Source organism: Hordeum vulgare, chromosome 7H (assembly GCF_904849725.1).
Source record: "Hordeum vulgare subsp. vulgare chromosome 7H, MorexV3_pseudomolecules_assembly, whole genome shotgun sequence".
NCBI classification, from domain to species: domain Eukaryota; kingdom Viridiplantae; phylum Streptophyta; class Magnoliopsida; order Poales; family Poaceae; genus Hordeum; species Hordeum vulgare.
The window spans coordinates 502,325,796-502,397,884 of record NC_058524.1 but is presented as its reverse complement, the minus strand read 5'-3'; the positions used below and the strand labels follow the sequence as shown (position 1 = coordinate 502,397,884).

The window sequence follows — 72,089 nt, the reverse complement described above, 5'->3', positions numbered from 1 at the left end:
CGTCTGCTTCACGGAGGCATTCTTCTTCCAAGCGGGATCTCAGGCAAGATGATCATTTCCCCAGATACCATTACTATCATTGCCATGCTAGTTTTATCGCTTCTATCGATGATGTCTCGTTGCCTACCACATGTTAAATGTCAGCCTCTCATCAATGCCATGAAACTTTCAACCTGTTCGACCTAGCAAACCACTGATTGGCTATGTTACTGCTTGCTTAACCTTGTGGATAGCGTTGCTAGTTGCAAGTGCAGATACTTCCATGTGAAAACATGGGTTCCTTGTTATATCACCATATTTAAATGCTATTAATTTAATGCACATATATACTTGGTAAAAGGTGGAAGGCTCGGCCTTTCTAGCCTGGTGTTTTGTTCCACCTTTGCCCCCTTAGTTTCGGCTACCGGTGTTATGTTCCATAATTGAGCGCCCCTAACACGATCGGGGTTGTTATGGGGACCCCCTTGATAATTCGTTTTAGATTAAAGCTGGTCTGGCAAGGCCCAACTTTGGTACTACATTTGCCTAATAACCTAATAATAATGCATAGGAACCCGCCGGCACCCGCGGACTATTTTAATCAACCCCCGGGCCAGTGCTCCTCATGAGTGTTGGTCCAAAACAGAGCAGCTTATTAACGCTACCCGGGGCAACTCGGCGTTTGGCGTGGTAACCATAGCTCATCCGTCGTGTCCTGAGAACGAGGTACGCGACTCCTATCGGGATCGTCGACACGTCGGGCGGCCTTGCTGGATTAGTTTTACCTTTGACGAGATATCTTGTGCATCGGGATTCCGGTGATGCTTTGGGTAATCTCAGAGTTGAGGTTTTCCATTAGGGAATCCGACGAGATCGCGAGCTTCGTGATTGAGGATTTCTATGCGGCTTGTGGTAATTTGTGATGGACTAGTTGGAGCACCCCTGCAGGGTTAAATCTTTCGGAAAGCCGTGCCCGCGGTTATGTGGCAACGTGGAAGCTTTGTTTAACATTGGTTCTAGATAACTTGAAGTTAACTTAATTAAAATATGCCAACAGTGTGCGTAACCGTGACTGTCTCCTTCGTGAGTTCCTTCTCCGATCGAGGACATGATGGGGTTATGACTGACGTAGGTAGGTGTTTAGGATCATTCATTTGATCATCAGTAGTTCACGTACGCTATGCGTAGATCTTCCCCCTCTTATTTCTGGTACTCGTAAGTTAGCCACCAAATATATGCTTAGTCACTGCTGCAACCTCACCACTTAACCATGCCTCACCCATAAAGCTTTGCTAGTCTTGATACCTTTGGAAATGAGATTGTTGAGTCCCCTGTGGCTCACAGATTACTTCAACACCAGTTGCAGGTACAGGTAAAGGTTACTTGACGCGAGCGCGTTGATTGTTCATTTGGAGTTGCTTCTTCTTCTTCTTCTACTACTTCATCGATCTAGGATGGGTTCCAGGCCGGCAGCCTGGGATAGCAAGGCTGGACGTCGTTCTTCTTTTGTCGTTTGTTTTCATCCGTAGTCGGACTCTGCTCTTACTCTTGATGATTATGTAATGTACTGATGTGACTCTGATGTAGCTTGTGGCGAGTGTAAGCCAATTCTATATATCTCTTCTTTTCAGTACATGTACTTGTAACGATATCCATTCTTGCGACACGACGAGATGCGCTTCTATCCCTAACGAGGCCCTCGTGCCAAATTGAGGATAGGGTCGCATCTTGGGCGTGACATAATGCTACCGTCGTTCTAAGCAAGATAAGGTGCAAAAAGGATTAACATCACATGCAATTCATAAGTGACATGATATGGCCATCATCATGCGCTTCTTGATCTCCATCACCAAAGCACCGGCACGATCTTCTTGTCACCGGCGTCACACCATGATCTCCATCATCATGATCTCCATCAACGTGTCGCCATCGGGGTTGTCGTGCTACTCATGCTATTACTACTAAAGCTACGTCCTAGCAATATAGTAAACGCATCTGCAAGCACAAACGTTAGTTTAAAGACAACCCTATGGCTCCTGCCGGTTGCCGTAGCATCGACGTGCAAGTCAATATTAACTATTACAACATGATCATCTCATACATCCAATATATCACATCACATCGTTGGCCATATCACATCACAAGCATACCCTGCAAAAACAAGTTAGACGTCCTCTAATTTTGTTGTTGCATGTTTTACGTGGTGACCATGGGTATCTAGTAGGATCGCATCTTCCTTACGCAAACACCACAACGGAGATATATGAGTTGCTATTTAACATCATCCAAGGACCTCCTCGGTCAAATCCGATTCAACTAAAGTTGGAGAAACTGACACCCGCCAGTCATCTTTGAGCAACGGAGTTACTCGTAGCGATGAAACCAGTCTCTCGTAAGCGTACGAGTAATGTCGGTCCGAGCCGTTTCGATCCAACAATACCGCAGAATCAAGAAAAGACTAAGGAGGGCAGCAAAACGCACATCACCGCCCACAAAAACTTTTGTGTTCTACTCGAGAAGACATCTACGCATGAACCTGGCTCATAATGCCACTGTTGGGGAACGTCGCATGGGAAACAAAACTTTTCCTACGCGCACGAAGACCTATCATGGTGATGTCCATCTACGAGAGGGGATGTGTGATCTACGTACCCTTGTAGACCATACAGCAGAAGCGTTAGTGAACGCAGTTGATGTAGTGGAACGTCCTCACGTCCCTCGATCCGCCCCGCGAACCGTCCCTCGATCTAGTGCCGAACGGACGGCACCTCCGCGTTCAGCACACGTACAGCTCGACGATGATCTCGGCCTTCTTGATCCAGCAAGAGAGACGGAGAGGTAGATGAGTTCTCCAGCAGCGTGACAGCGCTCCGGAGGTTGGTGGTGATCTTATCTCAGCAGGGCTCCGCCCGAGCTCCGCAGAAACACGATCTAGAGGAAAAACCGTGGAGGTATGTGGTCGGGCTGCCGTGGAAAAGTCGTCTCAAATCAGCCCTAAAACCTCCGTATATATAGGTGGGAGAGGGGGAGCCTTGCCTTGGGGCTCAAGGAGCCCCAAGGGGGTCGTCCGAGCCAAGGGGGGAAGGTCTCCCCCCAAACCGAGTCCTACTTGGTTTGGTGGGTGGAGTCCTTCTTTCCTTTCCCACCTCCTCCTTTTTTTCTTTTCTCTTTGATTTTCTTACTATGGCGCATAGGGCCTTCTTGGGCTGTCCCACCAGCCCACTAAGGGCTGGTGCGCCACCCCCAAGGCCTATGGGCTTCCCCGGGGTGGGTTGCCCCCCCCCCCCCCCCCCCCGGTGAACTCCCGGAACCCATTCGTCATTCCCGGTACATTCCCGGTAACTCCGAAAACCTTCCGGTAATCAAATGAGCTCATCATATATATCAATCTTCGTTTCCGGACCATTCCGGAAACCCTCGTGACGTCTGTGATCTCATCCGGGACTCCGAACAACATTCGGTAACCAACCATATAACTCAAATACGCATAAAACAACGTCGAACCTTAAGTGTGCAGACCCTGCGGGTTCGAGAACTATGTAGACATGACCCGAGAGACTCCTCGGTCAATATCCAATAGCGGGACCTGGATGCCCATATTGGATCCTACATATTCTACGAAGATCTTATCGTTTGAACCTCAGTGCCAAGGATTCATATAATCCCGTATGTCATTCCCTTTGTCCTTCGATACGTTACTTGCCCGATATTCGATCGTCAGTATCCGCATACCTATTTCAATCTCGTTTACCGGAAAGTCTCTTTACTCGTTCCGTAATACAAGATACCGCAACTTACACTAAGTCACATTGCTTGCAAGGCTTGTGTGTGATGTTGTATTACCGAGTGGGCCCCGAGATACCTCTCCGTCACACGGAGTGACAAATCCCAGTCTCGATCCATACTAACTCAACTAACACCTTCGGAGATACCTGTAGAGCATCTTTATAGTCACCCAGTTACGTTGCGACGTTTGATACACACAAAGAATTCCTCCGGTGTCAGTGAGTTATATGATCTCATGGTCATAGGAACAAATACTTGACACGCAGAAAACAGTAGCAACAAAATGACACGATCAACACTCTACGTCTATTAGTTTGGGCCTAGTCCATCACATGATTATCCTAATGATGTGATCCCGTTATCAAGTAACAACACTTGCCTATGGCCAGGAAACCTTGGCCATCTTTGATCAACGAGCTAATCAACTAGAGGCTTACTAGGGACAGTGTTTTGTCTATGTATCCACACAAGTATTGTGTTTCCAATCAATACAATTATAGCATGGATAATAAACGATTATCACGAACAAAGAAATATAATAATAACTAATTTATTATTGCCTCTAGGGCATATTTCCAACAAGTGTTGGGTGCAAGCTCTTTTGTGTTTGTGCAGGTACTCTGGACTTGACGCGATTCTCCTACTGGATTGATACCATGGTTCTCAAACTGAGGGAAATACTTACTGCTCTTGTGCTGCATCGCCCTTTCCTCTTCAAGAGAAAAACCAACGCAAGCTCAAGAGACGACAGAAGATTTCTGTCGTCGTAGCAGCCAGCGCCTCCCATCTTGTTGGCAGCGTTCTGGCTCACCTCTCCTCGACGATGTGGTCAAGCCGGCTCCTTGCTGTGTTCCATGGGCATTGGAGTCGACGGCTTGGCCGGGGTGAAGTCCCTACGTGAAGTGGATGAAGGCGATGCCTGCGAGCGTCGTCACCTCCTTGGAGGCGTCGTCATGGTGCTACCCGTGCTTCCCCGCCCCGAGCTCCACGGGAAACCCTAGGTCCGGCCTTCGGATCGGGCCATGGCGACGCGTCTGCGTTGTTCCTCTCTTGAGGGCATCGCTTTGGTGGCTCGTGGAGCCCTTGGCACTTGGTGGAGTCTCTGTTGGCTTTCGTTGAGGGTGTGGGCTTCCAAGGCGCCATGTACACCGTCTCGGGCGCTTCTTAGTCGGCGCCTTCTTCGGTCGGTTCAGCCCCGCCGTCCACTCGCCGACTCTTAGGCGCTTATGCGCAGGATGGTGCGTTGGCTTGTGCCTTCTTGGAGTTGGAATAGGGCTGAAGTTCTCATCTTCTCGTCATTCATGGTGGGAAGATGTGCAAGGCGAGTCTTGTTGCTTGGCGGGTGTGGGTTGTGTTGTGCTCCATGTGGCGTCGTGTTTGTATCGCGTAGCCTCTTGGCGTTGTACCGGCCATCTCTGGCCTCTTCTTCTATGATCTTGATACACCTTTTGCGGATGTATCACTACTAGGGAAAAGCCTAGCAGTAGCGCGGCTCTAAGGGCTCTCAATAGCACTGTTCATACCAGCGCTACTGCTAAGTGGCTTAGCAGTAGCGTTTTCCAGTTCAGCGCTAGAGAGCACTACTATTGTATTTCCACATATCTTTTTTTTGCTACGTATTTGCGATGTTTTTGTACAGATTTTATACATTATTCTATGATGAGCATATTTCCAGTTTATGATATGATTATCATACACATAATAGTCTCATCGTATCATCCAACACAAATCATGTCGTCACATCATAATCATGATATAGCTATACAAGTTACATTGGCTATGCATCAACGAAGGCACAACATCATTCGGCAGTTTATGTTGAAGAACATAATAGTAGCCTAGTTAGCAATGTAAGGTGAGGCCGACCCTCTCATCAAGCTTGATGTTGAAGAACCTGCCCTCTCGCAGGTGAGGCCTGACGCACAAACCGTAATTTTCGCCACAGAGTTCACACTCAGGGATCCTATCGTCGTCGGACATTTCATGTGTTCAAAAATTCGAGATGACCATTATTAAAATAAGACATATTGAGCGCCTGAAATTTGCCAGAATGGAAATGAATCAACATTCCGGCAAAACTTAGGCACTAGGAGGTGTTCCCTGCAATAACATACACATGTCCAAATAGACCTAATTAATAATATCGGTTGACTTTTGGTTAGTCGAGGCCTTCCTTAAATAACTCTCATATCTCATGGTGTGTTGGTGTGCACTCTCTCACACTGATATGGTGGTGTATATATGTTGGTGGACACTTTCTCACACTAATAGTTCGACCGTCGGTGACGGGCGCTTCTCCTTTCCTCTCCTTGCGCATTATACCAAGGTATATATCGGAAGAAGAGAAGAGGAAGAAGCATCCCCCACAACAACAGTCGGGATTCCTCGATCAAGAACACACTTGAAAGTCACACAAGGAGCAACAACAAACCGAAAGTACCTTTTTTTACTAAAAACTCTCGAATAATATCATATAATATCACTAATACATCGTCTCTAATAATTCAGTTAATGCATCATCGAATATTATCACTAATACATCTCAAATATTATCATTAATATCACTAATACAAATCCAGTTGACGTCTCACGGCGCGGGCGGTGGCAACCCAAAGATAAGGAACCATCATCGGATCATAGCTCGGGTGATATCCCTGAAGAACCTGCCAGGTATTGGAGAACCTGGCCTCCAACACAGCCATGTAGCGACGGATGTGATCGTCCTCCTCCCTAACACGATGATGTGCCACATCCGTGGGGGTCGGCTCCCTCCGCACCTATAGTGGCCCACGCGACCGCCACCAAAGAAACTTTGGGTCGATGACGAGACCCGGATTCCTCATGAAGGTGCGCGCCCCGGAAGGTAGCACCTCCCAGTGCTAGCCCGGCGGAGCCCAATCCCGTACATGGCGCCTATCAAGCAGGCTCTCGCCGACCACTCGACAACGAGGATGCGGGCCGGGCATCATCGACATCGAGACAAATTCCTATTAGAATTTTTTCTTATTGTTTAATGTTTTACTTTCTAGTTATCATTTGTAAAGCAATCATCTCATTTGAATTTAGCTAGCGCCCACTAACCTATTTTTCTCAACATGCAAGTATGACACCTCATCAAGCAAATATACAATAATAAAACACAATATATATTGCAAATATTCCTGCAACAACATTCGGGGCATCATCTAGTCCTAGCAAGAATCCTAGCAAGAACCCTCGGCATGGGATGTCTCACCAGAGGCCGGGGTCGGTGTCGGGGTCGGGGCAGGTCAAGGTCGTCAGGGTCGAGGTCGGGGTCGGGGCTGGGGTCGAGGTCCTCGGGGTCTAGGTCAGGGTCGGGGCCGGGGGCGAGGTCACCGGGGAGGACCTGCAGTGGCGGCGGCGCAGAGTGGAGAGGGAGAGAGTGAGGAGGGGAGAGGTAGGGGTGAGGGGTAGGGTGACGACGCATAGTGGAGAGGGAGAGAGTGAGGATGGGAGAGGGAGGGAGTGAGGGGCGGGGCGACGGTGCAGAGTGGAGAAGGAGGGAGTAAGGGGCGGCGACGACGACACGGAGTGTGGAGAGGGAGAGAGTGAGAGAGAGGGGCGTGCGGGGTGAAGACGATATAAATGCACGCCCAACTTAGCAGTAGCACGGGCCAGAAACAAGCGCTGCTACTATCCTGTTAGCAGTGGCGCTATTATCTGGGGCACACTACTACTAAATCTAGCCTGGCGGCAACTGTGGGGCAATATTATTAGTAGTGTGTTTCTTAAAGCCGCGCTACTGCTAAGTAGTTAGCAGTAGCGCCTTGACTGAACGCGCGCTAGTGATATGTAGTAGTAGCGCCGCCGTTTATCCAACGCTACTGCTAAGGTTTTGTGTATAAGGTTTTCCTTAATAGTGTATCCTTGAAAAAAAAAGTGTGTGGCACTCAGCTATGGCGTTTTCCTTGGCAATTCTAGTCATGTAAGGATGGAAAATTTCAGTGACACGTGGCAAGTTTCTGTCAAAAATAAACCAAAGAACAAAAGTTATAATGCTTGACAACTAAAATTGCCATCCTCGAGTCACTGAACTTGCCATCAAAAAAGTTCGGAGTTGCCATGTGCTCGTGCCACACGAGGTATTTATCATGGTCCCTAATAAAAGTTGGGACAGGAGAAAACCCCATTGATTCAAAAATGGGTGTGGTTAGGTCTCAATCGACTGAGATTTAACCAGGTCTCAGTCAAGTGATATAGTATATAAGAACAAAAAGGAAAAAAATAAAAATAAAATTTTTATGGATCACGATGCAACATCAAAGGCATATAGTATCTTTTTTTTGCGGAAGTCATAGGTTTTTATTCCATAATGACAGAATTACAATCCTTAGCAACAAGATCACTTGCAAAAGGGGGAGGGTGACCCAGCCAACATGATGTACTATCCCCACAACGAGCATAGTTTGCTAGGCAATCTGCAACTCTATTTTGCTCATGAGAAACTTTAACAGGAATAAAAACCCTATCACTTAGTAGCACCTTAATTTCTCTAATCATAAGACCATAAGATGAAAAATCTAACGATACGCCAGTAATGGCATTGATGGCCGTGACACAATCTGATTGGAGCATGATTGTGGCCTCCGAACGCTCGGCCGCCAGCTTCACTCCTTCATGAATAGCTTGTAATTCCGCCTCCAGAGCATCATTGCAGTGAAAGAGCTTACGATAGGCAGCAAAAATTACATCGCCCGATGGCTTCCTCAAGATCATCCCCGTACCAGCTGAACCATCAGATGTCGCATATGAACCATCCACCGACAGCGCTACCATGCCTTCTGGCGGGCGTGGCCACGGTAAGCTTGGAGCCGCTTTGCATGGGGGGCTAGACTGATTAGGAACCACAGGAGATTTCCCTTTAATAATGTGTTCCACGCTGCTTGATATCTGGGAGAAGGTATTATGGTAACTCTGCAAAAACGCCGAAGATACATCTTGTGGTGGAGGTGTCTTCCCGTGCACAATCTCGTTACGAACATACCAGGAACGCCATAGGACCATGATAATTCTGCTGCGCACCGATACCTGAGCTTCGTCGAGGAGATTAAAGAGCCATTCCTTGCCTGTGTAGTTGATGTGCAATCTGTCGGGTAATGGCCAATAGAGGCGCATTGTGTCCCACGGGTTAGCTGCATGCGGACAAGCAAGGAGAGCATGAAATGATGATTCCTGCTCCCGATCGCAGACCTGGCAAAAACCATTCAGGTCAAAATGTCGTCTCTTCTTCTCAGCATCAGTAGGGAGGGAGCCCTAAGCAACTTGCCAGGCAAAATTCTTGAGCTTTGGAGGGACCTTTGTATCCCATATTAGCTTCCAAAGTGGTCTGTCACCAGAAGGGTCTGCACTAGCTGAGCCTGGATTGAACTGATCATAGTGAATTGCCATTGCCACATGATAAGTGCTTTTTAACAGTCAAAACCCCTGACTTCTCCCATGGCCAAGAGATAAAATCGTCCCACCTTGCTGACGTTCTTATCTTTAGGATGGCCTCCACATCCGGTTGCCAGAAGTACTGACGAAGCAGATCAACCCTCCATCCTCCCTGCTCATTCAGGAATTCGTGCACTCTTTTCAGCCTGCAATTCCGCCTAGGTGTGATGGGTATAAACGGCATCCCCCTCAGTATCCAAGGGTCACGCCAAACCTTGATGTTCATACCATTGCCCACCCTCCATAACATACCTTTCTTCACGAGTTGCAGCCCATGTTCAAGGCCACGCCATACAGCCGATGCATTCCCAGTGAAGACCGTGTCGACCAAGTTCCCATTAGGAAAGTATTTAGCACGAAGGAGAGATGCACATAGCGAGTTCGGTGACATGAGTAAGCGCCACACCTGCTTGGCCAACAGCGCTTGATTGTATGCCCTCATGTCACGGAATCCAAGGCCCCCTTGAGATTTTGGTAGGAGTAGCTTGTTCCAAGACATCCATGCCATTTTCCTCTTCCCCTTGTCCACTCCCCACCAATATTGCCGAATCAGTTTGGTAAGCTCATCACACACCGAAAAGGGGAGTTTGAAGATGCTCATGACATACACCGGGATAGCTTGTGCTACAGCCTTAATCAGAACTTCCTTGCTTGCTTGTGACGCATACTTTTCGCTCCACTCAACTAGCCGCTTGCTCAGTGTCGCCTGTAAGGATTCAAACCTACCCTTATGCATCCGTCCATCCGAAACCGGAATACCCAGGTATTTAGCTTCAAACTCCTGTTGTGTTACTTGCAAAATACCCTTAATCTCATTAATCACCAATGGATCACAACTATCTTTAAACAGGATCGAGCACTTTGAGGGATTGATCAGTTGGCCGGTCGCAAGTGCATAAGTATGTAACACCTCCTTAATGATCTCAGCTTGGTCTGCAGCAGCCCGGAAGAATAAGAGAGAGTCGTCCGCAAATAAGAGGTGTGATATAGCAGGCGCCCCTCGGCATATTTCCAGCGGAACCAGGCCACGCTCCTGAACCGCCTCATGCAGTAGAGCAGATAGAGCATCAGCAACAAATAGGAACAAAAAGGGGGATAGTGGATCACCTTGCCTAAGGCCCCTTGAGGGTGTAAATTGATGTAGAGACTTCCCATTAAGCTTGACCGCAAACTTTACCGAGCGCACCGATGCCATGATCCTGGTGACCCAGGCATTTGCAAAACCCCACTTCAATAGGCTCGTTCCAAGAAGTCCCAATCGACACGATCGTAAGCTTTTGATAGATCCAGCTTGTAAGCGCAGTAATCATTCCTTGTGGATCCTGTTTGGAGGTGGTGCAAACATTCGAAGGCAATGATGGAATTATCCAATATCAACCTGCCAGGGATGAAGGCGCTCTGATTTACCGAGATGAGATCAGCTAAGGTCGGAGCCTATTCACCATACACTTGGATACCACCTTGTAAATAACATTACACAACGAGATAGGACGGAACTCCTTCGGGGAGGAAGGGTGCTGGACCTTGGGTATAAGAACAATGAGCGTTTCATTTACACCCTCCGGCATTACCCCCGATGAAAAGAAATCACGAACTGCCTTCACAACATCCTCTTTCAACACCCCCCAGTTCCGCTGATAAAATCTTGCGGGGAATCCATCCGGCCCTGGGGCTTTCAGTGGTCCAATCTGGAACAGCGCGTCTGATATCTCCTTCTCTGAGTAAGGTGCAAGTAGTTCCTCGTTCATGACGTCTGTAACTTTAGGCACTATCTTGTTTAACATAACCTCCGGAGTTAACGTTGGGTCTTTGGTGTACACCTCCTTAAAATATGAAGAGGCCATCCGTCCCATCTCCGATGGCGACGCACACCATGAGCCATCATCTTTCTGAAGACGGCGGATGTTGTTTCTCCTGGCCCGCCATACCGCCTGTCGATGAAAGTGTTTAGTGTTGCGATCACCTTCCTTCAACCAGGTGACGCGACTACGTTGGAGCCACATCATTTCCTCCCTATATAGCAGTTCATCTAATTCCTCCATTTTCTTCTTTACTAGCATCCGATCGGCGTCATTAAGCTGCAAAACCTCAAGCTCCCGGCGCAGTTTCATGATCTGTTTTTCCACATGACCAAAGTTGTCCTTACTCCACTTACGAAGGTCCGACATGACTGATTTTAAGGATTCTGCCACGTTTCCAAGATCACCAGTAGGTTTTACTTTCGCCCAAGCTGTCGCGATAACCTGGGAAAGATGGCAATCGCGTTCCCACATAATTTCATACTTGGGATTCCCCATACGCCGTACGTCAACCACCTCTTCTAGGTGCAAGAACAGGGGGCAGTGATCCGATCTAGGAGAAGTCAAGTGTTGTACTTTTGCATAGGGAAACATATCCCGCTAATCGTCGGAGGCGCATACCCTATCCAGGCGGACTCGTGTGTTACCAATCCCTAGTCGCCCATTATCGTATGTGTAAGGCACACCCGAGAACCCTAAATCAATCAGCTCACAAAGTTCTAGAGTATCCCGGAAGGCTTCCATCTGAATTTCACGCCGGACCGTCCTGGAGAAGTGCTCGTGCTGCCACAGGGCTTCGTTAAAGTCGCCCCCCACCATCCATGGCAACGTGGACAAGCCCCTAAGTCTGAGCAGATGATTCCACATGCATTGCCGATTCTCAACTCGCAGTTCCCCGTAAACAAAAGTTGATCTCCACTGCTTCCCTAACCCTGGATCAGAGATAAGGCATATAGTATCGATTGAGAAATAACGAAGTGTCACTCGACTGACACTTGCAAAATTGTTCAAAAATATCCTACATGACAATTTTTGAAAGAATGATCATTGTGCTATGAAACTTGAAAGACTTGTTTTACATCACTTTCCTTAAGATCATCATTTATAGATTTATTATACCTCGATTGTTCTTCCATATTTTTAGTTAAAATAGCTGTAGAGGACTTTCAGTGTATGATAAATCATATCCTCTAACTAAATTTTCATTTAACTTAAATGACTGGGCTTTATTTCAGGATATGTTTCCTTTCAAAAGCGAGCAATATCCGCCACTTTTTGAAAGAAAAAAAAGATATTGATGTTGGAGGAGTCAGATTTGTAATTATCACAGTCGGATGCCGGCGCCCTCATGGTTGGAAGTTGAGAGTTGAGACCCACTATTTACTAGTTTAACCGACTAGAGTTTAGGGAAACATCATGCATCCTCACCTACATGGCGATATTGGATAGCAAGTCGACAATATTGTTTCAACGGCAATATATGACACATAAGAGTAACTTGGTGACCCATTTCATCCGCGGCCGTTTGTTTGGGCTCGTGCAGACAAAAGTGATGGCCCAACACGCGGATCCATTGTTAAAACGCGTCAGCTTCGTGTCCGCGCCAACCCATTTTCGGCTCAAATTTGGGACTGAAATGGGTCGACGCGGACGCGCGCGTCTTCTTGGTGTCCGCATATGGCCGGCCTGACCCACTTGTCACATAGCCATCCAGCCACCTTTACCTGCTTATTTAGTTCGTTGGCCCACCCTCACCCACCTTTCTTCCATTATTATATTGCCACAGTGTTGTTGCTCACTTGCTTTCCGTTTGATGCATGTGCTGACTCATTTAAAAAAGCGGACACGGACAGGCCGATGGACGATCCAAACAGACGAAAAGCGGACAAAATCGTCGTCCGTTTGGGTCAAAGTCTGTTGGAGTTGCCCTAAAGGCATCTCCAAAGCTGATCTGCAAACGGCTCCGGACTTTTATGTCCAAACATGGCACATAAATATGATGCGGGAGAAAATCATTCAACCTATTTTCGTAAATTAATCCTTATTTATCCCGTTGCAAGAAGAAAAAGAGAAGAAAAGACTTGCATGTGTGGACCGAGAAAAGGAAGGAAAACCACGTGATGACTTTTTGTTGCTCAAGTGTATGTACCAACACCGGTATAGTTTTTCCATGTTTGCCTTCGATTTGCTGGAAAACAAACTTCCAGACTACTTCACGGATAGATAAGGTTTTCAATTAGATGATAAAAGTAAGCATAAACAGTCCGGACACTACAATTCAAACATATACAGGAGCTTTGAGAGTCTTCTTTGAAGATGCCCTAACCACGTGCAGATACTGACAAAAACAACTACATAGACACTGTCAGGATCCGTCATGTCTTCCAGATCTTCCGGATAGAAGCAAATGGAGCGGATCTGCACATGCTCTCAAAGTCTCCAGTGTTCACACGCCGCGCCCACACGGAACACTGGACAGCAGTCAAACCAGAACTCCAAGAGAAGACGCTCTCCAGTCTTGACAGGTCAGCCGAGGCCTATGTCCACAGTCAACGCCTCGTCCACGCTGGGATATCAAGAGCTTACCAAACAAATCATGGCGGGGCTGCCTTTATTATATTGATATTTACATCACGGAAACACTGCTGCCATGTGACACAACACCACAACTTGCTCCAACTCTCACCGACAACATTTTTATGCAGAAAACAAGTGACAGACAGGTTCAGCCGCGATAACGAAACCGGATCAAGCAACACCCATTTATTAAATGCAAAACTCGTAACTACTCCGCTTTGTTGTTAATAGCCGGTTAATATTTTTGGTCCAGATTGTTTACAAAGCGTTCATCATCAGCCGTTGTTCACACTTCACAGCGATTTTATAATCACTTGTAATCCGAACTCGGCTATCTTTACAATAGTCACAACTGCAGTTAATGCCCAGTAAAACATTCTTGGAGCTATTTTTAAGACAGCGAGTAGAAATGTACAATGCCCTGATGAGCTCGGCAAAAATGAGGTGAAAGAAACTGAACGGACTGCTGTCTTCTTCTCGTGCTCAACTCCAACGTTCCTACAACTATGCCCTGGCAGATAGTTATACATCTATTGATGTCTTCAGCCTTTCAACCTCGGCTAAGAGGGAAGAGTTCATCTCACATGCATCCTTCAAGATTTCAATTCTCCGGCCAACTTCACCACCGTACTGCGAATCCCGTGGTACGCCTTGCAGGACGAGACTCTGGAGCATAGTCTGTCAGACGGAAAAAAAATTCCAAAACATCAAAGGGCAAGGAATGATTAGATAATTCTATGTGTCGCAGCAGCATAAGGAGTTCAACATTGTCGAAAACTCAAGGAGAAAAGTTACCTCGTGGTGCTGCTTCTGGGAGTAGCACCGGATGAGCGACTTGACCATCTTGTTGCGCACTTTGACGGAAGCACTGCACCGGAAAACGAAACCGGACAGGTGATGCTTCGCTAGTGTGAACGACATGGAATCCCTCCGAGCAGCCTTGTCCAGGATACCAGATGTCCATGATTTGGCATAAGCCTCCAAGATTCTTTCGTCGTCCTACAGATGAAATTCATAAATATGAAAGGTGAAGCCATCACTTTTTATCAGACATCTAATAATTAGCACCAAAACAGCAATGAATCATGTGCTCTTTGCATAGTCTGTGTTGTGCAATGTGCAAGCACCAAGCACTAGACGAGTTAAAAGTAAGTGATGAAAACGAATTCATAGTCCACCCTGTCACTACCAAAGATGCTATCGGGAAGAGAATCATAAAAGGAACCAATGAAACAATACCTCAAGAGGCTCCAAGTATCCTTTAACGTCACCAATGCATTTGTTTAGGGGAGGCAACAGTTCAAGCACATAAGCAGTAGATAATGCATTCCAGGCTGCCAGCCGAACCGTAGTCTCAACACTTCTATGCAAATAAATGGCCACTTGCCGACCAAAAATAACATCTCCATATGAGACAGCTGCGAATTGATCTACAACACTCTCGACAAAAGTAGTGTAGCTCTCATGAATTTTCTCCTTGAATCTTAGAATTTCGTGAGTGCTAATTACTTTTACTTCTTCAACAGTGGCCATAGATCCTAAAACCTCATCATTATTAGCAGAGTGAGATCTATAATATTTCTGGCATAACATGTCCAGATGCTGGCCATACAATTCTTGCAAAGCCTCAAAAACATCCTTGCTTCTATCTTCTTGAAGCAAGTCCATACTAGTGCGGACAGAGGCAGAAAGTGCATGCATTTTCCAAACCAAAGGAACATCAAGAGATGGAGCAGCTGAAACAGCTTCCAGACCCAATAAAAAGATAAGACCAGCTCTTGAAACGTCAGCATCATCAGTGCAGCAGATTGAACTTAGAATCCAATGCACAGGAAGAGGCAGTCTCTGGTGTGCCCACTCTAGAACTAACGTGCTGCAAGGTGGATTTACAACTTCTGTTAACTCCATTTCCTCTTGAATCGTCTCCAACATTTCTGGTACTTTTGGCTTATTTATGGCACTGTTATTTCTTGCATGTTTGTCCGGATTCTTCTTCTTGATGGCCAACCATCTGGATCTGAAATGTGAATTTAGCACACTGCTAAAATGTTGATACTCATCCTCAGTTATGTCCCACTCAAGAGTTTTTGGTAAATTCATTTGAGAAGTCAGACAATGTATGGAAGATTTGAGACATTTCAGAACTGAAGGTTGGAAGAGGATATCAAAGGCTCTCTCCAACGTAGAGATCTGGCCAGGTCCTGCAATCAAAGATACACCAAGGACAGGACTGATTCTCTCTGAAGCATTGGTGAATGGATTACTCACATTATCCGAGTTTGCACCTTTACTGAGAGTAACAAGGCCTTCTGGCGCAGCAGAGACGATTTTTATCAACTCTAGGACCAACTGTGAATCCAGTTGTGCAAGTAGGCATTTCAGAGACCAAAACCCACCCCCGCACGTCCCCCAGCCGAACCCAACACCAGGAGCTAGTCCTCCTCTACCAAACATCCCTATGTTCTTTAATACAGGCCACTGTGAGGAAATCATTGGCAACAGCGAAGTTAGAAAGTTCAACAAGTCATTATGCCATAAACTGGAAATGCCTTCTTGTAATATCTTGCCAGCTAGCCCTGCTTTAGATTCTTTGAGATGCTCAGAACTATTTGTTGTCGCTCTCTTGATCACTCTGTCAACAGAACAGGATAGCTGCACTAATCTTTGAAGGCAACTTATGGAAGATAGTGATGCATCCACATTACCCCAGCATCTCATATGACAAAGCCCGTGCACCAACGATACACCACAGGACGGCAGCTGCTCATCATGCCTACCAACTTCAGTGCACGAGAAACTAAAAAAACCATTAGTGATTATCCCCAGGCCAATTTTGGGGACAAAGTCTGGTATCCAAGGCAAGCAGTAACTTGCACTATCAGGAGTGCCCTCTGGTGATATTCTTTCCAATGTCGAATTAAGCATGCCTAGTACAGAAGAAATCAACAAAACCAAGCAGCTTTGCTCCGGTATATGTGTTGTATTTTCACTCTGCACATTGATCAGTGAACACAGGTAGGGAATATCATTTAGATGTAACCAAGACAGCGCCAAATCTACCATTGGAACTACATGACTCCAAGACCATATCTCACCATAAATGCCAGGAACTCCCACATCTTGCTTGCCAAACTGCTCTACTGAATGAAGAAGTGGCAGCCTTTGTGCCAGAGCTCCTAATACAAGAAACGACTCTCTTGCAATCGAACTAAACTCAGAAATAACATTGTGTTCACTTAGATTCTGAAACACTGGAGGGCTGAGCCACAAGCATAGAACAGGAAAGAAATTTGTGAAGTGTGATACGCAAAATCCATAAGAAATACAGGTTCTCCAAAACCGCAGCTGCTCGACCATCATTGCTGAAATCAGCTTGCATTGTTCCTTTCCGGGTTTTATCCAATCCTTAAGGGTATAAGATGGTAAGAACCAGCGCCACATTGCCTGCTGAAAAACTCCATTGTTGATAAAATTCAAGCATGTTTGTCTGTTGTATTTGGACAAAACCTAGCAAAAGGGACAAATGACTTTAGATGATAACAAAAGAGACCTTCTGCTTGACAAATATAGAAGCTATAGTTAAAGAAGTGATTGTCGCCTTTTAGTCTGAGCAGTCTCAACTAAGAATAGCTTTTAATATGCTCATAGTGTTTACCACCTAATCTTAACAACGGGACATCCATATAAATAAGCAACTCAAAGAAAGATTAAAATCCACCAAATAGTTTCTGCGTCAGTTCATGCATTGAGGAAGGGGGTTTGATTGACTGATTGACATAACTTGCAAGGGAAATAATAACACAATACAATTCCTATGTAGTCAGATCTCAGAAGCTGCAAACAAACAGGAGACCTCGAGATGAGATTGTTGGTTGTTAGTTGACACTAAAAGTATCAACTCATTCAAGAATCAGTTATGACAAATGACAAACAAGCCTTTACTTGAGTTTTGACATCACTGATACAAGGTGTTAAAATACTTACATCCAACAGGACACCATGTCTGAGTTCAACTAACAATAGACAATTAAGCAACAAATTCAGAATAGATTACTGGGAGAAAAATAATTAGATCTAGTTATAGATCAATGGTAAGCAAGGATGATCAATAATGAAACACTAACACTACCAACAAGATGCAGTTTCAGGTGCTAACCAATATCAACACAAAAACACGATATGTCAATGTATGATGACAAATATCTATCATGTTACCCTATAATATGAGATTGCCTTAGCAGCAAAGATACCTTCAACAAAGTAACCCCTCTGATCATTGACGAGTGAATTTCCATTGATCCTTGCCTGTACAACAGCTTAACAACACATTGAACAAGCTTTGTACAATTCAAGATGGCATCAGCAGATTGCGGAGAGTGTCTGGCTAATGCCACAAGAATTGAAACGAGATAATCTTTTTGGATTTGAGGCGGGTCCATCTGAACCAACAAAGAGGTACAGCCTGAATTTAAGATCCTTAATCATGCCCACCGGTTTCCACAATAAAACTAAAAGATTGACAAAATCAAATCAAATAATGTGTTCAATTATCTGAAAAACAGAGCTTTGTAGCTTAGTAATAGAAGTGCAATACAAAGTTATCTATATGAAAGAAACAATCCAGGCAGCACATGTATGCTTCAAAATTTGTTCCAAAAGGTAATAAATGCTATTGGATGGCAGGAAACAATAATGTTCAGATGATTAAGTTAGTACTATCGCACACCTACAACTGCCATGTGGCATACAGTGCTCAGAAAAACGAAGGATGTTTATATTATTCAAAGGGTAAACAAGTTCATACTAGTGGAACAGGAGGTGCTGCGCTGGAGGCATATAATTGATATTTTAATAGAATATAGATAACAAGTACTATTATACAAGACTAAACACACTTTGGAGAAGGGGGGAGTACATTAAAATAATCCAAAAGCAGGCCTGTGACTAATAGACAACACAGTTCCGTGCAAATAATTTGGAGCCAGCGGTTTTGTTATTCTGGTGAAATAAAAGAAGGCACAAAGCTCTATGCCTGGCCAAAAGTCTGTATGGTTGTGAAAGAAACACACTGGACAAGAGAAAAACTCAAAAGGTAAAGATTGACCTCCAAAAGGGAGCAGATACGTGGTAGAATTCCCATTCTAATAAGACCAGCAGCAACATCCTGTCCAGACACAATAACATCATCTTGAATGGTGTGTTTCTCGTCACTTTCTTCTTCATCATCTTCACCATAGTGTGGAAGTATATTGGATGGTTTTGTGTTGTATTTCCAAAAACCCCCTTCAAGAAAACCTCCATCCACATCAGGTTTGCTACGAAAAACAGGAGCTGTGCAGATATCTTCCGTCTGATTTATCAATTTCTGCATGTGCGGGAGATCAACCATAGAAGACTCAAATTTGTAATTAAAAATAGACAGTTAAGGGAGTTACCTCTGAAAAATCAAAATATGACTCATTCATGTCATAGCTCAACATAACATTAATAACTTTAGCGCAAGCCAAAACTACAGACTCATGGTTATCATCCAATGACATCCTGCAAATGTGTCAGTTAGCAACAAGGTGGTAAAAAAAAGATATATGGCATGGCAAGGTCTCATATTGATGCCTTTTGACTTACAGAAATACCATGCAAAACATCTAGGTGTACATTTGCTAACTGCTGGTTGTGTTAGGTTCTTCTATGATTTCCAGGATTTGGTTATGAGACTTACTATAACTGCAGTAGTTAACAACCTCATAAAAATAATATACCAATAAAACGCCTAAGTGCAAACAGAAAATATTAAGGGGAAGGGAAGAGTATAAGAGCATCCACACCCCAGCGTCTATAAATTAGACACGCTACAGTGGACATTTCTGTCTTCTCTTTCCATTCACCTTTCTTAGCTCTTTAGCCACATCCCTTAGTACGCCAACTATAGGTGCTAAGGAGTCCAATACATATTCAAATATAAATGTGTTTTGCTTAACATTGGGTGCTATTGCTAAGCTTTTTAACCTTAGCACCTACCCTCACATCTACTATTAGCATCTAGGGATGTGGATACTCTAATAAGCTTAGGGGATAAATACATTAATATCATCTTCTAAATCACTGATAGTTTATGGATGAGATCACTTTAAACTATTACTAACACTTACTACTCTCTAATATGGTAACTAAAAATATGATTGTTTGAAGCATGCATTTTCAGGCATAGATGCAGCTATTTAAAGTATCTTGAAGGAAACTAAGCATATCTCTGTGGTTCATGTTATGTTTGCTTGACTATACTTGATAGGATCGTGCAGTACATGTATGTTCAGTGGCTCTCCACACTATCATGAGCTAAAAAAAACATTGTATGGCAACCATAAGCAAATCTAAAATGAAGTTACCAGCTCAGAAATAAGTACCTTAGAGAAAGAACCAACTCTGGTTCGGGGCCAAGGGCATAGGCCCAAACTGCTTGCCAATCATAAGCTTTCTCAGCATAATTAGCTCCTTCCACATTATCAGCTAGATCCATCTTATGCAGGTTGTGCAATGCCCTATTCAGAACAGAAGCAAGAAGCTGCAGTGCTAGTACCCGCTGCCCAGGAACCTATAGTTTGAACAGTAAGCTGAATTACATTGTGTTTCTACATATTTTTGGGTCACATTTCAAGAAATTGAGCCAAGAGCTATGAAGCACTTCTTCATAAACTGAAATCTGTGAATTCAATGAAGCAGGGAACACTAAATACCATCCCTACACGCCCACCACTCGCAGGTGGCCTCAAGTAATCTGACTATGAGTTATGTGACAACCCCTATCTTTTACTTGGTTTGTTTTATACACCGATGATTAAAAATTACTCCCTCTGTCCCGTAGTAAAAGTTGATTAATGGAGAAACAAATCAATGGAATAGCCTCACCAATCAGTCTAGCATAACAGCCGGTATGCCATTTCATGACAAATGCATGCAACCTAAGTAGTAAAAGTTGAAGTTTAACAACCTACCAATTTACTACAAGTGATTCTTGAGAAACAAATTAATGGATAGCCCCACCGATCAGTCTATCTAGAATAATAGCCAGTATGCCATTTCATGATAAATGCATGCAACCTAAGTAGTAGAAGTTGAAGTTTAACAACCTATCTAGTTGGATGTGGATTGCATGCAGATCTTGCATTTGTAAATTTAGCAAGAACTACCAAGCTTGACAAAAAATTATTAAAATATGTACCACGTAATCAATTGTGCATAACATGAACGCTGCAAAATTCAAGAAGAAATCTATATATGTTCCAATGTTCATGTTGCTCGAATTTGACACTGAATACAGCCAAACGCTAAGTATATTTTGCCCATCCACCATCTGGTAAAGTTTATAAAACAAACCATGCTCCTTGTAAGTGCCAACGCCTCATTGATTGTGTAACCAACAGCTGCAGGATCTCCCTCTGTCCGTAGGAAGTCACGCTCAGCTACGTTTTCTCCATGAGTCTTGTTGCCTACAAGCAGAAAAGGCAGACTTTGATGCCACCACAAGAAGCTAAACTCAAGAGGGCAAAGAAGAAATAATTTACCATCTTGTTGCTCCTGGGAAGATTGAAATCCCGTAATATCTCCATCCAATCCAAATCTACACAACCTGATCCGCTCCACTCTCTCACTCCATGCCTTCCAAGAGTGTGCACTCTGCTCACTAGCAGTCAAATGCTCGCCTGGAACAGCCTTTGCAGTCTTCCCTGGCCCTGAAGTTTGCCTACTCTTATCCTTACCCTTATCTTTCTTGCCACCAGACTTGTCCCTCCCCCGACGCCTCAATACCTCCACCAGAGCTGGATCCATCCTATTCAAAATATCTGCCTGTGCCTCCGCTATCTCCTCCGCCGACATCCCAGCCAGCCTTGCTGTGTTCTCTGCGTTAATCTCTGCTGCGATCGATGGCTCCCCATCATCAAGCTGCATACTCACTCCTTGCAATTCTGCAACCCCAGCCCCACCTTCTGTCATCGATGCATCCCCTGCATTAATCAGCTTCTTTGACAACACATCAGAAACCAAACCCATTGGGCCCAACGCCTCCCTACCATTTCCACTGTCCAGCTCCATGCCATCTCCCCCCAATCCCCTCTCGCCCACCTGGCCAACTGCATTTTTAACCTCAGCCACATGATCAATTTTCTTTGTGTTGTCTTTCTTCGCCTGCCTCCGCTTGGGGGGCACATCGTCAGCGACAAACTCTCGCCACCTGCTGAAATCCATGCCCTTCTTCTCTTTCCTCCTCACAGGCCCGGCCACCGCGGCTGCGGGCTGGTAGTCCATGTCGTCCACATCCATCCCGTAGTCCTCCTCCTCCCCTTCCCCTTTCTTCTTGTCGGCACCCTTCGCCACCGGTTTCCAGTGCTGCAAAAGAGCAGTTAATCAGTCGTAAAGCACAAGCAAGCACTAACTGGAGAGGAGAGGAGCAGGTTGGCGGGTTCAAGGCTAGGCTAGGGTTTCAGGGAGGGGCGGCGGCGGCGGCTTACGGGGCCGTGGGAGCGGTGGCGGGCGACGGGGAAGGGGAGGACGGTGGGGCGCGGGGCGGAGGAGGGCGCGGCGGCGGAGAAGCCCTTCTCGACGATGGCGCCGACGAGGTGGGCCGGTGAGGCCACCGTCGCTGCCGCTGGGGCGGCTGCGGCAGCGGGGGGAGGTGGCGCCGGGTCGAAGGGCTCCTCCACGACCTTGCGGCGCGCCGGGAGAGCGCCCGGCTGGTGCCTCCGCTTCGTTGCGTCTTCCATTGGCGGCCTGGTGTACAGAGCCGCTGCCTTGGTAGCCGGCAAGGGAGGGTTTAGGGAAGGAGGCGAGGAGGGAACGAGGGAATTCGCTGTGGTGGGCTTCTTTCTTTCTTGTGTTTGCAACTCGATCGCCCGATTAGCTTTTCTCTCCCTAATAATAAAGCAAATATTGTTTCTGTCGTCCGTGGTGGCAGTTTTGCAAAAACGTCCCCCTGTTGTTTCAAAATCAACCCGCGGTCCTTCATTAAGTGAAAAAAACGTTTCGTTTTTTCATAAAAGCCTCTGTTCTTCACCGGTCCAGGGATGGGGTGGATCGGGATGGTCCGGTCCCGATTTGGCTGAGGAGGAGGCCGGTCCATCTACGGCGGCTCCGGCGCCGGCGAGCGTCGCGGCGGTGGACAGAGGTGGAGGCGAGGCCGAGGGGCTCGTGGGGCGGCCGGATCCATGACGAGTCGGGCCGGATCTGGCGGCGGGCGCAACACACCATGTGGTGGGGTGGCGAGGCTGGAGGCGGCGGCGCGTGGGGCGGCGAAGTGCGGCGGCGGAGGTCCACCTAAAATCGCGCCCGAGACGCCCGTCCCTGTCGTGGCGAGGTCCGCCAAAACCACGCCCGTCCCTGTCGTGGCGAGGTCCGCCAAAACCACGCCCGTCCCTCCCGTGGCAACGTCCGCCTGAGCCGTGCCCGACGCGTCCGTTCGCCTGAAACCGCGCCCGACGCGTCCGTCTATAGTTATCCTCCAGCAACCATCCGTGTCTCCTTGTCTCCCTTGGTTTTAATTACCTGAGAATGAAGAAGGTATATTTGATGTTGTTCTTCAAGGTTCTACTCATTTCTCATTCCATCCCTGGCATTAATTTTTAACGGGGATAAAGAAATACAACAAACAGGAGAATCAAACATATCTATGCGAGTAGAGAACGCGTATGCTGATTAGGGAAGGTCAACATGGTTCAGTTGGCATAAGAAGCTCCGATGGACACAAGTTTTCATGAACTGAATTGATTGGGTGCCCTTGGCAAGTTCTCGTTAGAATTACCTCTTCTTACAAGGATAAGAAACTTAAGTGTTCTTCATTTATTTTGTGCAGATCCTCCTGTGAAGCATACAATTTCATTGTATCCGAGGAGAAACATGGGACTCCAGATGTATAGAGACTCGGAGACACTGCTAAACTGTCATTTGTGGGCATCTACCAAATTCACTATCAGCCAGTGTAGTAGGAGGTATGTTGATTTTTTTTTTTATTAGTCCATGTAGAGATGCTATTCTCAGCTCTAGATTTGACACTTGAGATATCCAAATTACACTCCCATGGCTTGTATGTTGCTGGAAGATGCTCACAAACACTAACCTTTATGATATATTTGTTTGTTGTGGAGTTCTTTCAGAATGTCTTAAGAGATAGAGAATCTGGCATTTAAGATTATTTCTACATTTATTTTCTTCGACTGGTATAATCCTCCTGAAGGTTATGCTTGAGATATCATTTAAGGAAGCAATGAGTTATTTTGGCATTATATTTGTTTCTATTAATTCCTAGAGAGACAAAGATACTTCAACTTCATATCATTCTATATATGAGTTTATTTATATAACTCTGAATCATTTAAGTAGCATGTTTATCTGTTTGCTTTTATTATGATATAAATACAAAGTGAGTTTCTGTAGAAAGGGAAAATAATTTGAATACGTGAGACTATTTAGATGCATATTGGTTCCCCTATTTGCTACGTCGCGTGGCATGTTCTGATCACTCTACGAATTCTTCATTGATGTTGGGGCTGCTACTGGATCTGGCTCCCCAGCTGAGGTGCCGACTGCTGCTGTATTTTGGCGCCTGGTAGCAGGAAGTGCATCCTCTTAACTTCTTTCAAAGAGTTGTTGTGCTTCATAGTTCAACTGGCTAGAGAAATGATAAACATGAAGGCTTAAAACAACTTGTACTAGGTTAAGGTAGCGGTGCAGCCTCTTGATGCTAAAAATCTATGGTCCTGACGGGATATCGAGTGATGCCCTAATTGATTAAAAAAGGGGCATCAATCATTTGGGATACTATGTCCTGAATATTATTGCATGAATTTTGTGTTTCAGCCTTACAGACAATAATATGTCAAGATTAGATGCCAAATACCGAGATGGATTTGTGGCAAGGATCATTCATCATGTTATGTGGTGACAAATGAAGACAATGCTTATGTTTTTATGTGTACTTTTTTTTACTTCAATTAGCATTTCTACGATGAAATCATTCCAACTGAACCAATGAGAAAATAATTCTGCCTCTAATGCTTTTATTTTCTTTGATTGTTTTGATGCTCCATATTTGAATGTTTATGTTCTATTTTGAATCGTAATGATTATCCATTACCAACATGTCGTCATGGTGTAAGTCCCCGACACGTGGTGTGCCATGATTTAGGGAACAACATTGAATAGAAGTCTGCGAGAGTCTGATGGCCCTGTTGTGGATGTAGCAGTGTGTTCACCGGAGATTAGGTCATCAATGGGATGAACCATTAATCTCCTCCATTTTTTGTACCGTCGTTGTGGGAAGAACATTCACATTCCCCTTAGTTACATGGCGTTTTAGGATTTTATCTCCTGGCACTTCACAGAGACTGGTATTTTCTTCGTTCGCACTGCTTACCATGTTGAATGGACTCGTCAATATAGGCGGGATTTCAATGTTTCGGCTTCAGGTCCATCAGCTACTAACCCAGTTTGGCATTGTCTTTGGAAACTATCCATACCTCTCAAAGTTCAGATCTTCTGCTGGAGAAATCAATTCTTACTAACCGTCAAGTAGGTTGGCTGGGTCATTGTCCTATATGCAATCAGGGTGTTGAAGATGTCAAGTATCTCCTGTTTACCTGCAGCCGAGCCACTGCCCTTTGGAATGCGCTGGGACTAGCTCATGTGATTTCGGACGCAGCTGCCTTGAATCACTTAGGATCTGCCATTTTGGAGCACTTTATTTGTATCCCCTCACAGCCAGTGCAATGTATGCCGTCAGTTATCATACAAACTAGATCATTGATGGCGCGCGTTGCCGCGCCCGTCCATTTTACCGGTAGAATGAAAACAATATTTCAAATGATGGCATGAAACATAAAAGTTGGATGCAAAATGAGTTGATTGGGATACCAATTCTAAGTTAGTTATAGAATTATTCCCTGCTACTATTTGTTGACCACAATTGGCAACTAGGTTGAAGATTTGGGATCAGATGTTGTGCAAAGAATGAGGCACCAGGGTACTGAACTAACAGCAGGGGAGGACGATTCTTCAGGTACCATTATTCGTTCATTAATTTGGTATAATCTTAATGTAGGAGAATTATCACTCTATGATATGAAATCCCAACATATAGCAATGATAAAATTCTGATATTGAATGGTTCTTTTTGTAAGTACAGTTGTAAGATCTATGATTCTAGCATCGACTTTTAACTCGACAGTACTAATTGGACATATAATTGATGATTTATGGACAACAAGATATTTTGTTGTTTTTAGTTATTCAATCAGATTCATCTAGCCCTTTCTTGACTTTCTAATTATTCCACCCTCTATCTCTAAAACTCAGAAATGGATATAAATTGCTATTTTTGTTGTAATTATCTGTGGTCGAAGCTTTTTATTTATAGGTGATGGAAAGCTAACAATACTTTTGATTATTTCAAAGCAATGTCAGATTTAATAATTTGAACTAAACTGGACTACAACATGTTGATGTAGATGAGTCTAAACACAATTAACATAATCATCCAATTTTCAGTGAGTAAAACAGGTTGGTGAGGTAATTTTACCTCCGTTGCAACGCATGGGCATTTGTGCTAGTTACGAAAATTGACCGTGCTTTGCAACCCGAGAAGAAAAATCTTTACCTAATAATAAAGAGGTTACCGTTTCTGTCGGAAAACCCGTCGAGGCATTTTTATAAAAAAGCCGTTGTTATTTTCAATGTTCAACCCGCGGTCCTTCAGATACACAGGCTCTCCTCTTTCCCTCGCCTCCCGATCTAGGCCGACGGTGTCTCCCTGGCCAGCCGCCAGGAGCCCGCGGTGCGTGCGCGGCTTGATCCGGTGCGGCGCCGGCCGTCGGCAGACGCCGGTGGTCGCAGCACCCTGCACCACCGTTCCCCGCCTCATATCCTCCTCTCCCACACGCACCCGAGCTCCTCGTTGTGCGCCGCCCGAGAGTGCTCGCGTTCGTTGCTAGACCAGATCCACCGCCAGTCGGTCGTCGTCGCACTTGCCGGCGACCTCGCCATCCCCTGTGCACCTCCCTCCACCTCAACTTCCGACGCCCGTGTGATTGTGGATGTTCTGAGATATATTTGCACACAAGGTGTTTGTGTGTTTGTCTGAACCAGTTTCAGCCCCAGGTCTTTGAGGTAAACTCCCACATGAACATCATAAGACTAAATCTCCTTTGCTATGATTCAAAGAATGCTATGATGATGGGAGTTAACTGGTTTACTAGAATATAATGGTTTGCCAATTAGTTCACATCATGTGGAGTCTCAAGACACATGGGTATGCTGGCTCCTATTGTTTGACAAATGTGTATCTATAAATTTTCTTTAATCATATATAAAGAAGTTACAGTTGGGTGTTGCCCTTTTTTTGCTAGACACAACACTCCAAGAAAATATGGGTGCTCATGGTGATATATGCATGATTTTTGATTTTGATATGCCTTTTTTTGATCTGAGCTATCGGAGGTGATGCGATCTTTACCACCAGCCTAAGGTCAGTATCCACTACCTGATTTTGTAGAATAGCTCCCATCTTGCACCATGACGCTGAACTACTACCCATAGGGTGTGAGAGTGCGCGCGCTCAACTCTGTCGGACCGGTTGTGCTTTAGTACGTGCAAGCAAGGGAGAAGAGAGTTTGCTGATTCTTATCTGCAGCTCCAACAGGAAAGCCGACCAATTAACTCTTGAGATTTGTCATTTATGTTGTCAGGCTCAGTTAAAAAACTTTCAAAAAGGGAGGATGCAATCTTCTAATTTTGTTTTGTGAATCAATCTTGTACTTAATTCAGGAGCTCTCCCTTTTCATTGTTAAGATCGTCATCACTTTCTATATATAATGCAACTACAAAGTAGAATCACGTGAGTGGGTATTTACCCCTTTATTCAAGACAAAACATGCAACAAGACATGCTTTAATTTTCTTGACATGCTACAGTACTTTTAGAGACGGGATGAATATGAGTTGTTCTTGTACAGAAAACAGTTGAATTTGTGAGTTCATTCCTTTTAGTTTTTGGTTCTGGTTCTTGATACTGAACTACAAAAATGGAAGTACTTAGTTTGCGTTTGGACTCCCGCTGGAATGTTAATATATGTGAAACTTAGAGTGGATGTACTTTCATTATTTAGCTCTTTGAATATGCACATACGACATGATTTGTACTGGCATGCTACTATGTAAATCTTACGGGGTGACAATTTGGTAAATAGTCCCACTGTTCTATCCCTCACCTTGCTCCGTGTGAGTTCCAAAAAATATATCTTTTTTGTCTAAAATGGAACAAGCATTCATGTTTGACAAATTTAACCGCACAAAGTTATCTAATAAAACTTGCACAAAGTGTCTCTGCTTTTTGTATGCGCAGGGCAAGTGATTATAACAAGTTTCTTTGTTGCGGGTCTGTTGTTGGGCGAGTGAAAATGCCAGAGGTAGAAGCGAAGACAATCAACAACGACGACCATATTGTGTCGATGACCACCTTAAAATAATGCCATGTATGTTAATTGTGTGTAGAAAATTCTTATTTTCTTTGGCGTGGAAAGTGTTGTAACATGCATGGATGTCCTATGACCCCCCCCCCCCCCCCCTTCTGTCTTGTTGTCTGCTTTGCCAATTTTGCTACAGTACTCTACCACATGCATCTTTCTACTCGGTTGTGTTCTGCTTAACTGTCAAGAAAAAAAGAATATATTTTTTAAAGGTCAATCTAAGCTGATACATCCACCGCACCAACCGCTTCACAGGTCATCAAAATCATGAAGGTTGATAGATATGAGATAGTCAGGAATATGAAGATATGATTGTTATCAGCGCCAACATTGGCCATTTAGGTTCAGAACCAAGCATGAAGGTTAATCCAAATATGCGGGAAAGAAAACAAATGCGGGAATGCATAGTCATGTAAGAAGACCATACATAGACAATACTACTGTATGAAGGTCTGGATTGGATCACACCGAGTTAAATTGAAGAGGCAAAAATACTGTAAGAAAATTCTATAAATGCGGAAATTTGTTTGACTTGAATGAAACTGATGCACCTTATATTATAAAATGTCTACATGTGTTCACACAGAAACGTGGTTGAAGATGAAAGGTGTTAAGGATGCACAATGGAGGGCCCGGGAAAGGCAGCAGAAGAGCTCGGGTGAGATAGTCGTGAGTGAGGCGCGTCTCGACACAAAAGGGCAAGGTGATGCTAGGTGGAGCCGAAATAGTGCAAAGGTCTACCACCAAACCCATGATGCAGGAATTGAAGGTGGACGCTATTTCAACTCAGGTCCTACTTAAACTCGGTATCATTTTACAAGTCCATTATTGTTTTCTCCCGTTGCAACGCACGGATCCTTTTCCTAGTATACCACATGCCTCTAACCAGAAAACCACGACAACCATTATAGAAAGGTGCACATCTAGGCCATCATAAATATTCTTGCTAAACCTCGTATCAGTCATTTGAATAATTACAAAAAGTATGCTACATGACCTTCTATATTACTGTTCAAAACCTAAATAATGAATTTTATATATGCCCATGCTTGTGCAACACAAAAGGTAAACTTGATTATATGTGGTTAATTTATTAGCTAATATATGCCTTGCTTTAAAAAATAAGGACATAAATGATAATTGTATGTATGAAAAAATTGTTGGCATGGCCCACGTGGGAGGTGGCGGCCCAAGGCGGCGCGGTCAACGCCAGGGCGGCGACGGGTCGATCTGGATTCGATCCAGGGCGCGACGGGGCGGAGGCGCTCGGCGAGACGCGGTTGCGGCGTCCGAAGGGACTGGCAGGCGAGGCGCGCGGCAGGGGTGGCTGCCGGCACGAGCTGCGGCGGCGCGAGGCAGCGGTGCAAGGAGAGGCAGGAAGCGCGGGGAGGCGCAGGAGGCACGGCGGCGTGGCTGCTCGCGGGGGGCGGCGCTCCGGATCTGGGCGGAGCTCCGGAGGAGGCAGGGCTGGGGGCGACGGCTTCGGCAGCTCGCCGCCGGCGGGATCCGGCGTGGATCAGGGCCGGCGACCGGCGGAGGAGCAGGGCGGCGGCGCGGTGAGCAGATCAGGGGCTCGAGAGGAGTCGATGGCTGCCTGCTGCCTTGGCCCGCCCCGTGACTGAAAATTTTACAGATGCATGGGCTTTTTTGAAAAAATGAAACGTTTTTTCCACTTAATGAAGGACCGCGGATTGATTACGAAAAAGCAGGGGGGCGTTTTTGCAAAACTGCCACGACGGACGACCGGTTTACTCGGGCGCCGCCGCGTCGACCCACGAACCGAAAACCCCCAATAAGCGAATTCAACGGCGATACCGACAAATGAGTTCAAATTCAAACGATAAAAGATAGTTCACGCGTAAGTAAAAGCATAGTTTTGTAAGACAAACGCAAAAGGACTTCGTGCAAAATCGACGATCATGTCCGTCATCATCTTGGTCGCTCTTCACTCTGCATCATCGAGGTCATCACCACCCCCGAATCCATCGTGGGCACTTGTCCCAACTCCGACACCGAAATCATCGGTGACATTGGTTCCAATTCCTGGTGAGAAAACATCACCGACACCGTAACACGCAAGCATCCTCCTCTTCAAGATGTCTCTCCTATATCATGCCATTCTTTGCTGATGTCGTTCATGTCATTGCGGTTCAGTGTCATGATCCTATTCTCTTCGACAAGAAGGTTGGACATGGCTTTGTTCTCAACAACACGTGATCTTCTCTCCTCAATGTCCTTGAGCAATTGCCACCTCTCTTGCTTATGTCGTGCCTTCTTCTCAGCCAACTCTATCTTTGTCTTCAGAGACTTCGATAGCATCAACTCATTTGATTGCACCATGGCATTTATCTTGTCCCGCAAGCTCGATGCTTCATGTTCCCTCTTGATCTGCTCCTTTGTCTTCTTGTCATTGCCGTGGGTATAAGTCTGACAGTAGAAGTGTAGGGTACGAAAGGATGGGCAGAGCCTTAGCTACGGCGAGGTTGTATGAGTTCAGGCCCCTCTACGGTGGAGGTAATAGCCCTACGTCTCAGTGCTCTGGGAGCTTGTTGTCGAGTGGAATATGGATTACAGTGAATTGCTAACCCCTGCACCAGTGGGGGAGGGCGGCTTATATAGAGTGCGCTACCCTCCACAACGGTTCGGTGCACAAGGGTGGAGTAGTGGCGAATAAATGCCTACGTTACAGGTAACGTATGTCTTAAATGCTAATAAAGGCACATGGAAACGTACGACCGTTTCCCTCTAGGGGGGTTACGATGCACAGAGTGGAATCCAGTCGGTTAGTTTGTTACACTCCGAATGCTCATCTCCGACTCGATGGTGGAGGATTTGTTACCGACTGGATGATGGGAAGTCCATAAGACAGTCGGAACTGACTAAGGGTCTTATCCCTTATGAAGGGTAGTCCTTGGGTAGGACTTATAGGGCAGGCCTATGACCCTACCCTAGGACTATGACCCCATCATTAGTCCCCGAATGGATTAGGGCTGGAACGACGAAGCGATGTTTGAAGTATGGATCCGACTCGTACGGATGCGACTTTGGCGTTGCTTGCCTCGATCCATTTTGTCTTCTTTGTCCAATGATCCGAGTGGAAGTATTTGTGAAGCGAACTGTCGGGAACCAAGTGCTTCCGTGGTATCTTCTGACGTGACCAGTCAACTGACAGCGGCGGATTTTCCGGGATCCTCAAATTTCGGTTGCCGCGCGCTCAGTGGGGATGACGACATCGCGCTCGAGTAGTACCTGACGCCTCGATTCCCGCGCCTTCATCTTCTCCACTGACATCGCCGCGACCGGTCGGGGGATAAGATTTCGGGGCCACTTGCCAGTGACCCAGTCGGAACCTTATTTAAACCTCAGCGGTGAGGTTTTTTTCGTTACACTCGCGGGATAACTTGCCTTTGCCTGCCCCGCTTCTCTCGCCACCTCCTGCGCATCCCAAGCTCTTTCCTTCTTCTTCTCCCTCGCGGATCCGCAACCTTCGCCATGACAAAGGGGCAGACTAGCAAGCTAGAGGCGAAGAAGAAGAAGGGGAAGACGGTGGCTCCTGCCCAGCGGCGGCAGCGCACGCTACCGGCGGGGTGGATCCAGGGGGATTTCCTCCCCTCCACAGTGACGGAGGAGAACCTGCTGGAGTTGGTGGAGCATGGGATGATTGCGCACAAGTCGTGGAGGTTGCCGGCGGAAGGCGAGACCGAGCCGGCGCCCCGGGAGGGGGAGCGCGTCTTGTTGCCGAGCCATGTGTACAGAGGTTTCTCTCTGCCTCCTCACCCCTTCTTCAAAGGTATCATGAACCACTTCGGGGCGCAGCTCCACCATTTTCCTCCCAATGCCATAGCTCATCTCTCTGCCTTCGTTGTGCTGTGCCAGTGTTTCATCGGCTGTCCTCCCCATTGGGGGCTTTTCAAACATATCTTCTCTGCTAGATCCCAGACCATCAAACGACTCGGCCAGTCGGATGACAAAACCCACCTTCTCGAGCTCTGCAGAGGCTTAGGCTTCCAAAAGAAAAGTAAAAGTAGCTATCCTGCTCTGCGGTTGAGTGAATCTGTTAGGAACTGGCAGTCGACATGGTTCTACTGCCAGGACGTTGCTTGCCCGAATGCTACCACCGGACTCCCTCCTTTTAGCTTAGACCGACCGGCTCGTCCTAGGCAACTCGCGCTCACAAAGGCGGAGAAAACCCAGATCCAGCCTCTGGTCGATGCGCTTGTAGAGGTCGTCCGAAGGGGAGTCACTGGCATAGATTTGCTGGAGGTTTTCCTGGGTCGGCGTATCCAGCCTCTGCAAGCTCGAGACCACGCCATGTGGCATTACACAGGGCCTGAGGACTCCACTCGGACTAACGTCGAGTGCGTGACCGGGGAGATGGTGGCGTCGTGGGTCCTCAACATCACCGGCGCCTGCGAAAACCCTAGAGGAGCTCGGCGAGTGAAGGCCTTCCAGGCGGACAACCCTCCTCCAAACGCAGTGAGTACAACTTGTCGAGCGTACACAACTGTCTTAGATTTATTGCTTCCTTGAATCACTGTCTGACGTCTGATGTCGTCGACTGTATCTTGTGGAGGAGTGGACTAACTGGTTTTCTCCTGTCTCGAACGGGAATCCGGCCGAGGAGGAGGAAGGCAGCCAGGAGGGCAGCGTGGAGAGCGGCGAGTACGTCTCCGACAGTGGGGAGACGGAAGAGGAGTCCGCAGAAGAAGAAGAGGCAGATGAGGAGCAGAACTCGCCACCTCCACCGCTAGAGCCTCGGACTAAGCACCGTCATGAACCTGTGGTTCCTCCAATTCCTCCAGCATCCTCGAGTGCGCCGCCAGCTCCGCCAGCTGCTCCTGTGGTACCGAGTGCTTCGCCAGCCGTTCCCGTGGCTTCGAACGTTCGGAGCACAAAGAGGACCAGGGACTCTGCTGCTAAACCTGCGGGTCAGCCCTCTAAGGTGGCTAAACCGAGTGGATCTAAGCCTCGGAAGGCTCTGCCGCGGATGAGGGTCACAGTTCCCGTCACCTCAACATAAGTGCATGGTTTTTCTATCTTCTTCCGGTATTTGATTGAACTCCTGCTTATTGGTCGAATGAATTTCACTCGACAGAGTTGCCACCTCTGCCACCTCTCCGGTACGCCAGGGGGACGATCCCATGGACATGGACAACGTTGTCACATCCCAGCCAGGTGCGTCGTAGCGATTCCGAGAGTTTACATTATTGCATCATGAATTTTGTCTTTGGTCTTGCCTTTTTTCCTGTGATCTCACGCCGTTCGGTCGGGTTTCCCTCAGGGGTGATTTATGTGGAGGAGGGCGACTAGGGGAGGTCTGAGCAAGCTGCGGTGCCTGTCCTTGAGGCTATTCCGCCGGTTGCTACTCTCGCCATGGACGCGCCGCCGACTGAGGCGATGTCGTCGACTGAAACGGCGCTGGTTGCTGCTGAACCGACTAGAGTAGGCCTTGGGATGCCCAAGGAGCCTCCTACGATGCTGGGCCCGTCGACTGTCGAGTACAACGTCCAGCGCCTCCCAGAAGATCAGGTGGGAGCTGCCAAGGGGGCCGTGGTGCAGGCGGAGCTGATGGCTGGAGAAGCCAAGAAGGCGTACGACTCCATCGCGTCCTTGTACAAGCGAAGCTTGGAACTGCGGGACGATATCTGAGTAAGTGGGCTAGTAAGTATTTACTTTCCTCTTGAAACCCACTGGGTGTGCTCGGATAGCGTATGATTTTTTGCAATGGGTTCACTCGTAGTGAACCCAGTGGGTGTAGTCCCCGAGACTTCTGTCGAGTGCTTGCACCGGCAGTTGTCTTTATGCATGTTCTTTAACTTGATCAGATCAAAAATTAATCTGTTCGAATGCTAATCAGTTGGGGCACTTGGAGTGCACCTACTGGATGAGTCCCCGAGAGTAATTTTACTCAGGTCGGGTAGTAGTAGCCTCATAGGCTTATTTGTTGTCATGTAGCTCAATAGGGCGGACCTGTTTGAGTTTCATACCAGTGGGGTCACTCTTAGTGAACCCACTGGGTGTAGTCCCCGAGACCACTGTCGACTGCTTGTGTCGGTAGGGGTCTGAAGAACTTAGAATTTTTATTGCTGTCCTTGTTGAATTTGTCTGACCGTCTCTTGGCGCTGACCTGCAGAAAACTTGCGAGATGGGGACAGCGTACGAGACTCTGAGGGCTGAAAAGGTTCAGTTTGCTGGTGAACTGGATGCAGCAATGGTTGCAATGGCTGGTATGAAGGATGTTCTGGTGGAACGAGAAAAGTCCTTGGAGCAGGCCCGTGAGGCAAACAAGACTGCTGAAGTGGGGAAAATGGGGAAACAAAGGACGGAACTGATGGGGCAAATGAAAATGTTGAACAGGCGGTGCATAGCACAGGAAAATTACGTCAGTGACTGGGCCCGGAAGATGATAGCGCTTCTCGGTGGTAAGTTCTGTTTTTCCGAGTGCTTGTGGACTGTGCATTTCATTCTGCGCTGACTGTTTGCTTGTCATGTCTTTGCAGATTTTTGCATGGACGCGGAGGTTGAAGCGGCTGACGTTGAGCGGTCGATTCTTGAGAACATTCCACTCGGCGAGGACGCCAATCGAGATCTGCTCCGAGCGCACATTCGCCTGGGCAAAGTTGGACCTTTCATTGGTCGACTGAGAGAAGTCGTCGGCCGAATTGACAAGGAGCTTTGGCCCGAAGACGAGTCTCGGCACGAGATGGAAGGCTTGATGACTCGGTTGGAGGAGGTCCCGAACCGAGTGCAGGCGTGGAAAAAGTCTGCGGCTCGCTGTGGTGCGGGCGTCGCTCTGTCTTTGGTCCGAGTGCATTGCAAGGAGGCGCGCGAAGAGAAGCTGAAGGCGTTGCAGGTTGCCAACACGAAAAAGCTTCGATTCGAAGACTTCATGGAGACCTTCCTTGAGAGCGCCACCCGCATTGCCGACGGGATCGACCTCGACACGTTCGTAGAGCCTGCCAGTCCCAGCGCCAGTCCTGACGACGTTTGAGAAAACTTTTACCTCGGTATGCCGAGTGTTGGTTGTAAGAAACTTTGGCCACTGCCGTTGGCCGCCACATTCTTGGTTCGGTGTGGATAAGCTTGATCTACACCGAGCCAACTACCCCTAGGTGAACATTGAATTTGAATCGAATCTTTTTCTCTTCTTTTGCCAAAGAGTTGTTGATACGATTTTGGCTCGTGGTGTTTGTTTGGCGTTTCTTGGTGAAGCCAATGGCAAACATGCGGACCATGTAATTGTCAGTTGTCTTGACATCTGCATGAGCTTCAGTGAGGGTCTGCTGAGTGTCCGAGTGGATCTGTAGGATACACTCGAAGGCAATAGAGTACTTAGGCGATTCGGGATCGCGGCTAAGTCTTCGAGTGCGATTGTGAGGTCGTACTCGGAGCGAGTTGTTACTCATGTAATTGTCAATGGTCTTGACATCTGCATGAGCCTCAATGAGGTTCTGCTACTCATGTAATTGTCAGTTGTCTTGACATCTGCATGAGCCTCACTGAGGGTCTGCTACTCATGTAATTGTCAGTGGTCTTGACATCTACATGAGCCTCAATGAGGGTCTGCTACTCATGTAATTGTCAGTGGTCTTGACATCCACATGAGCCTCAATGAGGGTCTGCTAAGCCTCCGAGTGGATCTGTGAGATACACTCGAAGGAAGCTTTCTTTTTAAGCGATTCTTAATCGCAGTTAAGTCCTCGAGTGCGACGGTTAGTGCACGCGTGGAGAAAATTTGTACTTAGGCGATTCTTGATCGCAGCTAAGTCTCCGAGTGCGACGTGAAGTGCACACTCGAAGAAAGTTAATACTTAGGCGATTCTTGATCGCAGCTAAGTCCCCGAGTGCGACGCGAAGTGCACACTCGGAGAAAGTTAATACTTAGGCGATTCTTGATCGCAGCTAAGTCCCCGAGTGCGACGTGAAGTGCACACTCGGAGATATTTAGTACTTAGGCGATTCTTGATCGCAGCTAAGTCCCCGAGTGCGACGTGAAGTGCACACTCGGAGATATTTAGTACTTAGGCGATTCTTGATCGCAGCTAAGTCCCCGAGTGCGACGTTTAGTGCACACTCGGAGAAAGTCAATACTTAGGCGATTCTTGATCGCAGCTAAGTCCCCGAGTGCGACGTTTAGTGCACACTCGTAGAAAGTCAATACTTAGGCGATTCTTGATCGCAGCTAAGTCCCCGAGTGCGACGTTTAGTGCTCACTCGGAGAAAGGTAGTACTTAGGCGATTCTTGATCGCAGCTAAGTTCCCGAGTGCGACGTTTAGTGCACACTCGGAGAAAGTCAATACTTAGGCGATTCTTGATCGCAGCTAAGTCCTCGAGTGCGACGTTTAGTGCACACTCGGAGAAAGGTAGTACTTAGGCGATTCTTGATCGCAACTAAGTTTTTTTTTAGACCGGAGTCTGCGACCGCGGAAGAATTTTGAATCTGCAAAAACTCGATCTGCTTTGTATTATTTCACCAATACTTGTTCTTTACATTGCTTCACTCGACGGTCACGTGTAGAAGCGCTTCAGGAGATCTCCATTCCATGCTCGCGGATCGTCTGTTTCCCTGTCGATGTTGTAGAGTCTGTATGCTCTGTTGTTCAGCACCTTGGAGATGATGAAGGGTCCTTCCCAGGCGGGAGCCAACTTGTGAGGTCTTTGCTGATCCACTCGGAGCACCAGGTCGCCTTCTTGGAATGTACGACTCCTGACATGTCACGCGTGAAAGCGCCGCAGATCTTGCTGATAAATGGTTGAGCGAGTCAGTGCCATCTCGCGCTCCTCCTCTAGAAGGTCCACTCCGTCTTGCCTTGCTTGTTCTGCTTCATCTTCGGAGAAGAGTTCGACTCGTGGAGCATTGTGAAGCAAGTCACTCGGAAGGACCGCTTCTGCTCCGTAAACGAGGAAGAACGGGGATCGCCCCGTAGATCTATTCGGGGTTGTGCGGAGACCCCAAAGCACTGAAGGTAGCTCGGTGACCCATGCGCCAGCGGCATGTCCCACCTCTCGCAGGAGCCGGGGCTTCAAACCTTGCAGAATAAGTCCATTCGCCCGCTCTGCTTGTCCATTTGTTTGAGGATGCGCCACAGATGCAAAATCCACTCGGATACCTTGGCTTGCACAGGAACCTTTGAATCTGTCCGAGTCAAAGTTTGTCCCGTTGTCCGTGATTATGCTGTGAGGTACTCCGAATCTGGAGATGATGTCCCTGACAAACTTGATGGCCGTTAGGGCGTCGAGCTTCTTGATGGGCTTGGCTTCAATCCATTTTGTGAACTTGTCGACTGCCACCAATAGATGTGTGTATCCCCCTTGGCATGTCCTGAATGGACCGACTGTATCTAATCCCCATACTGCAAACGGCCAAACAAGAGGGATTGTCTTCAACGCAGATGTTGGCTTGTGGGACTTGTTGGAATAGAACTGACAGCCTTCACATCGGTCGACCATATCTTTAGCCATTTCGTTCGCCTGCAGCCAGAAGAAGCCAGCTCTGAATGCTTTGGCGACAATTGCTCTTGAAGAGGCGTGATGACCGCAGGTTCCCGAGTGAATTTCTTCCAGGATTAACTGTCCTTCCTCAGGGGAGATGCATCGTTGAAGAACGCCTGAAACGCTTTCCCTGTACAACTAGCCATCAATGACAGTGAACGACTTTGACCTGCGGACGATCTGCCTGGCTTGGACTTCGTCTTCTGGTAATTCCTGCCTCAGGATGTATGCAATGATCGACACAGTCCAATCGGGGATGACAGCAAGAATCTCCATGATCAAATCAACCACAACAGGTACGTCGACTTCAGTCGGATCTGTCAAGCTCTTTGGTCGTACTGGTTCCTCTGTGAAAGGATCTTCTTTAACTCAGGGGAGGTGGAGGTGCTCGACGCAGACGTCACTCGGGACTGGTCTCCGAGTGGACCCGTTTTGCCAACTCATCAGCCGCTTGGTTCTTCAGTCGCGGAACATGGTGGAGTTCTAGACCTTCAAACTTCTTCTCGAGCTTCCTCACTGCATTGCAGTATGTGGTCATGGTGGGGTTCCTGACGTCCCACTCTTTCATCACTTGATTAACCACCAAATCCGAATCGCCATAGACCATCAGGCGACGGACGCCGAGTGCGATGGCCATGCGCAGTCCATAAAGGAGAGCTTCATACTCCGCCTCATTGTTGGAGGAATCAAAGTGTATCTGCAGCACATACTTGAGTTTGTCGCCCTTTGGTGATATGATCACAACGCCAGCGCCGGAGCCGTTCAACATCTTGGACCCATCGAAGAACATTGTCCAATGAGCCGAGTAGATGTGGGTCGGTTGCTGTTGTTCTACCCATTATGCTATGAAGTTAGCAAGAGCTTGAGACTTTATAGCTTTCTTGGCCTCGAACTTGATGTCACAGTACAACATCTCCATTGCCCACTTCGCCACTCGGCCTGATGCGTCCCGATTGTGGAGGATTTCCGACAACGGAGCATCAGAAACGACGGACACCGAGTGGTCTTGGAAATAGTGAGCCACCTTCTTCGCAGTCATGTAAATCCCGTAGATAAGTTTTTGATAGTGGGGATACCTCTGCTTGGAAGGAGTCAGGACTTTGGAGACGTAATACACTGGCCGCTGAACTTTGTATCCTTTGCCTTCTTCTTCTCATTCGACTGTGAGAACAATGCTGACGACTTGATTTGTAGCCGCGATGTACAGAAGAAGGGGCTCTTTACTGAGCGGAGCAGTAAGAACCAGCTGGGTGGAAAGTAGGACTTTGAGGTCGTCGAATGCAACTTGGGCTTCATCTGTCCACTCGAAAGTATCTGATTTCTTCATGAGTCGGTACAGAGCAAGTGCTTTCTCGCCGAGTCGACTGATAAACCTGCTCAAAGCCACTAGGAAACCTGTGAGCCGTTGAACATCGTGTATTCTGACCGGCCGCTCCATTCGGACGATGGTCCCGATCTTTTCGGGGTTGACATCGATCCCTCATTCGGAAACGAAAAAACCGAGTAACTTTCTGCTGGGAACGCCGAATGAACACTTGGCGGGGTTGAGCTTGATATCGTACCTACGAAGGTTGGCGAATGTTTCTGCCAAGTCAGTCAGCAGGTCGGAACCTTTGCGTGACTTGACTACGATATCATCCATATACGCCTCCACATTCCGACCGATCTGGTCGAGGAGGCATTTTTGGATCATGCGCATAAAGGTTGCTCCTGCATTCTTCAAACCAAATGGCATAGTGATGTAGCAGAAGCACCCGAATGGGGTGATGAAGGCGGTTTTTAACTCATCGGGGCCATACAGACGGATCTGATGATAGCCCGAGTAGGCATCAAGAAATGACAAACGCTCGCAACCCGCAGTCGAATCGACAATTTGATCGATGCGGGGAGCGGAAAATGGTCTTTTGGGCAGACCTTATTGAGATGCTTGAAGTCGATGCACATTCGGAGCGACTTGTCCTTCTTGGGCACCATGACAACATTGGCGAGCCACTCGGAGTGGTGTACCTCGCGAATGAAGTTGGCTGCCAAAAGCTTGGCCACTTCTTCTCCGATTGCCTTCCTCTTGTGCGCGGCGGACCATCGCAGGCGTTCTCGAACAGGCCGAGTGGTGGGATCCACATGCAGTCGGTGCTCAGCCAACTCCCTGGGTACACCTGGCATGTCAGAAGGCTTCCATGCGAAGATGTCCCAGTTCTCACGGAGGAATTGGATGAGCTCGGCTTCCTATTTAGGATCGAGGGTGGTGGAGATGTTCGTCGGGGCAGCGGTGTCGTCCGTCGGGTGGATGCTGACCTTCTTCGTCTCTCCCGCCGACTCGAATGCGGACTCCGAAGCTGGCTTCTTCGAACGCATCAAGTCAGCGGGGTCGACCGTTTTCTTGTACTCGTCAAGCTCGAGGACAGCCATCTGCTGATCGGCGATTCTTGATCCCTGCTGCAGACACTCCTCGGCCCGCTGTCGATTGCCTGTGATAGTGATCACACCTTTCGGGCCTGGCATCTTCAACTTCAGGTACACGTAACATGGGCGGGCCATGAAACCCGCATACGCCGGGCGGCCCAGAATTGCGTGGTAAGCGCTCTGGAAGTCCACCACCTCGAACGTCAGCTTTTCCTTGCGGAAGTTCTTGTCGGAGCCGAAAACAATGTCCAACGCGATCTGGCCGAGTGACTTGGCCTTTCGTCCAGGGGCGACTCCGTGGAACTGCATGCTGCTCTCGCTGAGTTTGGACATCGGAATGCCCATCCCCTTGAGAGTGTCAGCGTACATGATGTTCAAACCACTACCGTCGTCCATGAGGACTTTGCGCAGTCGGACTCCTTCCACCACCGGGTCGACGACCAGAGCTTGCCTCCCTGGGGTGGGCACGTGTGCTGGATGATTCGACTGGTCAAAGGTGATCGCAGTCTGAGACCATTTGAGGAACGTGGGGTTGGTCGGCGTGGCCATGTTCACCTCCCTGTTCACCAGCTTCAGTCGACTCTTGCTCTCAACGTTAGCAAAAATCATCAGTGTTGCATGGACTTGGGGGAACGGATCCTCCTTATCCTCCTCATCCTGTTCATTGCCTTTTTCACTCGGTTGTCCTTCACCGAACCCCTGAAGCAGGAGGCGACATTGTCGAGTGGTATGCTTCGGATATATGGCGTTGCCCTCTTCATCCATCTTCGTGTGGATCGGACATGGCTGGTCCAGGATGGGGTTGTTGAACTGCTTCTTCTTGGGGGTGAACTGAGCCTTCCCTTTGCCCTTGAACTTGGCATTGGTAACAGCTGCGGCTTCTGCCTGCGGAGTGGACGGAGCTTTCTGCTTCTGCTTCCGAGTGTTATTCCCATCTCCATCGACGACTGTTTTGTGCTTGCCGCTACGGATGCGGTCCTCTTCTTCGCCATTTGCATAGCGTGCCTCTATCTCCATCATCTTGCTCATGGAGATGTCGCCTGTTCGACCGAACTTCAGGTACAGATCCCGATACCGCACGCCTGCCTTGAAAGCGCAGACTGCTTGGTGTTCTGTGACGTTCTCCACCGTATGGTAGAGGGTCGTCCAACGCTGAATGAAATCGCGCAGGGGCTCATTCTGCTTCTAGACACAGTGCTGGAGCTCGACGAGGCCAGCAGGGCGCTTGCACGTCCCTTCTAAGGTCCTGATGAACACTCGGGCCAGATCTGCCCGGCTGTAGATGCTTGAGGGGGCCAATTGGTTCAGCCACGCTCGCGCTGAGCCGTCGAGCATCAGAGGGAGGTGCTTCATGGCGACATGGTCGTCCCCTCCTCCGATCTGGACTGCCACTCGGTAGTCATCCAGCCACGTTTCTGGCTTGGACTCTCCTGTAAACTTGCTGATCCCCGTCGCCAATCGGAAGTTGGGAGGGATGTCAGCCGAACGGATGGCTCGACTGAAACACTCGGGGCCAAAAACGATGGTCCTGCTTCCACTCGGACGGTCAATATCGTGACCATCGCGGTGGGCTCGGCCCCTGTCGACCCTCCGCTGGGCGATATGCCCTCTCGCGTTGGGCCCTGGATCGTAAGTGTCACCGACTGAACGCCGATCATCATGATGTCGGGGCCCGTAGGGCACACCCCGCGGAGGGGTGCGTGAACGGCGACGATCTTCGGGGTTCATGGAACGGTGCCTCCCCTGGGTCGCTGATGAGAACCAGGGCTGTGAACTGACCGATGCGTGTTCGCATGGACAGAGCTATTATGGATCCTGTTGTGCGACTGGGAGACCGCCGAGTTTTGCTGCTGCGCCGTGTGCAGCAGGGCGCGGATTTGCTCGATCCCCGTGCCAGCCTCTGAATCAGTCGGCTGAAGGGAATCGGCTATCTTGGCAGCGGCAGCCAAGTTGAGGATGGGTGTGCGGAACAACTCCACGTTGCTCCGCCGAGTGTGCCGACTGGCAGAACGGCGAGGTGGACGGCGAGCGCCGGATGTTTCGCCGATCTCGTGCTCGTTCCGGCCAGTTTGACGGGGACTTTCATGGGAGTTGGCCATGTGTACTTCTGCTGCAGGCCCGCGACCCAAGTACTTAGAAGGAAACTCAGTCGAAACCGAGTCCGAGCGCTGGGACGGCGGGGCAACCACAACCGACTCTAGGACCGCCACTTGTGAAGATGCGTTCTGGCGCGCCTGGGCGTGTTGCACCCGACGCTGGAGCCGCGGACGGCGGGACCGCTTGCTGCGGTGCGTGACGGTGGTGTAGGTCGACACCGGAGCCGACTGCTGGAGAAGAAGAATGCCGCGGGAGCCGGCACGGAAGTGCGTAGCTCCGCGACGGGGAAGCGCCTCGACGTCGAGAGGGGCGTCCCGAAGCCATGCCGAATCATCGACGATGAAGGAGAGAGCGCCGAAGAGGATCTCGTGACCCATGCTCAAATCTCCACCGGATGACATGACGAAAAGATGTAGTCGCAAACTCGCCGGAAGTCGCTTAGACGCCTGCCCCACGGTGGGCGCCAACTGTCGTGGGTATAAGTCTGACAGTAGAAGTGTAGGGTACGAAAGGATGGGCAGAGCCTTAGCTACGGCGAGGTTGTATGAGTTCAGGCCCCTCTACGGTGGAGGTAATAGCCCTACGTCTCAGTGCTCTGGGAGCTTGTTGTCGAGTGGAATATGGATTACAGTGAATTGCTAACCCCTGCACCAGTGGGGGAGGACGACTTATATAGAGTGCGCTACCCTCCACAACGGTTCGGTGCACAGGGGTGGAGTAGTGGCGAATAAATGCCTACGTTACAGGTAACGTATGTCTTAAATGCTAATAAAGGCACATGGAAACGTACGACAGTTTCCCTCCAGGGGGGTTACGATGCACAGAGTGGAATCCAGTCGGTTAGTTTGTTACACTCCGAATGCTCATCTCCGTCTGGATGGTGGAGAATTTGTTACCGACTGGATGATGGGAAGTCCATAAGACAGTCGGAACTGACTAAGGGTCTTATCCCTTATGAAGGGTAGTCCTTGGGTAGGACTTATAGGGCAGGCCTATGACCCTACCCTAGGACTATAACCCCATCAGTCATCATCGGACTTGTTCAAGTTTCTTGGGCCATCATCATCTTCATCTTCATCCATGTTCGTAAGTGAACCTCTCTTCAGTGGGGATTCTTTGTTAATCAACTTCCACTTGTCACAGTCTTTGAGCATATCCCAACAATGCTCTAGTTTAAAAAAATTGCCTTCGAAAGCTTCCATGTCTTTGTACCGTTGTTGGGCAATTTTGTCCTACACAATTAAAACAAAGTCAAATGATGCAATCACTTCATATGATGCAATTTGTGTGCACAACTTGGGACGTGAAAACGAACTCACATGGTCGGATTCCACGGTTCTACTTGGAGGTGCATTGCGAACTTGTGCCAAGCAAGTTGTCCAACGGCTACAAATCGGCTTGATCACGTCCCAACGACCTTGGAGCGACCGAAAGGTCCATGCTGTCCTATTGGGATGCTTGGCCATCATGCAGAATTGATCTTTGATTCGTTGCCAATACCTCTTGGAGGTCTGAGACACACCCGTGCAAGCATCCATAGACACCGCACTCCAAGCCTTGATCAAGATTTGATCTTCAAGATCATGTAGTTCTTCGATCTCATGCTTTTTTTTGTTGCGCTTGTTGATACCCCTCGCATCTACCTCCTCCACTTCATATTCACCACTATGATCATCCACGCCACCCTTCATTTCATTGTAATCGAAACCAAAGATCGGAGCTTGATCGATGTCGACGGCGTTGGTGTCCAACAAGTTCACAAACTCGGCAGCGACATTATTTGAACCACCGCTACATCGAGGGACATCAAGTCACGAACTACCATAATGGCAAAAGGCGAAGCAAGAACAAGGGATGGAAGATGCATACCTTCCGGCCATTTTATTGAACACCTCGTCTGCGGTGGAAGTAGCGCCATTTAAAGGCATTGTCGGGGAACATCTCGTCGGGGCGAAGGAAGTGGATGAAGGCGCGTCCTTTTCGTAGGAACCATCTTCCGCTTCACGCCCGAAACCTTGCTCATCTTCTCCGCCAGTGCCCGGGCAGATCGTGCAGCAGCGCGGCGCCCGGTGCGCGTTCCTTTCCGACGAGGCGAGCCGGATTGTTGCCCTGCACGACAACGTTGCCCTCCCGCTTGCAGACAGGCGTGTTGGTGCCTTGGGCGACGCAAGGCGACATGGTCGGCGACAAGATCCGTCGAAGGGGATTGCACGTGCGCGACCTTCACATTGACGTGAGATGGTGGGAGGCTTCCATGGAGGCGAAGAATAGCGGGGAAGATGGAACGGAGTGTGCGGTGGCGGGGCAATGGCTGCCGAGGAGGGTGCGGGGAACGGCCGCGCGGAAATTTTCCTTGCGCCAAATCTCATTGCGGATAGGGGGTGAGCTCAGGTCATACTCCCACCCCGTGAATCTAAAGGTTGAGGGTGAACTTTTGCCGCGCCCTGCAAAAGCTTTTACAGGTTGGACGCGTTTGCGGGGTCTGATCAGGTAGCATTTTCCGCGTCGACTCGTATTTTGGCGGTTATTTTGCGGATCGGGGCATTATACGGGGTCGATCCTTAAAAGCGCATCTCTAGCAGGTCCCGTAAAAGTTGACCCTAAAAAACGCGTATAAGGGGCATTGTAAACCATTTTTACGGCGCGAAATTAACCCGGACAGAACAGACCCGTAAATAAAAATGTATCTCACTATACCCATTTTGTTTTCTTTTTTTATCTTTTCCCCCCGTCTCGGCGAGTCCGTCTCCGACCACGGCGTGCCTCTCCCTGGAGCCCCGGCTCGCCTCGGCGCCGCCCGCCTCGCCACCGCCTCATCCCGGCGCTGCCCGTTCAGGGCTACACATGAAGTGGAGGAGCCATGTGCCGCCTGTCCCGACCGCGCGCTCCCTGGTGCGCCCGCCCGTCCCCGATTTGAGCTAGGCATTACCCTCCGCCGCGCACGCGTTCGCCGTCGTTGCCGCACGAGCTCCCCCACCCTGCCCCGCTCTTCTCCGGTGTCGCCTTGTCCTGATTCGGGCCGCCAGTGGCCTGCTCTGCCCTATCCGTGGATGGCCTCGTCTCGATAGTAGAGGTCGAACCAGCCGCAATTCGGACTGGTGGCGGCAAATTCCGACGTGCAGCAGTTTCTTTCGACGTGCGACGACTGATTTCGGTGAGTTCCGCGTACATTCCGGCCAGCTCAGTGGTGGCGCGTGTGCTCCAACGAGGTTTGACCGGTTTACGGGTTGAACTGTATATTGCCTTCAAAACTGCATATATAAGGTTTTTGCGGATGAGTTTACCGTGCCCCTTAAAAAGTGTAAGGGTCGAACAAGTTTTACGAGGTCTGTAAACACCTTGTTTTATTATAGATTTGATTAGTTTATGGAGTATTCTAGAGATGCTCTAAGTTCGAGTCTCCTTTTGATGAACTTTTTTTGCCAAAAAAGAGGAGTCATGCGAGGAGAAAAAGGCGGATCGCGAGGAGCTCGGGATGGGAGAAATTGGTCGTTCGGATCTATACGTAAGATCCAAAAATTTGGAAAATATAAAATTCGTTATTTGAAAATAAAATATAACAAAAGTGAAACAAAACATTTTATATGAGTGACCAACACGACAATAAACTCACACACCTTTACAAAATTTTAATAATCACTAGCACATATATGTACGTATTGCAACGAGAGATATAATTAACATGTTCAGTAAAATATCCGACAACAACATTCTAATTGTGCCCGATCATGATAGAGAAGCCTTACATGATAGAGAAGCCCACATTAAGGTCTAGCAGAAATTTACATCCATAGTACATTAAGAAGCATGCTCCATAGACGATACTTTTGGTAATCTTAAAGAGCATAATTTTCAATTTTTTACGAAGGCATTATTTGTAAGTTAAAGCAATGTATGAAATTTACATCAAGCAATGAAAAAATCTCGATAAAAGGATTCTATTAAATGCGTTTCTGGCCATCTGTGCAAACGCATACGCTTGAAGATTAATAAAAAATTTGTCTAGTCTGAGCGAAATGATCCTAGTTTATCGTATGCAACTTGATGCTCGTAAAGTGCATCTCACCTTTCTGGTTGCGTTATATTTATTACACATAACGATCGCACATTGCACAACAACACATATATATGTGCCCCTTTCATGTTCCGATATGTTAATTCCTTTTCAATATTTGCATTGCATGCATGTCACGCCCTTAATACTAATTCCAATTTCTTTTTTTTATTCACTCCTTCATTTTTTTTAATCTTCCGTTCACTTTTTATCTTCACGCCCTTTATTCTCTCCTTTTCTATTACTATTATATGCCTATTGAAATCGATCATTTATACTTCCTCCGACCCATATAGGCCCTTCTAACTACTTCATATTTATAAAAAAAATATAAACATTTATATTGCGTTATCATTTTTCAAAATACACAATTGCAATTAATTAGGTTAATTAATATTATGCAGTAAATATAATCTTAAAGTGGTTAACAAGAAAAAATAATACATAGTTAAAACTATGCATTTTTTTAATTAACTCATATATACAAATTATTTTAAACCGAGTTACAGTTGTAAATTTATAGTATGATCATGTTTAACATGTTTTCTATAAATAAGAAAAGGCCAGGACCTAAATGAACCGAAAACAAAGCAAAGTGAGCATACGCGGAAATGGAATACTAACTAGTGCCGAGTAGCGCAAGATAGGGGCTACCGCAGTTGGACCGAAGCTGAATATAAAAAGACACTTAATGTTAGACCGTGGGTGATTTAAAGGAAAAAAATCAAAGGCTCTTTTATAGGATGTATGACAAACAGATAGAAACACTTTGTACTTTATTAGTAGGTATAGATATAGATTGATATATAGTAGGAAAAAAACTAAAGCACGCAAGTACACGTGTATTTCATGGGAAATGATTCCACTCAACAAGCTCATTTCTTGGCTCCCATGTGCCGCCTCGCTCGCACATCATGTGGCCCACGTGACCTGCGCCTCGCTCCTGAGTGTTGGAAATATGTCCTAGGGACAATAATAAATTGGTTATTATCATATTTCCTTGTTCATGATAATCTTTTATTATCTATGCTACAATTGTATTGATTGAAAACTCACATACATATGTGGATACATAGACAATACAGTGTCCCTAGTGAGCCTCTACTAGACTAACTCGTTGATCAAAGATGGTTAAGGTTTCCTAACCATAGACATGAGTTGTCATTTGATAATGGATCACATTATTAGGAGAATGATGTGATGGACAAGACTTAACCCGTAAGCATAGCATTTGATCGTATCACTAAGTTCATTGCTATTACTTTCTGCATGTCAAGTATCTCTTCCTAAGATCATGAGATCATGAAACTCCCTAACGCCGGAGGAATGCCTTGTGTGTATCAAACGTCACAACATAACTGAGTGATCATAAAGATGCTCTACATGTATCTTCGAGGGTGTCTGTTGGGTTGGCATGGATCGAGACTGGAATTTGTCACTCCGTATGACGGAGAGGTATCTCTAGGCCCTCTTGGTAATACAACATCATAAGAAATGTATTGAAGAGTTAGCCACGGGATCTTGTATTACGGAACGAGTAAAGAGACTTGCCGGTAACGAGATTGAACTAGGTATGGATATACCGACAATCGAATCTCGAGCAAGTAACATACTGCTGGACAAAGGGAACTGCATATGGGGTTGCTTGAATCCTTGGCATCGTGGTTCGACCGATGAAGTTCTTCATGAAATATGTAGGAACCAATATGGGCATCCAAGTCCCTCTATTTTTTATTGGCCAGAGAGGTGTCTTGGCCAGAGAGGTGTCTTGGTCCCTCAATTTTTTATTGGCCAGAGAGTGCCGAAAAGGGTTCCTGGGGTCCACTTGCCCCGGGGGGCACATGGGCCATAGGGGATGCGTCCTAGCCATCTTGGGCCAGGTGCATCAGCCCCAAGAGGAGAATTAGGCTTGGGGGGCAAGATTCCCAAAGGGTCAATGCACCCTGGAGGTGCCTTGTAGGAAGGGCACTCCTCCCTTCCTTGTGAAGCGAGGACTCCTCCCTTGGCCGTCGGCCCCTCCCTTGGAGGAGGGGTCAAGGTTGCGCCTCCCCTCTCCCCTTTGCCTCCTATATATAGTGGAGGGGAGGGCTGCACACACCAATCCACATGCCCCGTGGCAGCCGTCCCTCTCGTGTTACTCCGATTTCTCCTCAGATTGCATCTAGGGTAACGCCTCGCGAAGCCCTGTCGCGATTGGTCCACCACAATATCCACCACTCCGTCGTGCTGGTTGAGATCCCATCTATTTCTCCTCCCTCGCTTGCTGGATCAAGAAGAAGGAGATGTTTGAAATATGCCCTAGAGGCAATAATAAAGTGGTTATTATTATATTTCCTTGTTCATGATAATTTTCTATTGTTCATGCTATAATTGTATTAACCGGAAACTGTAATACATGTGTGAATACATAGACCACAACATGTCCCTGGTGAGCCTCTAGTTGGCTAGCACGTTGATCAATAGATGGTCATGGTTTCCTGGCCATGGACATTGGATGTCATTGATAACGAGATCACATCATTAGGAGAATGATGTGATGGACAAGACCCAATCCTAAGCATAGCACAAGATCGTGTAGTTCATGTGCTAGAGCTTTTATAACGTCAAGTATCATTTCCTTAGACCATGAGATTGTGCAACTCCCGGATACCGTCGGAGTGCTTTGGGTGTATCAAACGTCACAACGTAACTGGGTGATTATAAAGGTGCACTACAGGTATCTCCGAAAGTGTGTGTTGGGTTGTACGAATCGAGACTGGGATTTGTCGCTCCGTGTGACGGAGAGGTATCTCTGGGCCCACTCAGTAATGCATCATCATAATGAGCTCAATGTGATTAAGGAGTTAGCCACAAGATGATGTGTTACGGGACGAGTAAAGAGACTTGCCGATAACGAGATTGAACAAGGTATAGGGATACCGATGATCGAATATCGGGCAAGTATCATACCCGTAGACAAAGGAAATTGCATACGGGATTGATTGAATCCCCGACATTGTGGTTCATCCGATGAGATCATCATGGAACATGTGGGAGCCAACATGGATATCCAGATCCCGCTGTTGGTTATTGACCGAAGAGGTGTCTCGGTCATGTCTACATGATTCCCGAACCCGTAGGGTCTACACACTTAAGGTTCGATGACGCTGGAGTTGTAATGGGAATAGTATATGGTTATCGAAAGTTGTTCGGAGTCCAGGATGAGATCTCGGACGTCACGAGGAGCTCCGGAATGGTCTGGAGGTAAAGATTTATATATAGGAAGTCGAGATTTGGTCGCCGAAAATGTTTTGGGGTTCATCAGTATTGTACCGGGACCACCGGGAGGGGCCACCAGCCCCGGAGGGCCACAGGGGTCGAGCCAAGGTGGGAACCAACCACCTAGGTGTGCTAGTTCGGCCGGCCAAGGCCCGATGGACGTTTGGGCTGGGAACCCTAGGGCGAAAGGTGGCCCACCTCCCAACTTGGGAGGCAAGCCACCTCCACCCTGGCCGCCGCCCACCCTAGATTGATCTAGGGTGTGGCCGCCCCCTCTCTCCCCTTCCTCCTATAAATACACAAGGGGTTTTCGGGGTTGCACACAGATTTTCTCTCTCCCTAGGTGTAGCCCTGCCCTCTCTCTTCCTCCTCCTCCGCAACGCTTGGCGAAACCCTGCCGGAGAACTACATAGCTCCACCGCCACCATGCCGTCGTGCTGCCGGAACTCTCCCTCAACTTCCCCTCTCCCCTTGCTAGTTCAAGGTAGAGGAGACGTCACCGGGTTGCACGTGTGTTGAACGCGGATGCGCCGTTGTTCGGCGCTTTGGATCTCATCTATCGCGATCTGAATCGCTACGAGTACGACTCCATCACCCGCGTTCATAGTAACGCTTCCGCTTTGTGATCTTCAATGGTATGAAGATGCTCTTCCTCACTCGTTGCTGGTTTCTCCTAGTTTGATCTTTGTGTGACGTAGGATTTTTTTTGAATTATTACTATTATCCCCAAAAGGAGATGTCATCGAGCCGCAAGTGTGCTGAACACGGAGGTGTCATCTGTTTGGCGCTAGACCGGGTTGGATTTTGATTGGATCGCAAAGACGTATGACTACATCAATCACATTTCTTAACGCTTCTGCTTGGCGATCTACAAGGGTATATAAATGCACTCCCCCTCTCGTAGCTATACATCTCCATAGATAGACCTTGGGTGCGCGCAGGATTTTTTTTGTTTCCCATGCAATGTTCCCCAACAGTGGCATCATGATCTAGGTCTATGAGTAGATGATATGCACGGGTAGAACACAAAGTATTTGTGAGCGTTGATAGTCTGAGACGTATCTATAATTTCTATTTGTTCCATGCTCTTTTGGGTGACATTGTTATGTGTTTTGCTACACTTTCATACCTTTTTACACATATTTGGACTAACCTACTAACTCAGTGCACCCAGTGCCAGTTTCTGTCTGCTGATGTCTTTTAATTGCAGGGACTTTACCCCCAATTTTCAGAGCCCGAAAAATCCCAATAAAAATATATCAAAATCAGCATGACGGAAGCTTCAGGAAGCACCAAGGTGGGCCAAAGGGGAGCCAGGCCTCGCCCAGGCGGCCACCTGGCGCGGGCTCCCTCCTGTTCGCGCCACCAGGTCGCCTAGGTGGCGGGTCCACCCCCTGACGCCCTCCTTTGGCCTATATTTACTTCCCGAAGCGAAAACCTAAATATATATCCCGCATCGCGAATTTCACCACCGTTCCGCCGCTGTAGCGCTTCTGATATCGGGAGCGCCAGGAGACCTCTTCCCGGCACCCTGTCGGAGGGAGGGTTGACCTCCGGGAGATTCTCCACCATCATGGACCCTTCCCGGACGTGTCGTGAGTAGTCCTCGTTGGACCATGGGTCCATGACCAATAGCTATGTGATGTTTTCTCTCCAATCTTGTGCTTCAATGCATAGCCCTTGTGAGCCGCCCTACATGATCAAGGCATCTATGTAATTTACCTGTTGTTGCTATGCTGAGTTTGCTGGGATCTGATGGATTATGAGATTATGTTCAGATTATGATGAGTTATATATTTGGTTCTCCTTTTATATTTTGTTCTTGAGTAATTCATGCATGTTATCCGTTGCTTTATATTGCTTTGGCCAAGTAGTAGATTCTAACTCCAAGAGGGAGCGTTATGCATGATTGTGGGTTCATGCCCCCTGATGTCTAGCTTGAGTGACAGAAACATGAGACTAGGGGATGTGTTGTTGCCACCAGGGAGAAAACAACGGTGTTTGTAACCATGGTTGCAAGGATGGTTTACCTTACACAAAGTTTGTTAATGCACTTGTCCGTTGCTTTGAGTTTACACTTTGGGTGGGGCTCGCAACTTAATACCGGCAAGATGTTCTGGATAGATATCTCAAGGTGGATGGTTAGTGAGTAGATGCTGATGGATAAACGGTCTACTTGTCTTGGCGTACTGCCCATACTTATGAGCCTCTAACTTTCTTGTAGCATGATTAGCATTGCGGTGCGTTTATAATTCTGTCAATTGCCCAGCTATAATTTGTCTACCCAGCATAGTTGTTTACCGTCTTTTGGGAGAGAGACATCACTAGTAAACATCATGTCACTCCGGTCCATATTTCCACCATTGTTTACACCTCCAACATTTACTACTTTTATTTCCTTTTCCATTGCAATCACCATCGCTATTCCCGCTTGTGTTTGATCCTTTGTGAACGACAAGGCCAGAGAGATTGACAACCTCTCTGAACTCGTTGGGAGCAAAGTTATTTGTTGTATATGCAGGTCCACGTCTTCTGCTAGCGCCAGAGCAGCAGACACCTACTTGTTGAGCCTAGGAGTCCTCCTGGTTCGGTAAACCTTACAGTCTCCATGTAAGGGAAATTTGCTGCTGACTACATCTCCACCTTCCACTTGGGGTAACCAACGAGGGGCGAGAAGTATATACATCAACTCGTCATTAAGCGAATTTCTGGCGCCATTACCGGGGACTCCAGTCTTCAAGATAGGGGAGTTGCACGCTATATTTTACCTTTGCTTTTTAGTCTTGTTAGCTTGCTTTTTATTTTTTCTTTATAGTCTTATAGCAAAAACCACAAAAAAATTAGTTGCTTTGCTCTTGCTTGTTGCCGCTGCTATGGGTTCCACTGAGAACATCAAGTTGTGTGACTTCACTAGTCACAACAACAATGACTTTATCTGCACTCCTATTGCTGCTCTTGCCACTGAGGCCACGTCCTATGAGATTAAACCTGCTTTGCTGAACCTAGTTATGAAAGATCAATTCTCCGGTGCTGGAGATGATGCTGCCTTGCACTTGAACAATTTTGTTGAGCTCTGTGATATGCAAAAATATAAAGAAGTAGATGCTGATATTGTTAAACTTAAGCTTTTTTCCTTTCTCCTTGAGAGGAGGAGCTAAAGTGTGGCTTCAATCTTTGCCTAGGAATAGCATAGATTCTTGGGATAAGTGCAAAGATGCTTTTATTGGGAAGTATTACCCGCCTACTAAGATTATCCAGTTGAGGAGTAACATTATGAATTTTAGGCAATTGGATAATGAACATGTTGATCAAGCTTGGGAACGTATGAAATCTCTTGTTAAGAATTACCCTACTCATGGTTTGACTACTTGGATGGTTATCCAAACTTTCTATGCAGGATTGAACTTTACCTCGCGGAATCTGTTAGACTCGGCCGCGGGAGGAACCTTTATGTCAACTACACTTGGTGCTACCACAAAGCTATTGGATGAGATGATGACAAATTATTCTCAATGGCACACCGAGAGAGCTCTAATAGGTAGGAAGGTAAACTCTGTTGAGGAGATTTCCTCCCTTAATGATAAGGTTGACATGATCATGACTCTACTTACTAAGCAAGCTCCTATTGATCCTCATGATGTTCCTTTAAATTCTTTGGTTGCTCAAGAAAGAGAGCAAGTGGATGTTAATTTTATTTCTAGGAACAACTTCAATAACAATCCTTATAGGAGTAATTTTGGTAGCAATCATAGACCGTTCCCATCCAACAACTATGGGAACAACAACAATTATCCTAGCACCAAAAACTCCACTTCTGAATTAGAGAGCATGCTTAAAGATTTTATCACTTATCAAAAGGCCTTCAACAAGAGCGGAGAAGAGAAACTAGAAAAATTAGATAGTATCTCTTGGAAGGTGGACAACATAGCTCATGATGTAGAGATGCTTAAAATTAGAACTTCCCAACTTGAGGAAAGGAACACCACACCCATGAATGCTATCCAAGTCCAAATTAATGAGAACATGAGAATGTTAGCCAAACTTAAAGAGAGATGGGATAGAGAAAAGGAAGAGGAATAGAGAATTAAGAGCCTTCCTACACACACTACCATTGCTACTATACAAGTTGTTGAGGATCTCAAAACTTTTAGCACCCATCGCACTCCTAGTCCAAGTGGACCTATTAATGGTGATGCTAATACCTCAACTATAGGACAAGAAGGTCCTATGAATTTGGAGACTACCAAAAGAATGATCTTAGGTGACATTACTACCACTTTAATTAATGGTAGTATTCTTGATTTTGACAATTGTAGTCTCTCCAAAGTCATCACCTTTTTGCAAAGAATGGCTAAAGCCCCCCACACTAGTACACTCAATATTGCCTTCACCGAGCATATTACCAATGCTCTTATCAAAGTTAGGGAGGAGAAGCTCAAGCTAGATACTTCTATTCCTAGGAAGCTAGAAGATGGTTGGGATCCTATGGTCAAAATTAAATTGAATAATATCTCTTGCTTTGCTTTGTGTGATGTTGGAGCTAGTGCCTCCGTTATGCCCAAAAGAATGTATGATATGCTTGATTTGAAACCCTATGATCCATGTTCTTTTGGTGTTCGTCTTGTTGATTCTTCCATAAAGAAACCTTTAGGGAGAATTGATTATGTGCTCATTATTTTCAATGATAATTATGTGCCTGTTGATTTTCTTATTATGGACATTGAATGTGATCCTTCATGTCCAATTATTTTGGGATGCCCTTTTCTCCGCACCGTTGGTGCTATCATTGACATGAAAGAGGGAATTATTAAATTCCATTTTCCTCTTAAAAAGGGAATGGAACACTTCCCTAAAAAGAAGATTAAGTTACCTTATGAATCCGTTACTCGGGCAAGCTATTCTTTTGGAGTTGATAACACTTGATCTTCTTGCATTATGCCTAACTCAAAGGCATAAAAGAAAGCGCTTATTGGGAGGCAACCCAATTTGTTTTTACTTTCTGTTTTAGTGGTCTTAATGCTTGTTACTACTGTAGCAGCATCATTGTATCTTCATTTTTAAGCTTTGTGCCAAGTTATAGCCTCTGATTGCAAGAAAGTTCAAAAATTGTGACATGTTGTCGAGAAACAGATTCTGTCATCTTGACGAAAAAATTTGCCAAAATTTACCAGATCATCTTTTTGATCTGAAGTTTTTTACAACATGCTCTATATAATTGCCTTTCTGGCATCTGTTCTGAGTTTTTTGATTTGAGTTGCATAAGTGCCCCGAATAAATTATTTACTACGTGTTGTTCTGTTTTTCACAAATTCTGCCATGTTTTGTGTTTCCATTGTTTTGCGAATCCTAAGCTTGTTTTTTATTTGCAAAAATCTATTGGCAATCATGATAAGAAGTATATTTTCATGAAAATCTTTATTTCCAGCGGGTATTGAATTATTTTATTAAGGGTACTAACCACTCTAATCAGCTTATGGTGAGTTTCGTATGAAGGGAGTTTTCAAGTATGCGATGGGAGAGATGATGAAAGAAGCTGCAGGAGTGTCAAGCGCTCAAGCTTGGGGATGCCCCCATGCACCCCAAGAAATATTCAAGGAGACTCAAGCGTCTAAGCTTGGGGATGCCCCCGTGCATCCCCTTCTCTATCAACAATCATCAGGTCGTCCATCTCCATGCTATATTTTTATCACTTCATATGATATGTGCTATGCTTGGAGCGTCCCGCTATTTGCTTTTTAGTTTGTTTTAGTTTTTCTTGCTGTTCATAACAATTCAGAACCTAGCCTACCTTGCTTGGGAGAGACACACGCTCCATTCAACTCTAGAACACAACATAGGTTTTCATGCTTATCTTTTTGTGTGTTCTTTATCCTTTCGTAGTTGTTGTCATGCTTAGCTCTTAGTTTTCATGCTTATCTTTTTAAGAGATATTATTTAAGTTGCTTCTGGAACTCTCTTGAGTTATCATGCTTATCTTGTTTAGAGAGTTGGCTCGTTGCACTGAGTTGTGTGTCTTGCATGAGTAGGTAATTGAGATTACTATTTAAGTATAGTAGTAACTTGCAATAGTTTTGAGGTATTGATTTGAGTAATGTTTAGACTATTGGTGCTAAGAGCTTGAGACTATTAGTGATAGGTGTCATATTTTGGGAAATCCGTGTGTTTTTCAGAAACTAAAAATTAGTTGAGAACGTAGCTACTAAATTGATCGCTATATATAGAGTACCCTCACGTTACCATGAGTCGAGAATGCGCAAGGATAACCAAACCCCCAAACACTCCTCCTCGGGGTACTTGTATCTTTGTGAATTTCCTAACTAGATAGAGAGTTACCGATAATAAGTGTATGAGTTCTTTGGACTAATGTGAGTATTCGATTGTTGGCATTTCCACCATCCATATTTTGCTAGCCTCTTCGGTACCGTGCATTGCATTTTCTCACATTGGGAGTTGGTGCAAACTCCGCCGGTGCATCCAAACCCATGACATGATACGCTCTGTCATACATAAGCCTCATTATATCTTCCCTCAAAACAGCCACCATACCTATCTATTAAGGCATTTCCATAACCTTTCCAAGATACATTGCCATGCAACATCCACCATCTCATGACTTGATCTTCATGTCATACATGCTTTTGCTTGATCATAGAGCCGCATGCTAGTTGGGCCTTGCCCTTATTACTGCTACATGACGCGCTAGTATCATTGCATATCCTGCTACACTGGCAGAGGCATACATTTGCATACATCATGATGGTTTTCAGTTGTCTTTATGTTGAGTACTTCTTACAAAGTGTGATGATTTTTCTTTTTATTCATATAAAACATAGAGTGTTGCCCTTAAGAGAGGAAAAGATCCCAAAGAGGACAAACACAAGATCCCAAGAGGACAAATGAGATATAAAAAGAAAGAGCCAAAGAGGCCACAAAAAATAAAAAAAAGAAAAAAAGAAAAAAGAAATAAAAAGAGAGAAGGGGTCAACACTACTATTCTTTTTGAAAGATCCACACTCGTACTCCATTACTATATTGGTACTACATAGAGATTATCATTCATGCATAGCTATGTGGGGATCCTTACACTATAGAACTTGGTTTGCATATTCGAACGATGAGCCTGCTCAAATGAGCTCTAGGTCTTCATGAGCAAACAAGTTGTATGCACCCCCACTAGTTACATTGGAGAGCTTATCTTAGCTCATATGTGCATCCGTTACATGGCAATCTCTACTCCTCACATCATATCTATCATTTGGCTTTCTGTCGCCTATGGTAGTCCTCATTGATGTGAGCCTTTCACACATTTTGTCTTCCTTCCCCATCATTATTATATTTTCCATCCTAAGTGCCAACATATCTTGCTTACGCTCATCCATTGCATGAGTGCTCAAAGTCGAAAGGGAGAGGATCATTTTGATTTGTGCTTGGCTAGTGGTCTTGGGATGAGTCAAAATAAGATTATGAAGGAGACTACTGTGAGGTTTAGTAGATTGAGTTCTCAATTAAAAAATATTTTATGATCTCAACCCATCTCCCACTTCTTGCACGCAAACACCATTTGGAGACATTCGAGTCACGGACAGCGAGAGCTCTTGCACCTTTATGTTCTTACTTTGCTAAATTCAATACTAGATATAGACTCTTGCTTTATATTGTCTTGACTTGAATTGCATATCTCACTTGCTTTACTTTGAAATTCTTATATGTGTGTTAGCATGTCACCACAGAAATTATTGTGTTATCATTTATCTACTCGAGGACAAGCAGAAATTAGGCTTGGGGAAGTTGATACATCCCAAACGTATCTATAATTTCTGCTTGCTACATGATCTTTTGGGTGACATTGTTATATGTTTTGCTACACTTTTATATCATTTTACACATATTTGGACTAACCTACTAACTCAGTGCACCCAGTGCCAGTTTCTGTCTTCTGATGTCTATTTTGCACGGGCTTTTACCCAATTTTCTGAAGCCTGAAAAAAATCCAGAAAAATATATAAAAAATCAGCGAAAGAGAAGCTTCCGGATCACCGAAGGAGGGCCACAGGAGGGGCCAGGGGCCTCCCAGGCGGCCTGCTGGCACAGACAAACCCTAGGCCGCGCCAGGAGGTCACCTGGGTGGGTCCCACCTCCTCCGGTGCCCTCCTTTGGCCTATATTTAGAGTCCTGAGAGGAAACCCTCGCAGATTTTCTGGAATCGCGAATTTCTCCATCGTTCCGCCGCCGGAGCGCTTCCGAGATCGGGAGCGTCACGAGACCTCTTCCCGGCACCCTACCGGAGGGAGGATTGACCTCCCAGAGCTTCTCCACCGCCATGGACGCTTCCCGGACATGCCGTGAGTAATCCTCCTTGGACCATGAGTCCATGACCAGTAGCTATGTGATGTCTTCTCTCCAATCTTGTGCTTCAATGGTTAGTCCTTGTGAGTTGCGCTACATGATGAATGCATATATGTAATTCTCTTGCTATTGCTATGCTCGGTTGGGATCCGATGGATTATGAGATTATGTTCAGATTGTTATGAGTTATATATCTGTCTATCCTTTTATATTATGTTCTTTAGTGATTCATGCATGTTCTCCGTTGCTTTTTATTGCTTTGGCCAAGTAGTAAATCTTAACTCCAAGAGGGAGCGTTATGCATGATTGTGGGTTCATGCCCCTCGATGTCTAGCTTGAGTGACAGAAACATGAGACTAGGGGGTGTGCTTGTTGCCACCAGGGAGAAAACAACGGTGCTTGTGACCACTGTTGCAAGGATTGGTTACCTTACGCATAGTTCGTTAATGCAGTTGTCCATTGCTTTGAGTTTACACTTTGGGTGGGGCTCGCAACTTAATACGGGAGAGATATTCTGGATAGATATCGATGATTATTAAGTAGATGCCGATGAATAAATGGTCTACTTGTTTTGGTGTACTGCCCATTACTATTGAACCTCTAACTATCAAGGAGCATAATTAGCATTGCGGTGCGATCATAATTCTGTCAATTGCCCAACTGTGATTTGTTTACCCAAGCGTAGTTGTTTATCGTCTTCTCGGAGAGCGACATCACTAGTGAACATCATGTTACTCCAGTCCATATCACCATCATTGTTTACACCTCCATCATTTTTCGCTTTCATTTACTTTTCTGTTGCAATCACTATTACCTTCCCGCTTGTGTTTTGATCCTTTGCAAACTACAAGGCCAGAGAGATTGACAACCTCGCTGTACTCGTTGGGAGCAAAGTTATTTGTTGTGTGTGCAGGTCCACGTCTTCTGCTAGCGCCACGGTGGAAGACACCTACTTGTTGAGCCTAGGAGTCCTCCTGGTTCGATAAACCTTACAGTCTCCGTGTAAGGGAAATTTGCTGCTGACTACATCTCCACCTTCCACTTGGGGTAACCAACGAGGGGTGAGAAGTATATACATCAACTCGCCATCACCGGGGCCTTGCAAGTCTTCCCGGCAAGGAGGGCTTGCCAGGGCCTTGTGGGTCTTCCCGTCAAGGAGGGCTTGTCGGGGCCTTGTAGCCTAGGCTGGTTCTTCACACCTTTGGTGGGGTGTGGTCTTGGCGAGCCTAGGGTTTAACTTCCCGTCGGCTCTCTTAGTGTACTGTCGCCAGGGGTGCTGCTGGTTCCCATGCACAAATCAGGGGCACACGAGACCCCAGCCTCTAGTGCACTGACACGAGCCAGCTTGAGCGCGCCAAAAAGGGCAGAAAGTTGAAGAAGTCACGCGGCCGATCAGCGTTGCCTCCAGGGTGGATCTAGAGAGATTTTCTGCCATCAACCGTCCGGAAGGAGGATGTTCTCGAGCTCGTCGAGCACGAGATGATAGCTGAGAAGTCGTGGAGGCTACCCGAAGGGGAGGTCGAGCCGTGGCCACGCGAAGGGGAACGGGTCCTCCTCCTTACTCACATAGAGCGAGGTTTTTCTTTGCCCCCTTATCCTTTCATCCACGGTTTTCTGAATTACTTTGGTGCACAAATTCATCATCTTCCTTCCAATTCCATCGCATACTGCTTTTTGGGCTGCCTCCTCACTAGGGATTGTTTAATCACATCCTCTGAAAGTGCGTTATATGGACTAGGGGGTGAATAGGCGATTTTTACAATTTCATCACTAAGGAAATTCCTAGTGAGGAAAGTTCTTTGATATGAACTAAGTGTAGCAAAAATAGAACCAAATGAGGAGCTCAAAAACGTCTACTGCAAAGTACTCAGCGAGACCTCAGAGATTCGGTTTGCACAGGTCACAAGTATAGGATAGGCAGGTGAAGATCAACTTAAGTGAAGAATTTGAGGTTGAGGAAACTCAGCGAAAGTCTTCAGTCAAATTCTTCAAATAGTACATATGAAAGTCTTCAATCATACAATTGAGGAAATGAGAGAGTTGACAAAAAAGAACCAGTAGCTCGATGAAGACAGTTGTTGATGACTGAGTTCCAACTGTTGTGACAATTGTACGTCTCGTTTGGAGCGGCTTGGTATTGAAACCAAAGGACACACAATCCCGAGACACACAGTCCCTACCGTATTCTCCTTGAGCTAAGGACACATAATCCTCGCCCAACACTCGTGGTAAGTCTTCAGGGCAGAGTTCCAAACCCTCACAAACTCGGTCACCCGACGATTCACAATTGACTGCTGGATGCTCTAGACCATGACGCCCAACCGTCTGGAGGATACACAGGCCTCAAAGGCAACAAGCGTTGGTTCCACACAGGAATAACTTCTTCAGTGATGCTCGATCACTTGGGTTATGGTTTGGGTTTGGGTGTTTGGAGTATTTCCTCACTTGATGATTTTCTCTCAAAGGCTTTGAGGAATTTGGGTTGCTCAAAATGACAAGTGTCAGTTTCTCTCGGAGTGGCCAACCAGCTAGTGGTTGTGGGGGGTGGCTATTTATAGCCTGGGAGCATCCTGACATGATTTGACATAAATGCCCTTTAATAATATGACCGTTGGGTGGATAAGATCTATGACAGGTGGCGCGTGGCGCGACAACGGTCGGAACTTTCAATTGTGAAAGTCCTCATGTCTCTCATATTCCTCACTCTCAGGCCTTGGTAGATTTAGGTTTTGGTTGAGCATCATGAGGAAATTCGTTCCATAGTTTTACCTCGACCCCCTTTAACAGTACGATGTTCCTATGACACAACCTTGAAGAAAATTGAAACAGAAAAAGTAAATCTTCAAATTTCAAAGTCTTCAGAGTGTTTTCTTCAGGACACACCGAATTCCTCATCTTCAATATCTTCATGAGGAATATCAATTTCTTCGCGATCAAAGTCTTCAAGGAATGACTAAAGTCTTCACTCGAAGACATACATTTTTAGGGTTCGATATTCATTGAATAACTCAAACTCCTCAATGACTTATAGAGCCCGTTTACACTCACAAACATATTAGTCTCTTAACCTATAATTCTTCAAACCACCAAAATCACTAAGGGGCACTAGATGCACTTACATCTTCACTGTGCGCTCCCAATCAGTGAAGAAAGCTAATCCGAGTGATAGTAGGACTCATGTCATTCAGTTGTGTGGTGGTATGTGGATTCAAAAGAGGAGTAGGAGTACGTATCCTCAGTTGACCCTTCCTGAGTCAGTCTGGAGTTGGCAGTCGACTTGGTTTTACTGTAATGATATTGCATCTCCAAATATGTCGACTGGCCTTCCCCCATTCACTTTGGAGCGACCGACCGCTCCTAGAACGACAAATGTGTCGGATGAGGAGAAGACTTGTAACATCCCAAATTTTGGAATGTTAATAAAATTATTAGATTGATTGTTTGTTCGTTTGAGTGATTGAAACTTGAGTGAAATTTGAAACCTTTTTTAAAACTTTTGAATGAGAAGGAATAAAATGACTTTCCCTTTTTCCTGTGAATTCAAATTCATCCCTTTAAAAAACAGCGAGAGAAGATAGCATGACTTCTTCAACTATAAAGAATTTGAATCTAGGTGGCATTTGAATATCTTTCGATTTTTGCTTTGCATTTTATTCATTCACGGAGTACCGGGAACATTATCTTGCCAAGCAAGAAAAAGAGAGGAGGAACATGACCCTCCAAACCAGGGATATTTCTTTGAAATATTTGAACCATAAAACCCAAGGGGTATTTGTAAAATATTTGCAAAAAGGAAATAAACCAATTTAGGGATTTTCTAAAAAACATTTTTTTGAAGTATTTATTTTGGGCGTGGAAAAATGTCCATCTTTTTGGATTTATTTTTCTGAAAATTTTAATATATTATACCCCTATATTCCGAGGATATTCTATTTCCTTTTAATCGTATTAATTTCTGTTTTAATAAAAAGGGAAAGAGATCTCTTATTTTAGGAATGTACTTGGGCCACGTTAGGAAACGAATCTGGCCCAATCCCACCTTCTTCTTCCTCCTCACGACCTTCCTTGTGTGGCCATGGCACAAGCTTCCGAGGAAGCTTCCCTCCCCCGATTCGCGGGCTATACTTCCTTCCCGAGCCTCCCACCACCACTATAAGAACGTCCCGTCCCTCCTCGTTCCATTTTCCCCATCACCACGACGCTTCCCTGCCCGTAGCCACCTCGCCACCACCTCCACTTTTCCGTGCCAAGAACGAGCAACAAAAGCTTTCCTCGCGCCTCCCCTCCCCTGCAGCGCCACCCCCAGTAACCCCCTGGTACCTCGCCGCCTCCCCTACCCCCGTTGCACCCTCAGGTCGCCCTACAGGCCCTCACCTCATCGCCCCTTTGCCCTGCAGGTCACCCCAGCGCCGACGCCCCTAGAGGAGAACGCCAAGAGCAGCAGGACCCCCTCACGCCCCCTCGTCCACGAGCGTGCCCACTCCCCAAGCGCCGACCCCCCCGCCATTTCCCCCATCCCCGCCGGTGACCTCCCCCCTCGCCGGAGCAAGCCCCACCTCGCCGGCCAACCTTCCACCCACGGTGAGCTTCAAAATCCCGTCACAGTTTTTTTCAGAAAAAGAGCAAACTTATAAAATTCATATCTATTAGTCTATAACTCCGAATTAGGAGATTATTTTTGAACTAGATCAAAAATTTCTTGTAGTTTCCGAAAATATATAATTTGACTATGTTTAATTTTATAAAATTTGAGTTAGAACAGATTTTGTTTAAATCTTGTTTTGCTTATACCGGGAGTTTAAAATAGATTTTTAATTAATTCTTTTTTCTACTCATCTCTATTGATCATATTTATCAGTAGGTTTAATTTCAGAATTTTTAGAATATTTAAAATTCAGATTTTAAGCAAAACAGATTCTGTTTTAGTTCTTTTAGGAGTTTTGTCATTTCTTTTGTTTCAATTGTTTTAATTTAATTTAATTTAATATTAGTAGATAAATTTTACTTGTTTTATGTGTGTTAACATTAATATTTCAATCAAAATTATTTTTATTTTATTTATTTTTATTTGATAGCATGAAATCAATTTTAGTTCGGTAATAACTTGCAAATTGTTTTCACTGCTAGTTAGATGTCCTATATGAAAATATTTTCAAAATAGTATTGTTTTATGAAAATACTTTCTGTTATGTTAGTTAATAATATGTTTTCTTTTCTGCTATTTTATTATTTTAGTGTTTTGTTTGTGTTAAGTTTAATTAGAACAAAAACTATTCAATGATTGGTGTAGTAGAAAACTCCATAGTTTTTCTATGAAGTTTCCTTTGGATTTCTATCTGATCTTTCCTAATGATTTGATGGCATCAATTTTATTATTGTTTGTTATATTGATTGCTAGGATGATTGATAGTATGATTGCTTATATGAATACTATATTTGCTTATACAGATTTCACCGAAGAGTGATGATTAGTTATATCAAGTTAATTCTTGAGAGGAATATTTCTTCTTCATCAACCTTACCAGGCAAGTCACATTGATCATATTCTACCTGTGTTTTATATGCATATTAGTTCTACCTTCTTCACCCAATTGCATGCAAAGTAGGTACTTGGAAATTTGGATCTTGATGTAGTATCATGTGGTAGGCACCCATCACCCTTGTTACTTTGGTCGGGACGTTATTGTGATATGCTCTTAGTAGACAAGGTTTGGTTGAGTGTTTATCATGAGAGTTGCGAGAACCTAATAATCAAGACCTGAAGACTCAAAGACTTGCAAGATCTCAAAACGAAATATACCTCTGGGTGAAGGATGGTTTAGATGGGCTCCCTGGGGAAACCAGTGGACGACCCGGGATGCATGGAGAAGCGCCATGACATCTTGCAGAAAGCTTCACCCAGGCACAAAGAGATGGATGGATACTTCAAGACCCAAGGCTTACCTGCACAGCCACAAGTCATTATGGGCTCTGGCTTGGTTGGACAACGTGGTGACTCTGGACATGCGGTGCTACGAGATGTAGAAGAACGGCAGGATTGGATGGGCACCGTCAGAGTCTCAGAGGAACCCGTTGAAAGACCATGTTTTGATCATCCGGTTCTCAAACACGCTGAAGTGCGAGGACTTCAACGGAGGCGATCAAATCTTGTGGGGAACTTGTGCAAAGCTGTGCAGAGTGCTCAAACCTAATCGATTAGCCGTGTCCACGGTCATGGACAACTTGAGTCAAAGTTACAGAAACTATCAGGAATTCTCAACACCATTAAATTATTGATGTGGGTAATATTGATAACTTGGGTATGAGAATTGGTTGGTGGAACCATCTCATTAACAACCAACAATGTAGTAAAATTTTGCTTTTAGCCCTCTCTTGTTGTAGGAAAATTTGCTTTACGCAAAACTTAAACTACAGCCCCACATGCCATATATGCATATAGTATAGATAATATTTACACCTCTCTCTTTTGTGACTTGCCGGCATATTCCATATGCTGACCTACACGACTGCAACGTCTTATGTTGCAGATACTTTCTTCGACGAGTAAGAGTACGATTCAGGGTTACGGTCCGCACTCAACCTGTCGTTGGTGTTATTTGGGACTCCACTTCCTTTGATTGTTTTCGCTGAGATTTTGAGGTATATATCAATTTAACGTTATTTACATGTGATTGCACTTTGATATATACATTGATGTACTGTGTGTGCCAGGATACTGATCCAGGGATGGCATAGATACACAGAGGCTTGACTCGTTTTGAGTCGGGTCACTACAGATATGGTATCATAGCACATGTTGATTGTAGGACGTGACCCTAGAAACTGGAAGTCCCTTAGGAAAGGATCTCTCAAAAAAATTATTTTCAAGAACATCCTTTACTTCTCATCCCTTCTGGTTTCATCGAATGTTCTTTCTCGCCTCAAATAGTTAGACAATACATTTTCCCCTTTGAACACATGAAGGATCAACGGAGTCCCACTTCAAAGTAAAGAGAATTTCACCATGCATTTGAAGAATTGAAGCTGCACCAACTGAAGACTCTCAAGACTCGAAGAATTCGAAGACCCTGAAGCGTTCGAATATTTATATGACCATTAGAAGTCCAAATCCCTATTATATACCCACGTTAGATACGATGATTTGTGAGTCATCATTGGTGTGTGTTTTCCGACAGCCACAAATAAAAGCTATTATGAAATATATTGTTTGTATCGTGTGTATCTTCCTCTCTCTCTCTTACCCATCTCATCCCAAAAACCTTGGAACCAATAGATGGCGTATGAAGCTGGACTTATAATCTCTGGACCAATGACCCAGCTGGAAGCTGAAATATGGATTCAGAACATGGAGAACCACTTCGGGAGCAATTTGATTTCAAGGAAGTATGAAGTGGCACACTCTCTTCAGTACTTTACCCAAAGTGTTGCTATCTGGTGGAAAATGCATGCCATACAAGGATTTAGTGGAGCAGAAACTTGGGACGAATTCAAGAAGACTCTGTTAAGATCCAGTCTTATTCAAAAGTGCTATGAAAGCCCGATGAAGAAGACTTGTGCATGGAAGATCTGTGGAGAAATAGGACACACCCAGGAGGAACACAAGGATGGATGCACCCATTGTGAAGAAAATCACCCAGCTGAGGAGTGCCCAAGTAGTCAGGTGACTTGTTTCCTGTGTGAAGGAACCACCCACTACCTAGCTTAGTGTCACATTTACCCCAAGGTGCAACAAGTTGTCAAGCAGCAGAAGGATGCAATGAAGGAAACCCTCAAGAAGAAGATTCTAGAAGAACCTGCGATGAACGAAAATATTGAAGACCCTGATGGACAGAGCCTAACCAGATTTTTCTCCAACACATATTACTCGTGTGGAGAAGAAGGACATTTCTCAATGGATTGCACGAGGGAAAGCCATAAATATCTGGGAAACTTCCCGACAGAAAAAGTAGAGTTTGATCCTCACGAAATGGAAGAACTGACGAGAACAAAGAATTCCGGAAAGAAGAGAAAGTACACTCGGAAAGGGCAAATCTCTGCAGATAAGGATCTGAGTCATATCTCATGTTTTAAATGCAAGACGTTAGGTCACTATGCCAATATGTGCCCAACAAGGAAGCGGGAAACCCGAGGAGCAAAGAACAAACACCAAGAAGCCTCGAGATAGGTCAAAAGTCATTTCTCTTCGTGGCAAGGAAGCAGGACATTATGTTACTAATTGTCCACAGTGGAAGAAATCTAAAGATGGAGTAACTAAGTGTAACATGAAGTCCTCTTGTTATCAGGAGCTTATGGAGTTCAAGTTTGTAACGGAAGTCTCTGAGATTGTAATAACTTCATGAGTCAATAAAATTTGTTGTGTCATGATTGCCTATGTGGAAACTGTATGTGTTGTTTGTCTATGACCAAAGATCTTTGAACATTTATGAGGATATGAGAAAATATGGTCTATGTAGGCATGAGTATATTTCATTTTAAGTGGTAGTAATCGGTAAACCCACGGGATCCAATGAGTAGGAACGTACCATGCATACCAAGGAAACACATACATTCCTCTGAGTACCCATTTTCTAACACCTGCAGATGACAACCCTCTACGAGTCCTTCCTTAAGGGCCCAGAAATGATCATGACCCTGACTAGTGATCATGATTACCCAAAAATCCTGAAGGACATGAGGAAGCACATTCATCTTGAAGGAGATGCAGTCTACAAAGGCTACCCATTCATGGAACGCGGAGTGGAACTTTGGTATGTGGAAGTACACCTCCACCATGCGAATGGAGTCTGTCCAAAGACTATGGGGCAATACTTTTTCATTTCACGTGTACCACGAGCAACCTTCTTCGATGCTGTTCGTGAAGCTGCCATGGAAGCCATACGTCAGATTGGAGAAATACTTGACGCAAGACTCCGTCATAACCAGGAATACCTGAGTGAAGTGCATGCGGAGATGATGGAGATGAAGCTCATGGCCACCATGATAAAGCAAAAGATGGATGATTTCAAGGAGCACCTTGGAAAGTTCCAGTGGAACTAAAGTATCTCCAAGGGACACAAATGAATAAAGTTGGCAGAACTGCTTGACCATACCGAACAATGTGGATGGCAATGATGACCCACAAGTATAGGGGATCAATCATAGTCCTTTCGATAAGTAAGAGTGTCGAACCCAACGAGGAGCAGAAGGCTCTGATAAGCGGATTTCAGCAAGGTAATAACTGCAAGCACTGAAAGTAGCGGTAACAAGTTTTTGTGTAGCGAGGTGAAACGTAGCGACCAAAAAGTAAAAAGTAACAAGTAGTAGCAATGGTGCAGCAAGTGGCCCAATCCCTTTTGCAGCAAGGGACAAGCGTGAACAAAGTCTTATAGGAGGAAAAACGATCCTGAGGACACACGGGAATTTCTGTCATGCTAGTTTCATCATTTTCATGTGATTCGCGTTCGTTACTTTGATAGTTTGATATGTGGGTGGACCGGCGACTGGGTACTGCCCTTACTTGGACAAGCATCCCACTTATTATTAACCTCTCTCACAAGCATCCGCAACTACAAAAGAAGAAATAAGACAAAGTCTAACCATAGCATTAAACTAGTGGATCCAAATTAGCCCCTCACGAAGCAACGCATAGATTGGGGTTTAAGCTTCTGTCACTCCAGCAACCCATCATCTACTTACTACTTCCCAATGCCTTCCTATAGGCCCAAATATGGTGAAGTGTTATGTAGTCAACGTTCACATAACACCACTAGAGGCAAAGACAACATACATCATATCAAAATATCGAACGAATATCAAATTCACATGACTATTATCAGCATGACTTATCCCATGTCCTCAGGAACAAAAGTAACTACTCACAAGACATAATTAGAATCATGACCAGAGGTGTAATGAATAGCATCAAGGATCTGAACATAAACTCTTCCACCAAATAATCCAACTAGCATCAACTACAAAGAGTAATCAACACTACTAGCAACCTTACAAGTACCAATCAGAGTCGCGAGACGAAGATTGATTACAAGAGATGAACTAGGGATTGGAGAGGAGATGGTGCTGATGAAGATGTTGATGAAGATGCCTCCCCTCAAAGTGTTGGTGATGACGATGGCGATGATTTCCTCCTCCCGGAGGGAAGTTTCCCCGGCAGGATCGTCCTGCCGGAGCTCTAGATTGGATCTGCTCAAGTTCCGCCTCGTGGCGGTGGCGAAACCACGAAAAAGCTCCCTCTTGATTTTGTATGGACCAGGACGCTTCATATAGAAAAAGAGGGGGGCTAGTGGGCTGTCACGCAGCCCACAAGCTTGCCCTGCGCCACCAGGGGGGGTGGCGGCGGTGGGCAAGCTTGTGGAGCCGTGGTGGCCCCCTCCGGTAGCTCTTTTGCCCAGTATTTTTTTTATATATTCCCAAAAAATTCCACGTAATTTTTCAGGGCATTTGGAGATGTGCAGAATAGTGAACTAGGATTTGCTCCTTTTCCAGTCCAGAATTCCAGCTGCCTGAATTCTCCCTCTTCAAATAAACCTTGCAAAATAAGAGAGAAAAGGCATAAATATGGTACCACAAGTAATATAACAGCCCAAAAAGCAATAAATATCAACATGAAAGCATGATGCAAAATGGACGTATCAACTCCCCCAAGCTTAGACCTCGCTTGTCGTCAAGCGAAAACCAAGTACCATAAACATGTCCACATGTTTGGGGATGAAGGTGTCGATAAAACATAATACAGACATGAGGGCATCATGATCACACATAGAACAGCAATACATCATAAAGATTCTTATGGGAAAGTAACAGTTCCTTCACAAAGCAAAGCATGAAGCAAAAACCTTACCGAGAAGTAACCAACAATAATCCATAGTCATTGAAGCAATTGCAATTTATCACAACACCAAAAGAGTCAAATAAGAGCTTGTAAGGCAAACCCACATACTCAATCATCTCTTTTGTTTTCCACAATTGTTACAACTCACGTGGTACTCATGGTGTCAAAGTTTCAGCTGGACACAGAGGAAGATAGGGGCTTATAGTTTTGCCTCCCAACCATTTACCTCAAGGGTAAAGTCAACAACAATAAAGCATGAGTACTCAACTCCAAGTTGATATATGAATATAGATCTTTCCCAAACATGTGACGGTAGCCAAGACAAAGGCAAAAAAGGGAATTGGTGATGATCACCATGACTCTTACAAGGGTAAAAAGTAAAGGTACAAGATAGGCCCTTCGCAGAGGGAAGCATAGGTTGTCATGCGCTTTTGAGGTTTGAATGCGTGTCCTCTTAGTGGGGAGGAACGTCACTTTATATTGCCTCCTGTGATAAAGAACTTTATTATGCAGTCTGTCGCTTTTATGTCTTCCTCATCACAGGTTCGTACAAAGCTTATTTTCCACACACTAATAGATCATACATATTAGAGAGCAATTTTTATTGCTTGCACCGATGGCAACTTACTTGAAGGATCTTATTCAATCCATAGGTAGGTATGGTGGACTCTCATGGCAAAATTGGGTTGGAGGTTTATGGATGCACAAGTAGTATCTCTACTTGGTGCGGGAGTTTTGGCTAATATGAGGTGGAAGCAATCGTCACCTGCTAAGGGATCTCTAATCATATAACATTGTTTGGAACCAAGCAAACACAATTCATTATGTTGTCTTCCTTGTCCAACATCTACTCCTAGGCATGTAATAGTTTGGTGAGTGCTCACAATTGTAAAAAGTGTCTAAGATGATATATTTATATGTGAACCTATTTTTCCTTATTACTTCTTATTAATTGCAACAATGACTGAGGTCTATGCTGATTTATTCTCAACAAGTTTCAATCATCATACCTGTCATAAGTGAAGTTATCACTTTCCATAAGATTGTCTCATGATCTTTCATGCTATCGTTCTTTTCATACTTTTGATCATGGCACAAAGCAAAGCCCTTGACTAAGATACTCTTTATTATATAGCTCGTAAGCTCGAATACATCGGGGGACAGACAAAAGCAAAAGACTCAAACTAAAAACTAAAGACTTATTCCTCTAAAAGAAGAAATAAAAACTGAAAAGGAAAGAACTAAAACAAAGGTAAAAGCAAAAGATATAAAGGTGATACGATACCAGGGCAACTCCCCCAAGCTTGGTAGAAGCCAAGGGGATTGCCCATACCAATGCTTAATTGTCTTCCTTTGGTGGTGATGGTGGTGTTGTTGGAGCAGTCTTGAGCTTGTCTAATTTCCACTTGAGCAAAAAGTTATGCTCCCTTAGATCGTCATCTTGACCTAAATCTGCGGCACACAACAAGCTCGAAACGAAAACAGAGGAAAACTACGCGATACGGAGATCAAAACCTTCGGGCAACTATATATTGATTTTTTCTGGGCCAGAAGGAGTCCTCCGCAAGAAAATGGAGTCCGGGAGGCACACGAGGTGCCCACATGCTTGCCCTCCACCACCAGGGGGGTAGGGGCGGTGACAGGGCTTGTGGCCGCCTCGTTCGCTCTCCGGACTTCTTTTTATTTTTCTAATTTTCCAAAAATTCCAAAACGGAAGAAATTTCCTATTGGAAAAGTATCGGAGTCCAATTTCTTGCCGAAACAGATACATCTTCGTTTTCAAGGTCTGAAACAGGCTGATAAACATCCCTTATGTATTCCTTTGGAGTTATGACATTGATGATACTGGTCTCAACATTTATGGGAGTACCAGAGATGTAATGCTTGATTCTTTGCCCATTTACCACTCTAGGAAAATTTCCTTCCGTGTTATTGATTTTGATGGCACCGGAACGGTATACTTCCTCGACAACATAGGGACCTTCCCATTTAGAGAGAAGCTTGCGTGCAAAGAATCTCAAACGAGAATTGTATAGCAAGACATAATCACCTACATTGAACTCTCGTTTCTGTATTCGTTTGTCGTGCCATCTCTTAACCTTTTCCTTGAACAACCTAGCATTTTCATATGCGTGGGCTCTCCATTCATCTAACGAGCTGATATCAAACAACCGCTTCTCACCGGCAAGTTTGAAATCAAAGTTGAGCTCTTTGATTGCCCAATAAGCTTTGTGTTCCAGCTCAAGAGGTAAATGACAGGCCTTACCGTAAACCATTTTATACGGTGACATGCCCATGGGATTCTTATAAGCAGTCCTATAAGCCCATAGTGCATCGTCGAGTTTGCTAGACCAGTTCTTTCGAGATCTATTGACGGTCTTTTGTAGGATCAACTTGATATCCCTATTAGTCAACTCAACTTGACCACTGGACTGAGGATGATAAGGAGATGCAACTCTATGGTTGACATCATACTTAGCTAGCATCTTGCGGAAAACACCATGAATGAAGTGTGAACCGCCATTAGTCATCAAGTATCTAGGGACTCCAAATCTTGGGAATATGACTTCTTTAAGCATCTTAATAAAGGTGTGGTGATCAGCATTTTTAGTGGGGATAGCTTCTACTCACTTAGTAACGTAATCCACAACAACTAAGATGTGAGTGTACCCATTGGAACTCGGGAAGGGTCCCATATAATCAAAGCCACAGACATCAAATGGTTCAATGACAAGTGAATAATTCATAGGCATCTCTTGACGCTTATTGATGTTCCCTATCCTTTGGCATTCGTCACAAGACAAGACAAACTTACGGGCATCCTTGAAGGGAGTGGGCCAATAGAAACCTGATTGCAATACCTTATGGGCAGTTCTATCTCCAGCATGGTGTCCTCCGTAGGCTTCAGAATGACACTTCTGCAGGATCTGTCCCTGTTCATGTTCAGGCACACAACGTCTAATAACACCATCTACTCCTTCCTTATAAAGGTGAGGATCATCTCAAAAGTAGTGTCTCAAATCAAAGAAGAATTTCTTCTTTTGTTGATAGGTGAAACTGGGTGGTATGTATTTGGCTACGATATAGTTTGCATAATCGGCATACCACAGTGCACTAAGTGAAGTGCGGATGACATTTAATTGCTCATCAGGAAAGCTGTCATCAATTGGTAGTGGGTCATCAAGGACATTCTCTAGCCTAGACAAGTTATCGGCTACAGGGTTATCAGCACCCTTTCGGTCAATGACGTGCAAATCAAATTCCTGTAGCAGGAGAACCCATCTGATCAGCCTAGGCTTAGCGTCCTTCTTCTGCATGAGGTACTTAACAGCAGCATGATTAGAGTGAATAGTGACTTTGGAGTCAACTATGTAAGATCTGAACTTTTCACATGCAAACACGACTGCTAGAAATTCCTTCTCCGTAGTGGCATAGTTTCTTTGGGCACTGTCTAGAGTTTTACTAGTGTAGTGAATGACATTCAACTTCTTGTCAACTCTTTGTCC

The 72,089-nt window shown here is 45.8% G+C and overlaps 1 protein-coding gene and 1 long non-coding RNA gene across 4 annotated transcripts; one reads left to right on the top strand and one right to left on the bottom strand.

Moving 5' to 3' along the window:
• Positions 1–13,766: 13,766 nt before the first annotated feature.
• On the bottom strand, positions 13,767–22,472 carry LOC123413414 (transcriptional elongation regulator MINIYO). 2 transcript variants are annotated; one of them, XM_045106345.1, is made up of 10 exons: positions 22,103–22,472; positions 21,158–21,980; positions 20,970–21,082; positions 20,000–20,187; positions 19,031–19,136; positions 18,700–18,960; positions 17,846–18,034; positions 14,835–17,102; positions 14,391–14,594; positions 13,767–14,273 (listed from the first exon to the last, which is right to left on the bottom strand). In XM_045106345.1, exons 1-10 carry the CDS (start codon positions 22,352–22,354, stop codon positions 14,118–14,120), a joined length of 4,560 nt encoding a protein of 1,519 aa, XP_044962280.1. In that variant the 5' UTR covers positions 22,355–22,472; the 3' UTR covers positions 13,767–14,117. The 2 variants fall into 2 exon arrangements, with proteins under 2 accessions (XP_044962280.1, XP_044962281.1); XM_045106346.1 differs by having other exon boundaries at positions 18,700–18,945.
• A 1,019-nt stretch (positions 22,473–23,491) lies between these two features.
• On the top strand, positions 23,492–28,264 carry LOC123412670. Of its 2 annotated transcripts, XR_006613569.1 has the most exons (4): positions 23,492–23,575; positions 25,560–25,641; positions 26,987–27,105; positions 27,177–28,264. It is a non-coding gene; the product is annotated as an uncharacterized LOC123412670 (long non-coding RNA). The 2 variants fall into 2 exon arrangements; XR_006613568.1 differs by having other exon boundaries at positions 23,503–25,641.
• The last annotated feature ends 43,825 nt before the right edge of the window (positions 28,265–72,089 follow it).

Excerpts from the sequence above, each read along its gene's own strand:
- LOC123413414 (XM_045106345.1), bottom strand. The coding sequence starts at position 22,354 with ATGGAAGACGCAACGAAGCGGAGGCACCAGCCGGGCGCTCTCCCGGCG. Across the intron at positions 20,188-20,969 it reads TGGCACTTACAAGGAGCATG|GTTCCTGGGCAGCGGGTACT; the intron begins GTTTGTTTTATA and ends TTCAAACTATAG. Across the intron at positions 18,035-18,699 it reads GTATCTGCTCCCTTTTGGAG|ATGGACCCGCCTCAAATCCA; the intron begins GTCAATCTTTAC and ends TTGTTGGTTCAG.